Source organism: Gossypium hirsutum, chromosome D04 (genome assembly GCF_007990345.1).
Source record: "Gossypium hirsutum isolate 1008001.06 chromosome D04, Gossypium_hirsutum_v2.1, whole genome shotgun sequence".
In the NCBI taxonomy this organism is placed as follows: Eukaryota; Viridiplantae; Streptophyta; class Magnoliopsida; order Malvales; family Malvaceae; genus Gossypium; species Gossypium hirsutum.
This window is the reverse complement of record NC_053440.1, coordinates 1-51,596: the sequence shown is the minus strand read 5'-3', so window position 1 is coordinate 51,596 and position 51,596 is coordinate 1. Positions and strand designations below refer to the sequence as shown.

General features: G+C 34.0%; 4 protein-coding genes across 7 annotated transcripts; all 4 read right to left on the bottom strand.

The window, feature by feature from the left end:
- Positions 1-1,576: 1,576 nt before the first annotated feature.
- LOC107904229 (heavy metal-associated isoprenylated plant protein 9) lies at positions 1,577-4,507 on the bottom strand. The gene is made up of 5 exons (XM_016830528.2): positions 4,124-4,507; positions 3,825-4,011; positions 3,205-3,377; positions 3,035-3,125; positions 1,577-2,283 (listed from the first exon to the last, which is right to left on the bottom strand). The coding sequence occupies exons 1-5, from the start codon at positions 4,142-4,144 to the stop codon at positions 1,841-1,843; spliced, it is 915 nt and encodes a 304-aa protein (XP_016686017.1). The 5' UTR covers positions 4,145-4,507; the 3' UTR covers positions 1,577-1,840.
- A 9,501-nt stretch (positions 4,508-14,008) lies between these two features.
- On the bottom strand, positions 14,009-17,195 carry LOC107902475 (IAA-amino acid hydrolase ILR1-like 3). Of its 2 annotated transcripts, XM_041091544.1 has the most exons (6): positions 16,610-17,167; positions 16,383-16,508; positions 15,879-15,957; positions 15,643-15,806; positions 15,303-15,431; positions 14,009-14,503 (listed from the first exon to the last, which is right to left on the bottom strand). In XM_041091544.1, exons 1-6 carry the CDS (start codon positions 16,934-16,936, stop codon positions 14,114-14,116), a joined length of 1,215 nt encoding a protein of 404 aa, XP_040947478.1. In that variant the 5' UTR covers positions 16,937-17,167; the 3' UTR covers positions 14,009-14,113. The 2 variants fall into 2 exon arrangements, with proteins under 2 accessions (XP_040947478.1, XP_040947477.1); XM_041091543.1 differs by having other exon boundaries at positions 15,643-15,957; positions 16,610-17,195.
- Positions 17,196-19,782: 2,587 nt separating this feature from the next.
- On the bottom strand, positions 19,783-23,745 carry LOC107904230 (uncharacterized calcium-binding protein At1g02270). Of its 3 annotated transcripts, none has more exons than XM_016830530.2 (10): positions 23,234-23,745; positions 23,033-23,137; positions 22,823-22,928; positions 21,978-22,198; positions 21,819-21,895; positions 21,614-21,722; positions 21,366-21,491; positions 21,128-21,238; positions 20,918-21,043; positions 19,783-20,710 (listed from the first exon to the last, which is right to left on the bottom strand). In XM_016830530.2, the coding sequence occupies exons 3-10, from the start codon at positions 22,893-22,895 to the stop codon at positions 20,459-20,461; spliced, it is 1,095 nt and encodes a 364-aa protein (XP_016686019.1). In that variant the 5' UTR covers positions 22,896-22,928; positions 23,033-23,137; positions 23,234-23,745; the 3' UTR covers positions 19,783-20,458. The 3 variants fall into 3 exon arrangements, with proteins under 3 accessions (XP_016686019.1, XP_016686018.1, XP_040947476.1); XM_016830529.2 differs by having other exon boundaries at positions 21,978-22,205; positions 23,234-23,696; XM_041091542.1 differs by having other exon boundaries at positions 20,918-21,025; positions 23,234-23,691.
- Positions 23,746-28,831: 5,086 nt separating this feature from the next.
- LOC107904231 (WAT1-related protein At5g64700) lies at positions 28,832-32,658 on the bottom strand. The gene is made up of 7 exons (XM_016830531.2): positions 32,230-32,658; positions 32,071-32,133; positions 30,011-30,127; positions 29,696-29,930; positions 29,443-29,601; positions 29,215-29,366; positions 28,832-29,119 (listed from the first exon to the last, which is right to left on the bottom strand). Exons 1-7 carry the CDS (start codon positions 32,436-32,438, stop codon positions 28,963-28,965), a joined length of 1,092 nt encoding a protein of 363 aa, XP_016686020.1. The 5' UTR covers positions 32,439-32,658; the 3' UTR covers positions 28,832-28,962.
- Positions 32,659-51,596: the final 18,938 nt, after the last annotated feature.

The window sequence follows — 51,596 nt, the reverse complement described above, 5'->3', positions numbered from 1 at the left end:
TTTATTTATTTTTAAAAAAAGTTTAGTTTTATTTTTCATAGTCACAATTTTCATAAATTACAATAAATTGTGATAATTACTGTTTTTATTACATATTAATAATTAAATATATGATGTTGTAATAATTATAATAATCGTGAAAAATGATTGCATCAACAATCATAATTTGTAAAATTTTAAGATAATGTAGTCATTAAGTTAATTATTTTGAAATAAAAATATTAAATTTTAAGACGTTATAGGACCATGTCAATACTATCGTTAGGATAGACATCGTAGTGTCAGTGTTGATCCTTCCTTATATGTAACCATATTATAAAACCAATATTTGGTTAAGTAGATCCAAATTTGTTCTTTTAGATTTCCTTAGTTATAACTAAAATAGATTCAATAAGTTACTAACGGCAACTAAAAAAATATCAATGGAAACTTAAATTTTACTTTTTTTATATATCATATTTGGGGTGGAGATGAAAATAACAAAATTTGAATTCGTGTCTAACGATGTCCGATACACTCCATACAAATTAAAAACTCGTATAAAATTTTGTTTCAAATAGATCAAATTGTCGAAACCATTTTTATGATTTGAAAAATGGGGATCGACTTTTGAAAATAAAATGTGGAGTCGCCACCGATCTTTTATTAATTTGTGATCGGTTCACCATTAAAAATAAATTTTAGGTCTGCGAAATTTGAGAAAACAGGTTCGGGAGTCGGTTACGCACGAGAAAGGGTTAGCACCCTCGTAACGCCCAAAATTGGTACCGAATCGATTGTTTAATGTCTTAATGTTGCAATTTTGAAAAGATTTTAAAATACGATCCTTTGAAAAGAAAACTTGAGTAAGATGATTTGGATATTTATTTCGATCAAAGAAAATGAAACGAAAAGCAGCGAAAAAAAAAACTCGAATCACCTTTAAGAAATTTTTTTCTGTATATTGAATGTGTGTGTGATACAATATGCCTTTTTTTGCGTTTTTGTCCCCCCTTACAAATACTGAAAACTGGCTTTATATAGCCGAAAATGAAATACCAAAATTACAACCAAAACATCTCGCTTCCTTTTCTTTTTTTCTCTTTTCTTTATTTTCTGTCGATTTCTGCTTTTTTCTTTGCCTTCTCTGCTTTGTTGTGTTCGTTTGTCCTTCTTGCAGGTACAACGTACAGAGGCGCAGGCGCACGCGTACGGAGGTGGTGGACGTAGCACCATGTACGTGGGGAGAGGTGTGCGTGGCAGCGGCGCAGGAGGCTCTGGAAACCCTAGGGGTTTCCGAAAATTATTCAAATCGGGCCATAGTGTATTGGGCCTGGGGTTTTGGGTATTTTAGGCTGAATTATGTTTGGTATTAGAAAATTCGAGTTTGAGCTATTTTGTAGTAGGGTTTTGGGTTTAGTTGGGTCTGTAATCTGGGCTAAGTTAATTGGGTCTGTAAAAGCTGGACATTAATAGTAGAATTTATTTATTTATTTGGTTTTTATATTTGTATCGGACCGGGCAAAAATGAGCTCTTACACAAATTATCATCCTCATTCAGCACAACATTGTATGACATTTATAAGGGCTCAAGATATAATGGAATAAACTATTATGAGTATGCCTTTCGTACAGAATGGTCAAGTAATTAATCAACCCAGTCGTACAAATGATCCCACTTTCCCACATTCCCTGATTGATCATGTGCGAACCGTCCACCAGATTTCTCTAAAACTCTCATCTCCAGTGGTAAGGACTGAACATTAATTATATATACTAGTTATCTGTATACTTCTCAACCTTATAGTAAAATTGAAATAATCTACAGGTAGAAAAAGAAGTTTGTCGTAATGATAAATCATCACGAAATGCAACAAGCGTTGGGATTTTCATCGCTAAAAAGCTGAGGAGCAGGCGGCATTTGCTCGATAACGTAAAGGGGCTGGTAATAGTAAATCATTCTCTTCATGGTTTCCTCCTCGTTACCATGATTGCCACTATTTTCCTCTGCTTCTGCAGATCCTTCTTTCTTCCCTTCTTCTTTGTTTTCACCTTCTTCAGGGGACTTTTCTTCTTTTTTCTCTGCGTTTTCTTCAGGTTTGGCTTCTTCGGTCGGCTTCTCTTCGCCCTCTTTCTTTTCTTCTTGTTTCTCTGGCTCAGGTTGAGGCTCAGGCTCTGGTTGAGGCACGATCCTTGCCTGTTTTTTCGTGCGTCTATATACATAATCCACTAGCTTGTTTGCATCCATGGTGCCCGTCACTGTAACTTTTCCTGTGCTATGCTCTGTTACGGCAGTCTGTACGCCTGTAACATGTGTCCATTAAACAACATCAATCATCCCTAATGAATTTTTGGGTAAATTATACCCAAAGTTAATAAACTAGTAGTAAGTTTATGTTTTGAATATTTAACTTCAAAAAGCTACAAAATGAGTATTGAACTATTCAAATGTTTTCATTTAAGTCACTGGCTTGTACCGGCTGCACCAATCAAAAGCTCTTAATCCCATTTCTCTTTGATAGTTCATTTATTTTCATGAAACAACTTTGGTCATCACAAATCTATGATCCAAAATCTAAAAAACTTTCTTGTCCAATCTCCTACACTAGCCGTCAAAAGACTTAGATCTAAGGTATATTCTTCTACTCATCAATGGGTACTGATCTATCGTATTGATCGTTAAATCGTCGCTTGAAACTCACTAACCGAACTTAAAAAAACACACTTAACAACCCAGTAACTTAAATAAAAACTTTTAAATAATTCAGTAACTTAAATGAAAACTTTCAAATAGTTCAGTAACCATTTTGTATCCTTTTAAAGTTATATTCAAATTTATCAAACCTTGGATGTAATTTACTAAGTGCTTGTCACGTTGGAAAGGCCCCACCACCGCCATTGTCTGCCTAATATGGAATTCCTTTTCTGTCTTATATTTCTTTAGTTTCCCATTCAGTTGGTCAATCACACTCATAAATTATCATCTAGCTTTTTGCGGTTAAGTGGCAAAAGGGTACGGTTGTTGAATTGGCATGAAACTTAACCAACATTATACCTCTCATTTTTAGTATCTTTTTCTTGAGCTGGTCAGCACAGGCTTGGCAATGCATGTCTACATTAAGCTCCACGGTTGCTAATCCACTAACCTGGAATTATCAAACCAATCAACACCCTTCAATACTTCTATATATGAAGTAAATGAAATTATAAGACGTTAGATGAGACCTGTGAAGTGACAACTTCTGGTATAGGTTCACCCTCAGCTGGTGGCAAAGGAGACAGTACTTTAGCTCTTCTCTTGGTTTTCTTCATGATCTTAGCACATATTGTTTGAGGCTCAATTATTCCCTTTATTGTCACTTGGTTTTGAGCCATGTCGATCTCCACTCCTTCCACACCTGCTAACCATTTGTGTATATTTTTATTTGTCTCAAAATAGAGATAAATAAGTAAAAGAATCAAAGAGGCAAGTCGGAGTATATTTTATTTTCTCTAATAAAAAAATTAGATAAATTAGTCCTTAAACATTATATTAACAGTAATTTGATCTTTTCTGTTAAAAAAATTATCTATTTGTATTGTTAAAAACTGACGTGATTGTTGGAATAAGTAGACAATGACATATAACATGCCACATGTATCTCATACTAATGTACAAGATCAATTTTTAATAACAGGAATGGAGACAAAAGCACGGTTTGCTCTTTGAGTTAATGTATAAGAATTAATTTATTTTTTCTTAGTAGAAATAATAAAAATACAATATGACTCATAATATGAGATCCTTGATACTTTTACCAAATAAATATATACCAATTAATTTATATGGATAAATATATAATTACCTCTAATCTTCATGATGGATTTCTCAATCTTCTTTGCACATCCCACACAATGCAAGTCCACTAACAAGATAAAAGGAGGAGGCGGAGGGGTGGGTGCCGGTGGTTCCCCTTTCTTTTCTTCTGTTGCCTTCTCTTCTGCCTTCTCATCCTTTTTCTCCTCTGGTTGAGCCTCTACCGGCGGTTGTTCCTGCCAAACATTTCCAATTAATGCCAACATAAGTTAGTAAAAAGGAACCCATATTGAATTATATACGTGCATGCAAACTGTTTTCCTTTCTTTAACAAAGCCAGTCTCTCACCTGCTTAGTTTCCTCACCCATTTCCTCTATAAATTAACTTAAATAACTAAGTCAGGTACTTGGTTAAGCAGTAGTAGAGTAGGTTTTATATAGAAGAGAGTGAGATGGAATAAGGGATGGACGGTGGGGTTAATAGTATATGAAGGAAAACTATGGGATTCCAAAGCACATGTAGTGCCACTCAGCATACAAAGAACCTCTTAGTTTAATATTTCTTTTTGGAGGTCTTTCCGATCTCCAAGGCAGAATATGTAAGGAAAAAAGGGGCCGGGGAGGTAACCAGTGGAGCAGAGTTGGCAGATTTATAGACAAGATTGAGGGAGCTGAATCGGATAAAAGGATAGATGAGAAAAGAACCAATTTGACGATGATAATGCCATACTTCTTCCATCTTCCACCGAACTTGGGGTGGATTTAGTGACCCTTGTTCTCTCTCAATTTTACTATTAAGCAAATTAGTTTTTTTTAAAATTAGAATAATTTAATTCTATTAAGTAATTAAAGGTAATTAATCATGATATTAATATTTTTTTAATTTTAAATAAATTTAATTGATATGATAATAAATTTAATTTTCATAATTTATATATTTTATCAATTTGATCATATTAAATAATAAATTTTAATTTTTTTTAGAGGTGGTGATCTGTCAGACAAGTGTTGGGGGAATCTAGTACCGCCAAATCACATGCTTTGTCAGCTATGAAAACCTTGGTTCTATTGCCACGTATGTATCCACGATGACCCACCTCGAAAGTGGTTGTTAAATTTGGTGTTGGTTCTTTGTCTTTGGTTTTCCGCCTACCAATGAAAAATGGTCACATCTTTAACCATAACTACATGTGTTTGGTATGTTAGGAGCCAGCATTAGTTTTTGTCGGATGCATCATCCATATATCCTACTGGACATGAAAGCGCTGCTTAACTGTTAGCCTAGCTTTCGGTTGGATACACATGGAGCACAATGTCCACTCATTTTACCTTTATTTTCTATGTTTGAACTTCTTCGAATTTGTCTCTTTTTACGTTAAATTCCTAAGCTTCATGTTACATTGTTTTTTCAATGTGCAATCTCTTTACTTGTATCAATTTTGTTTCTTTTATGTAGAGATAAAAAAAAAACATATATTACTAAACATGCTTGTATTAAATGTGTGTCATCATTATTTATATTGATGTAAGTGCTTAACAAGAGAGGAGATGATCATGGTAACAAGAAAGTCGGTTCATCTAGATAGGCAAAGAGCTGGAGTGAGAGAAAAAGGAAAAAGGAAGCTTAAGGTAAGTATTCGGGACGTGCTGGGCTGAATGCTTAAAAGTTGCCAAAAAGGGAGAGAAGAGTTTCTTGTCATTGTGTGTTGGGGTGTATATAGGGGGAAAAGAACCCCATGTTCGGTAGTGGCATGTCGTTGACAAACTCAGGATATGGAGAATGTGTGATCAGTCAAGTGATAAGATTGTTATACCTTAGTTGTCATCAAGTATAGTATTATTTTGACATTCTCTTTTTTTAGATAATACAAAGTTGCTAGTCCTAGTAGTTCCCTCTTGGGGAATAAATGCATACTAAAAATTGGGTGTCTGGATTGAGGGTCTGTTATTTAGCGGGTTAATGGCTAATCACGTAGTGACCAGTCGGGTGGTATAAGTCAGAGCCTCAAAAGGTCGTCCATAGTAGCCAGAGGATGCAAGTTAAAAAAGACCATCTGAAGATGCTTCCAAAATGCTTCTTGTGATGCCACGTGTTCATATCGAAGTAGGGGTATAACAATTTAAATAATATTTTTTTCTATCATATCCAAAATTAGGTTTATCTGTAAAATTGAAATGTTAACAATTAGTTATGTTATGCTTAGGAAGGAAGCATATACCAATTTTGGAGAAAAATTATAAAAGAAATGTAGAGATGGCTGAAACGTGGGATCAAAAAATATTAAGTTTTTGCGTGTAAAGATGTATTGGAAAGTAGATATCACATGGGATGCTGACCTTGAAATTACAAACCTTTGTCTTCCTTTTTCTTTTTCAACTTCTTTGCCTTTCTTAGGTTTCCGAAAGGCTATTATACTATAATTCATGTTTATAATATATAAAAAAAAATCGAATCCCTCAAAATTTTGATTTAAATTTCAAACTAACTAATTCTTTTATTTTTTAAGAAAATTATTTTCTGTGATCGGAAATTTTCAATTTAAAATCAAAGCTTAACTAATGATACATATCCTGTGTAATATATATTAAAAAAAGGATGTGCAACGAATTCGAGTAGTAGATTCATTAGATGAAGTGAGTTCATCCATGATCGATATCAAGATTCGATTTGTAAGTTTACTTGTTTAATAGTGTAATGTGCGCATGTATGAATTTGAACCTATAATGTCTAAAAAAACAATGGATATGTGACCATATTTGAAACTTGGTTATGAAGTTAAATATTCCATTAACCCATTATTCGTAAAAGTGTCATGAGGACCTCTATATTAAGATTCAGATTACATTTTGTCTCTTTTACTAAAAAAATGAGCAAATTAGTCTCTGTACAATAGATTAAAGAGCAAATAAATTTTTTCTGTTAAAAATTTCATCTATTTGGACAGTTAAAAATTAGCGGAATTGATGGAATAACTAAATAATAACATGTGACGTGCCACATGTATACATGGACTAATTTTTAACACCAAAAATAGATAAAGTTTTTAACAAAATGACCAGTTTACTTTTTGATCTAATAATATATAAAGATTAATTTATCTATCTTTAAAATAAAAGTAAAATACAATTTCACTTCTAATGCAAGGACCTCTATAATCCTTGTAGCCTGGAATACCAAACTTTATCGATCTGGAATATTTCTCCTTCCCAGTTCCGATCTATCAATTCGACGGGAAGAAAGCAAGGCTAATACGCATTGCTATGTCGGTTTGGTGTTCCAAAATTGACAGATAAAATAAAGTATGGAGCAGAAGGGATGAGAAAGTGAAAGCCTAACTTGCATTTGTGGCAAATATTTGGGATAACCCAAAACCAACGGAATTACAAGAATTCAGACTCTTATTTCTTTCTGCTCCATAATTAGTCTCACCCACTTCCACCCAACAATTATATCTTCTAACTTGTAAGTGATTCACACCCATTTTGGGCTGAAAATATTTGTGTGAAAACTGTATTCTGAAAAAAAAATTATATGAGTAGCTTTCTTTTAAGTAGACATTCATAGTTCTAATTTCAAAATTTTTAAATATATTTGGTTTTCTCTCTCACCAAGTCGAAAGCCTCATAATTTTTGATAATTTCAAACACTAAAAAACATGATTTTGATAAAAATATATTTTGATTGCTAATTTGTGATTAAAATTTTAATTGAGTGTAATTATAAATTAAAAACTTAATTAAATGACAATAATGGAAAAAGATGTAGAAAAGTAAGGGGTGTTTGGTGTCCCAACTAATAGCATGGGCGGTTTGTAGAATCTGGATGATTGATTAATCAAACCATTAAAGCAATCAATTCTCAACCACCCAATTACTTTTGTTTTCTAAATTCTAGTACACTTACTTTTTACAAAATCAAATCACTTCATTTATTTATTCATTAATATTTTCAACTGTCTTCACAAAGTGATCCCCTAATGCATTTTCAAAAATATCGAAACAAATAGTTTTTATAGATACTAAAACATATATACAAAATATTTTAATTTAAAAAATATGAAGTGATATGTAATATAGTTACCTACCACTACATTCCATCGAATTTTTTTAAAGAAAAAGAAAACCAATACATTTAAGGGAGGTCAACTGCTTCCAGAGAAGTTTCTGAAGTGTTGTTTGTTCGGAATCGATGGGCCCTTCAATGAGACGGTATTGTCCTCGGGTTGAGCTAAAGTTTTGTTGCCCAATTTTATAGAGAACTCGAGTGCTTGAGGTGAACAAGTTCAACCAGAACGGGAGTGCCTCATTGGATCAAGTTGTGTGTGGCGCACAACCACCTATTAAGGGAACGTGAACTTACGCTCTTGGTAGAGTTTTAACCCATGCCCCATAAATGAAAACAATGGGCATGTATAAGTGGTTGTGCGTGCTCAAACCAACAAGGCATTTCTACTCTGTTCAACCCATTGCCTAAGGCACCCAGGTTTTCTGTAGAGATCATCATTGTTCTAACATCGTGAATCGTATTCTTTGACATAATTAAACATCTTTCATACATGGTTGTACTATAAAGACTAATGTTGGGTGTGCCACAATTTGTGCAGTGCAATGTGAGTGATCAAGATAAGATTTTTCTCTCCTACATAGTGGGAGAAATATATTAGCCCTCTTGATTTAATGAAACTAGAAATGCATGAGCATACTCAAATTAAATGATATGAGATATCATACTTATTTGTTTATCTTAGTTTACTCGGAAATTAAGAAACAAGAGATTTAAGGTAAGACTATTCCATGATTTGTGTTCAATTAAATATAAAGGACAAAGGGATATACTACGTAATAATATTATCATAGAAGACCATGTCGAACCACATCTTCTTATGACTTGGGTAGCAGTAATGCATTGCTAGATGTCGCTCACTGTTTGTAACATTAGAATTGTTTTAATATTACTACCAACGTTACAAGATCCTAGAGGGTCACACTCTTTGGTAGCGACAATCGGAATGTAATGAAGGTTAGGATTATGTTTAACCTATCTTAAAAGTTAAATTGATTAAAAATATTCTAATAATTAATTTATTTAATAATATTAAAATAAATCACAATATATGTATTTAGCTTATGCGCATATATATATAAAAAGGATTAAATTATAAATATGCCTTTTTGAATTATTAAATATTGTATTTAATGAAAATTCGATTAAGAAAATAAAAAAAAAAGATGTTAGGATTTAAATTAAATCGATATCACCTTAAGCAAAGGAGAAAATCTCGTTTTAAGAGATGTATATTATATTTTCCCTCTTAGTGGTTAATGGTTTTGAATAAAAGGAAGGACTAATCCCATACTCAAAGTAACCTGAATTAAAACTTTGACTAGCAACAAAATTCAATTCTTTTTGAAAAAGTTTTAGAGTTTTTTTGATCGTTTTCTTCTAGGTGGATAACGTAGAGGTTGGGAATTTTTCATTGTTGTGTTGTTTTCAGATTGCGTAAGGTATATTTTTGACCTTCTCTCAATCCTAGTTTGTTCTTCAGACATGGATCCATAGCTTGTAGTCATCATAATATATTTTACTGTTGTGCCAAGAGGTGTATCGGCAATCCATTTGTGGTACCTGAGCCACTTGTATGATACAAATTCAAGCTACTTTCGATTGAATGATGTGATTGTATGAGATACATGTTTTTTGGTTCGATTTGACTGATTTGTTGCATACGATATATATGTTTTCTATTTAGATTAATTTATAGCATGATTCGTATTTGATTAAATGTTAATCACATGTTATAATATGTTTTATTGATTCACCTAATTAATTTGTTAATTGTTAAACTGGATGCTTATTGGAGTTTGTTATTCACGGAAGTAGTTAACTATATGGTAACAAAACAATGGAACAAATGTTATTCCAATAAGAAATTACATTGATTTTGAATATGGGATATGTTTATGTTTTGGTTAAAAATTGGCAAATGTTAATGATTTTTCCACAGAAATCAAAGTGCAATTTCTTAATTTTTGTTAGGACTACGGCTCGTCAACCTTGTAAGGGGGCTACACCCCTTTGACCCCCTATACGTAGACCACATTAATTGTAGGAAAATTTATGTAATTCAAATTAACAAGTGATTGAATAACATATTATATTTGTATGCAAGTATGTTGTATACCATGGTTGATATGTACGGTGGTTGCAAATGCATGATTATAGCCCAAAAGCTTGATAGTTTTATATTTTACAAATAAATTTATATTTGTATATACATATATTAAATATTTTTAAAACATATCGATAAATCTGAAACAGTACACCAAAACATATTGCTATTGATACATATAAATTCCAATAGAAAATGGTGCGTTCACTAGTTCAATACTGACTACCTTGTCCAAAATACAAATTCATGCCTCCCTAACATTGAATTCGTGCTAAAAATAACTTGAAAGTTTTATTCTCCACATACCTTTTGATATGAGTGACCCGTCCCAATTTAAGGCCCATGATAAAAAAGCTTAGTTTCTCTCAAGGCCCAATCACTGCAGTTGGAGTCAAAACTCAATTTATTCATACAAAAATTTTATCAAGAAGAAAAGTTGAAACTTCAAAATGATAAACTTTGGAGTTCAATAAGGATTGAGGACGAATTAGGAAGGTCAAACCTTGCCTATTTACTTAAATACTCAAATTGTGACCACGAGCCCATATGGGAGAATGATAACATCAATCGGCGTCACACTTGAAGAAGCCCAAGCAAGCCGACGAGCTTAAATCATGTTATCCAGCTCATTTGGAGTAATTTACACCTAGTTATTTTGTTCAGGTATTATTTGTTAATATGGATGTATGGGCATGATTAATTTAGCCCAATAATGTTATTTTATTTTGTAAAAATTCAGTCCATGCCTTAGCCAATAAGTTGACCGAATTCCCTTTTTTATTTGCCTTAGTTTCTATACTTTGTTATTTTTTTCATGTTTAAACTTAGGGATTTGACTTACAACCTATTTAGCAAGTAATAATAGTTTCATAAGGATTCCCCTAGCCTTTTCCTATGTAAAAGCTATGTTGCCCCTTGTATTAACACATTCATTAATAAATTTTTAACTTGTGGACTCTTCAACCACCAATTTACTTACTAGGTTGTCATTTCTAGGGATTGGTTAGAGCCATTTGTGTTCTGTAAAGGATTTTATAGGATTCCATTCAATCTTTTTCCATCTTTCTTGAATATTTAGTTTATATTAATCTTTTTCTAACACTCCGTATTCTTGTGAACTTTCAAGTTCCAAGATTCAAAGATTTCTGTTTTAAACATCAAGAATATGATATTTCTCAATTTGTTTGCAATTTTCCATTCTTTCTTTTCAAATCTAGTCCAGTTTTCTCTATTCTATCAAATAGCGGCTATTTGTTTGATTTCTAGCTCAAGAACTCTTCAAGAAGTACATTTCTTATAAAAAAAATCCATCAAGAATGCATTGATTTGATGAGATCTCTCTTGTTTCTTCTAATCGATTACTTCTAGTCATCTTATTGATTTGTTTTGCTTTGATCTTGAGTTTTATTAATCTATTTGGATTGTTTTAATTTCATATACCACTCTTGTTGTTCAAGAGAGGTTTCCTTTACTTCAAGAAACCCTAATCCAAGTCAAACCCTAACTCTTCTCCTAAATCAAACCATTCTTTCCCTTTTTTTTATTTATTTTTATTCCGATTTTCATTGTTTTCTAATTCCATTTTATTTCTTCTTTTAAGTTAGATTCAAATCTTCTTCATGTCGAGCAACTTGAATATAATTCTGTTCCAGTACCCTATCACCCTCATTTTCCAAACACATAAAAAATATATCTAAAATTAATACCAAGGCTTTTTAAACTTTCTCATATCCATTCAACTAAAATACCATGTCACAAGGGATAGATATTCCCATTACTTACCATTTTGAAATTCTCTCACTAGCTTCCATTTCCTCTCAAGAACCGAAAAACCCTTGCTAAAATTTGGTAAAGATGTTGGAGAAATGAGTTTAAAAGGTAGTTTTCCAAGTGATTTCATCAAAAATCAAGGTGGGTGTTGGAATTTTTAAGAAATTTCAAGAGAAATGACAAAGGAAATGAGGGGGTGGGGGGGGGGGACTGTATATGTTGGTAATGGGGCTGGTTCCCCCTTTTCTTTTCCTTCAAAAATACCAACTCCAAAGTTAAGTCCCAAAATTTCAAGTTTTTGCCCAATTTTTTAATATGATATCTAAACAGCTCATAATAACTCCGATTATCAAATAGTCGATCTAAATAATATTTCTATCATAAAAATTTTATAATATTGACAAGAACACTCATGACAAAATTACTATTTTACTCCCTTTTTTTTTTTACTCTTTTATACATTTTTTTTCACAATATTAAGTAATTATCAATTCCAAATCTCTTAATTCACTTATAACCTTTAATATGAACCTATGTATATCTATGTATGATGAAAATTACTTCTTTTCCTTTTTCTCGATAAATTTAAAAATTTACAATTTAATTCCTATATTTTTTAAATCTTTCCAATCTGGTCCCAAATGAAATTCTCATCATATTGATACATATTCCAGCTTATCTTCATGCCTATTCAATACTTACTCACTTTTCACATTTTAGTTAAATTACACTCTAATCCTTAAATTTTTCTAAATTCGTGATTTGGTCCTCTCATCACATTTTTACTTCTAAAATTCTTTTCATTAATTTTCATATCCAAAATCAAATTTATTCTCATAATAATCCTTTCTCTTGCTTGTTTTCTAAATTTTTTTATAAATTCATTTATCCGACAATAGAATAGTGTCATGTGTCTAATCAAGAATTTTGGGATGTTACAAGAATTTGATGTGAAACTGGAACAGCTAGATGGAGAAGTTGGGAAATAAGCTATTGTAACAATTGTCGTTGCAAATACAAGAATTAATGGCTGCCAACCAAAATCGTGAAAGGGGCAAGGGATTTGACGGAGGAGATAAGAATGTCAACCAAATTGGTAGTCAACCAAATAGGCAAGAGAACAAGACAAGACAACTGGCATGTTAGGAATAGTGCCACGATATACAAAGTTAGACTTTCCTACATTTGACAGTACGTAAAGTAGGATTGACAGTGTTTCACCTGACGAGATAAGCACAGTTGTGGTTTTTCCAATGGAAAAGGAAGAACACAATCTCTCATGGGTTGCCTTCAAAGAGAATTGTACAATTTGATTTGGGCCATCGATGTGTGATAACCCCCTCGGAGAAACGATCGAGTTGAGACAAGCAGGAACGATAGAGGAGTATTGACGTCGATTTCATGAGTTGTTACCTCGGGCTGAATCTATGTGGGTAGATCAATTGAATGACATACTTACCACAAGGTTGTCAAGTTCCATTCGATTAGAAGTGGAGATGCAAAAACCTTCGAATTTAATTCAAGCAATGAACTTGACAAGAACTTTGAGAAAAACAACAATTAACCAGGTCTATCAGCTTGCATGAATCATTGTGGCAAAATACGTTTTCAAACTGAAGGGGAACTTCTGCCGTAACAACCATTGCAGAGAAAAAAGTCAATTCGGAGGGGGATGGGCATCGACATTAGACTCCAATAACCGCAAGACAAACCTTCGATTTGTTAGAAGGTTGAGTCGTGTAGAGATGACAAAACAAAGAGAGAATGGTTTTTTGTTATCAATGTAAAAAAATTTATTTTGGTTGGAGATGAAAGATCTTGACAATGTTACGTAGAATGAAGAGGAGCATATGGAAACTAAAATATCCCAACTTTCAATAATGAGAAAAAACAAAGTGTAGGAGCTATTCAATCTGGAGCTTGCGGACAAGCTCTTTTTCTAGAGGGGAGTAGTGTTAGATTTGATTATTATTATTTTATTAAGAGATGTATTAGGAGATTTTGTTAATGAGTATTTTATATGTTTTTTAATTAAAAGTATGTTTATGATATTTAGGTTTAGGTGTGTGTCTTTATTTATTATTTTACTAAGAGATCTTTAATTAAAGTATCTTTATGGTATTAGGGTTTAGGTGTTTTTTCTTTATTTACTTAGTTTAAGACTCGATCCTATTCTCGCGTTATCAACACCCCTCTTTCCAAACAGATATCCATTGCTTTTACTGAACTTAGTTCTGAATTAATGCCATAGCATAGACAACCATCATAATGGAAAGGGATTCAAAACAGAACCTTCTGCAAATGTGCTACTGCACTGGGAACGTTGGACTTCCTTTCATTGCATATAAAACACGAGAAAAATATCTTTACATAGGAATTGTTGTTACTGTAGAAGCCCTTACAATGCTTCATCTAAAATGGAATGTTTGTGTTCATTAAGGTAAAGTTCAGCAAGAGCGGTATGTAAGGCTGCACCGATCGCAAGGACATCTTCATCGAGAAAGAAATACGGGGAATGCGGAGGATGAATTGAACCCAGTTCCTCGTTTCTAATTCCAATGCTTAGCATGAATCCAGGGATTTTTTCTTGATAGAAGGCGAAGTCCTCTCCTGCCATTATCTTTTTGCCCCTCTTCACATTCTCAGGACCAAGCAAAAGGCTACCAACCTTCTGAACATGTTGATGCAAGCCATCATCATTTACAACAGCAGGATAGAGAGGGTGATCTTTTTCTTTCATGTCAATAAAAGCTTTGCATCGGTGTACGGCTGCTTGTCCTTTAATGACCTACAGTAAGTTACCGGTACATAAAAATGCTTAAGCTGAAAATGAAGGACATCTTTGACTCAGCTTTTAAGAACAAAACAATTTCGAGGAAGCCAAGATCTTAAAAGACTAAGTTGAATATAATATGACCTGAAGCTGATCTATGATAGTAGAAAAATGATCCATCAGCAATGCAGCAAAGAACATAGAACAATGAGATACTCTCATAAAAATAGCAAAAATCATATGATAATTCCCAGAGCACCAATACAGCAGGCCAACAGAGAAATCATAGCAGACAAGATTATTTTATGAGAACAGCATCTCAGAAAGGAAGGAGGAAAAGAAGATTGTTAATTTCACAAGAAAGAAAGAGAAGAAAAAGAGAGTGGCTACTGCTCTGAAAGGAAAAGAGAGGAAGAAAAGAAAAGGAGAAACGAGAGAAAATCAGAATATATTTTTCATACTTTACCCTCAAACTTAGAGAAAATATATACAAGTGAAACTATACATAAAAAGGAAAGGTAATCTCCTAATTTCCTTAATTTCAGCCTATTAAAATCCTAAATCAAAGTCTTAAGATATATACATGTCTTAACAAAGATGAACAAACCAGAAAGGTTACAATAGTTTGTCCACTCTATAAAGGGAAAAGAACCACACACACACACATATTATATGTTAGTAAAACAATTAGCTCAAAAAGGTAAGACTTAGCTAAGGGCAGAACGCATGCTAGGAGTTTTCTTACTATCAATGGGAAAATCATGATTCTCATGGTTATTGCTAAAACCTAAAAAGACAAAATATTGCTGTGTACCTCTTTCAACCTTTGTTGTAGTTTATGCAAGCCCTCAGTGGTGAGACTCCTCAAAGTGCCCCCAAATTCGACATATGATGGGATCACACTGAATGCGGATCCACCTCTAATAAAAGTAACAGACAACACCTTACAGGGGAAACAAAGACATCGGGCATTAGGTTGCATTGGATGCCTTGCATACTTTAACCAGAATATATGCATTGTTTGTGTGTATCAGTAAATGATAGATGTCAAATTTGCCAAAGAATAGGCATAGAATATTCCTATACTTCAACAAGTTAGGGTAAGTCACAATTAATTTGAGAATGGATATCTAGATAAGAAAATGGGAACATACTTGACTGTGGAGAGGATCTGCTTCTCTAGAGATTAGCTGTTGCAGTGCCAAAATTGCAAAGGATGCAGCAAGTATTGGATCTACAGTTGAATGAGGTCCCGCAGCATGCCCACCAACTCCTTCTATTTTGGCTTCAAAGATGCATGTAGCGGCTAGGACTGGCCCTGAAACCAGTGTTATGCTTCCTGTCAATGTGCTATAATCAATGTGCATTCCAAATATTGCTTCAGCGTCACCTAAAGCTCCTTCCTTTATCATGTGAGATGCACCAGCACCCCCCTCCTCTGCAGGTTGGAAAAGTAATCTGACAGTTCCCTTCAGGGGCATATAAGGGAAAATGTAACTTGAGCCAACTTGAAATTTGTGAATCTTTAACATTTACCTATGCGCACATGTTAGGTTGTCATATATGTTTGCTTGTGTGTATATATATATATATGGACATGAGGTTTTATGGAATCAATATTAGGAAGAGTGTCAAATGCTACTACATGATGTTGCGAGAAAAATGACTACTAATAGCATCTTTTTTATCTCTTGCAAGTTCCTAATTAAACTATATTTATGAAATGGAGGCTGTATATATGGCACTGTTCCAAACGAAACCTGTATAATATCGTATAAACAAGCTGAAACTGTAAATACAGGAACAAAAGAATTTGCAATAAGCCTACAAATGCATTTTTAGCTAAGTCAAAGGCTCATACAATCAGTTGAGAAAAATCCAAGTCAGAGCTAACCTTAAGCCTGTCTTTGCGTTGATTAAGCAACTTGGCAGCACCAAGAAGCATGGTAGTGTGAGCATCGTGCCCACATGCGTGCATTTTGCCATCTATTTTGCTCCTATGTTCCCAATCCACAAGCTCCTATAAAAAACAAATTCAGGCTAACAGAAACACGGACTCTCCGATGATCAGCTGCATAAATAAAAGATTAGGAACAAAAGGATGGTCAAATTTAGGATGACCTGAAGAGGAAGAGCGTCGATGTCAGCACGAAGAGCAACGATGGGTTTAGAACCAGAGCCAATTTGGGCGACAATACCCGTCTTGGCAAAGGGGTAAGAATAAGGGATGCCAAGTTGGTCCAGGTGTTGGCGGATAAGAGCACTAGTGTTGTGTTCTTGGAAGAGAAGTTCTGGGTTTTCGTGGATCTGCCTCCTGATAGAAACCAACCAATCTTTTTCCTGCTGGGCTGAGCTAAGGAGTTGATCTTTGTAATCATGATCAACTCTGCCATGTATAGCAGAGAGGCAAGCAAGAGAGACAAGCAGAGTGTGCAAACGGGCAACCATCTCGGTAGCGATGGCAGCCACGAGTTGCCAATACAATTTGGCAACAGATTGATTCAACTGAAGTAGCCAACAGGCAGGCGGAGGCAATGAAAAATTGATGAGGTCTGGACCCAAATTGTGGGGTGTTCATCTCACTGGGTGCAAACCATAATTGTATAAAAGAAATAAAAACTGTCTCACCTACCATTGACCTCATGACATGCCAAATGCTAGGGGACATTACTGCAGTAGCTTTGAAAATTTTTCTTATCATATTTTTTTTGTGTTCTTTATAATTATTGAAAATCTCTCAAAAATCATTCTATATTCTTTAATCATATTTGGTATGCATTTAGAATTTTTGGTTTTCACGTTAGAATTAATAAATTTAAAAATTAAAAATTAAATAAATAAAACAAATTTTATAACACGAATCATTATTTGATAGTTACTCATAATTTTTTCGGCACTTTCTTTAAAAAAAATTGATAATCTCTCGGACTTTTTTGGTATGCTTTCAAAATTAAATTTTAGCACAAGAAATCAATATTTTATATTTTTACATACTTATATATACTAATAAATTTTTTAAAAAATAAATAATTAAAATTTTATAATGTGAACCATTATTTGGTAGTCTTTCGTAATTTTTAGTGTGTCCTTGAAAATTTTGGTATAAAAAAATGTTTTTGTATACTTATAAAAGTTATTATATATTAATAAATTTTAAGACATGAAAATAAATATATTTGGTAATCCCTCATATTTTTTTATTAATTTTGTAATCTTTGATATCACTAATACATTTTAGTACTAAATACTACTAAATTTAAAATATTGAAAATTAAACAAATACCTTTCATATTTTTTGGTATGTTTTTTAAAGTATGTTTCATATTATTTTTGCATACTAAAAATTATGTTAGGATTTGATTGAGGCCAACCAATATTTAATATTCAAAAAAATATTATTTTTGCATGCTACAAAATTTATTTTATATAAAGATAAATTTTAAAATTATTGAAAATTAATTGTTGTTTTGTTTTTAATTACTTAGGATTTTCCTTGAAGGATATTTATTATATTAGGTATTTTTTTGTTACTTTAGTATTTATTATAATATTTTTTTAATTTTGAAGTAGTACCAAATATTGGTTTGTCTTAACAATTTTCTTTCTTTATTTAATTTTTAATAATTTTTAATCTATAAATTAATTTTTTAGTATATCAAAATTTGATTTCGAAACCATATTAAAGAAAATAGTACATAAAATATATGAGGGAGTAACAAAAATTTTGTTAATTATTTGGTTACTCCCAAACAGGAACTCCAAACAATAGAAAAGAAAAACTTTGAAACTTCATAGAGACAAAAGCAGTTTCTGGGAAGAATAGTAAACCACATTTATAGAACTCCTTGACAGACTTAAACACGTCGTTCTGGGGAAACAGCCATGACCAATGGCATTTGACCACTTGTGCAATGTCAAGTCAATGCTCTATGTTACGAGCACTTTTCCCCTAAAATTCTGCATTTATGACAGTTACCCTAAAACAACTCCGGTGCTTCGTAGGGTAAGTTATTTCCTACCACTAGATCCTCAATATATTGTGGAAAGCCGCTTTGTAACCTCTTATTCGAATTTGGGGCTATTGTTATACCCTTTTGCTACTCGAACACGTGCCAACATAAAAAAAAACGTTGACCTTTCTGTTGACCCCACTAAAAACTATGCCTTAACGAGCCATTTACTTGGACAAAGGGAACACCAACATCCCGTGTCCTTGCCCATCTATTCTCAAAGCCTTGGGGTAAGGACATTTGCCTTTCTCAAAGGATCAGCCATCCGCTTTTTAAGTGTAAACACTCTTCAAGTGTAAAAACAGCCTCGATTATGTTGGATCTATCTAAGCGTAACAACGTTGTACTAATTGAAGGAATAACATAATGGACTTCATGGTATGCATCTTTCGCGCATTGGATGAGGATAATTTTCTTCATAGCAATATACCATGTCATGCTAATGGACCAGGGGATCTTTCCTGTAAATACTTTGATTAGTGACGAAAAGATCAGATTTCAGCATCCTAAAATTACTCTAAGCAATTATCCTCTGAGTTAGCCTATCCCATTATCCTTGTTCCAACTCTCAACCTCCATAGCACCACCTTAATTTCTTGTTCAGCACTATAACAACATATATACATTTGAATTTTAATTGGAAATTTTAAAGAATTTTTGAAAACCGTGTTAAAAATTTAATTTAAACTGTTTGAATAAATTGAAAATGTTTTATACATTAAAAACTTTTTAAATTAAGTATATTGAAATTTAAAAAAAAAGTAATAAATAAAAATAATGTTACAAATTTTAATATTTTTTAATTTTTAAAGGCATTTTAACTTTGTTATATATTTAGAGTAAAAATTTCATAATTGAAACAATGGAGGTTATTCCATTCCAAAAAAGCATATAGAAAGTGAAGTGAACCCTTAGTTTCACCTCTCCTAATTTCCTCTTTTCTAAAGTTCTTATATGTTGGTTGCAAGAATCCTCATTTTTTGTTCTCATTAATCACTGATTGAATTTTATGATTAAAAACTCAAAGATTGTGAAAAAAATATTTATACATAAAAATACTAAATATTAATATGTGCAGTTTATAAAATAATGAATATTTTTTCTAAAATTAAAAAGATAGATGGTGGCAAAAAAATATATTACAATATCATTCATTAGAAAATAACTTACATTTAATTTTTTTTTGTCAACTCTATTCATGTAAAAGGTTTTTAGAAATAAGTAAAAAAGTAGCTTTATATAGAAATTAAAATTTCATAATGGAAAAAACCTCTGAAACGATGCTTAAATATAAATTTTTACTATGTTTACTGGGTGGAGTTTATATATAATCTGTCTGCAAAGTGATTCACTATTGGATCAATGTTTCCTTCACCTTACCTACTAACATGGGGGTTTCGCTCTATACATTCTGATGCTTCAAATGATAGTCTAGTACTTTACATTACTGCACAATTTCAGTGGGCCACTGCTCTATTCTAAGATGGACTCACCATGCTACCCAAAGACTGATTACTACCTGTAACCTGCCTATATGTAATGAAATATATATAAATATATACATGTATACCTTCCGCTTCTTCTTTCCTTTCCATTTCCCCTGTTTAACCAGCAAATAAGGGGAACCAGTTCCATTATCCGCCCAATCACTGACGAAATGCCACTTCGATGGAGTGATGCCCTTAAATTTCATGTTCCTGCGATCATTGGCGTTGGAGTGGGGGTCCCCTGCTTGATAGTATGAGAGAGTTGAGGTTCTTCAGCTTGATGTTGACCAAACAGTATTACAAGAACCATGGGACAAGGGTTGCACCATAAAACATTTTCAGGCTCTCCCTGGGGCACTCCTATGGTTAACATGCATAGAGCACAGTCTACTCTAGATCCTTCAACTTCTCTTCATTTCAATGCCCCATACAAAATTTGCCATGTAAGTTTCCTTGCATCTCAAATTTTGTCATTATGCTAGCTGGGAACAAGGCATTGTTATCGGTGAGAACACCACTGTAAGTCGGGCGTGATCAGAGAGAAAATAATTTTCAGGCCACCTTCCCTTTTCCACTTCTGGAGGAAATAAAACTGCATTCTTCACACTAAAACCAGTAGCTTGCTTCTTCCTACCATATTTTTCAGTCACCTTATGGCCCCTTTCTTGGCCTTCTTTGATGTCTCCATCTCCTGGCTCTGACCATGTAGGTTTCCAGATTCGCAGCTGCAAAATCATTATTCCGCAGCATTAGCATTATGTGTGTGTGTGTGTGTGTGTGATAAGTCTGCCCAATGGATTTCGTAAGAATTTGAGTTAGCAATGTCTGTTTTCAATGCTTTGTACATTATTTATGCGTTGTCTATAGACCATATACACAACAACGGCATAGTGCTTCTTGCAACACCTGAGAAAACGTTACATAAGAGTTACCTGAAATTCTTTGTAGTCAACAACACCGTTTCCGTCAATGTCTGCTTGAACCCACAAGTCATTTGTCTCTTCAACACTTAGTCCATAGCGATGACCGATTATATTGAACTGTAGAAAGACAGAACACTGTAGTAGTTATGTTCTCCTACTAAGAAACAAGATGACAAAAGAAAAAAAAAAGAGATCCCAATTGGAGGGAAGTTCTAATACCTGTCGAAGAGCTTCACAGAAACCTGAGTAGGTAATGTAATCACCATCATTGTCAGCCTTAAGAAAAGCAAACGCATCATCTTCTGTCAATGAAGCTTTCCTTAGTTGATTCTGAAATAGAACTTTTCCGTCAGATAAAAATGTTCCAAAGGAGTAAAAACACATTCTGACAGGGCAGAGAAAGAAAATGAAAACCAAGGGGAACGAAGAAGTAGAACGACAATGTTAAGCTCCTGACCTTGAACATGCCAAATACTGCTTCAGTCCAACTTGTTTTCAGAAGTTTGCGATAACTATTGGGATTGAGAAGCCATATAAAATCCACACCGCATATGTTTCCCCGATGATTGAGGTGACTAACCCACTGTTCTTAAAACACAGGTATCAGAAAATTACTAGACATTTAATTAAAAGTTTTAGCAAAAGGTCAAGTGAAATATCAATGTCCTCCTATAGTACTCCTAGTGGGAGCGTAGAGATATTTACCTTGTGTGCATCTGCATCGGTGTACTGGTGAGCAGTATCATATGATGATACAAAGCCTTGGGACCTAAGGAACTTGTAAACGTGCCCGCGTTTGCTCCCATTCCAGTCTCTGTAGGAAAATGAGAAGGAAAATAATTAGTGTGGCTCTACAAGGGCAAGATATTAGTATTTGGTCCAAACTAAAAGAAATGAAGCATATATTCACCCGCAAAGCATAATTGGTAAAGGATTAAGATTATATTCCTTCTGATAAGATTCGACATACTGCAAGATTTTGTAGACCTGTCAAAAGAATTAGTATATAACAAGGATAAGAAAACGTATTGATGAAAAAGTTGAGGTTAAGTAAGAAAGGGTGTATTACCTGATGCAATCGCACTATACACAAACTTGAATCATGAGGAAAAAGCAAATGGGTATTGACAATAAGAATTTCTTGGCAAGGATCGTTGTTTCGGCATTGTGAAGCAGGGGTAACCAACTCAACATGAAGCAATTGTGCAACCCGGTCTCCACAATCATTGAAATGCAATTCCCTATAATTAATAACCCTAAAGTAGTCCTTATGCACCGCAGTTAACGGACCTGTTATCTCCAACAGAAAAAGGTCTAGTTAGAAGGAATCTAGAATGGAAGAAAAATAGACCACTTCATTGCTTAACCTTTAGGTAACCATTTTATCATTTCCTTCAAAATGCATGAACCCCAATGTCTATAAACCATTTCGAAAAAGGGCAAATAGAAAGTAGAAAGGCCTAAACCTCAAAACCCAATTCATGAGACTTCAAATAGTGTCTTAGTTGGGAGAAGTGCAAGTATTGTACGAAATATTAATTATGCAAGTTGTGCTTGCAGGATCGAACCATCAACCAAGGCTCAAAAGCCTTTCTTTAGCAGGTCATATCTACATCAACCGAAGCATTTCTTAAACTCTGTGAATTTCTTCGGGCTCTCCTCGAAATACAGGAGACAAAACTCCGAATGAGAAAATACTTTTCCGTTAAAAGGTCCAAGACAGCCTCCCTCAACAAGTGGAAAAGTGATACTATATGATTGTCGGCATCAGCTATCCTAATCAAGACTTATGCGGTTGCTGACTTAGTTATGGCCTACTGGTTAAGCACTAAAAAGTATGCCTGGCGGCTGCATATTGAGACACTATTCGTAATATTCATATACTGAATTAGATAAATAAATAATAATAGTTACCATCACCACGGTTGTTGGTACGTCCAAGCTTGAATTTAAGATAACCAGCATCACCAAGCCTCTTCTCATACATATTTACAAGCTCGTCATTTCCAACCCAGAATTCCTACGGCAATGTAAATTAGAATAATGAAAAAGGGAAAAAAAAAAAGGCTGTTGCAGATTCATAATAATAACAACAATCAATAATATCGGAATGAGAAGAGATACCTGCAGACAAATAATGGAAGATCTCTCCTATAATAAAGAATCCAATATTCGTTGGTTCCTGGCCAACCAATATGCCCTATAATCGCTTTCACGGCTATTCTGGTCCTGAATCCATTCAATATTTGCAAAACAAAACAAAAAATGAAAAAGAGTAATCCAATGCAATAACATATATATATATATATATATATATAAGAAAACCTTATGAGAAAGGCGTTTGTAAATGGGAGCGAGGATGTTAAAAGTGGTGCAGGTAATGCAGGGTTGGTGAGGATGATCCTTCAAGGAAGATGCAATCGCATAGCTTCCAATCCTTGACACTCTTCCCTTCATCTTTGTTCTCCTATCCTTTCTCATTTTCGATTTTTACAACAAAATCCAACGAAAAATGATAATAATGAATTAATAATTAAAACAAAATCAAAAACAAAAACAGAGTCCTTCCTGAAAGTTGAACGGACGTGAGGATTGATTTTGGGTTAAGGGTTTGAAAGAAACAAATAGCGGCGGTTTCCCATTCATGAAAGAGAGAAAGTGAAAGCACCACCACGACCGCCACCCGGACGATGGTCTTTGGTTGCTCTGCTTTCAACTAAAACAAAGCCCAACCTCATATTTACCTTCTTCTTGTTATAGAATTCGTTTATTTCACCACTTACTCCTCTCCTTATATTTATACTATCTTTTTTCATTTTTTGTTTTATTTTATTGATATAACTGTCATTATGTTCTTATCCTTTATATCTTATTTACTTTTTCGAATTTCGGAATTTATTTTTAGAAATTTACAATTTTGTATCATTAAACTTATTGTATGGTCGAAAGTTTTTTACATAGCACAAATGGTTATAGTACATCAAATTTAATATGTATAATCTATATGAATGATTATAAAATATGATGGTTGAATCATTAAAATTGTTATACCACCACATGAACTAGACATGTGGCACCTTCAGAAAGCTCTAATTCGACATATGAGAGTAGACCTTTACTCTCCATCTGTCAAGCTGTCTTCAATTGCTCAACCTCCTGGATCAACCATTCGTTGCTGAATTGCTCACTGATTGATGAGACATCCTCCTTTCATCTAGACCCATTTTCTAGTGGGAACACTTTTCTAAGTATGAACACTCTATTTAGGGACCACTAAGGCCTAATTGAATGTAACAACCTCGTATTACATGAAGGAATAACAAAATGAACCCCATTATGCACATCTCTCACATACTCTATGATGACAACCTCTTCTATAATAATTTGTCATGTCACACTAGTAAACAAGAAGACATCTTCTATAAATACTCTTCCAAACAATGAGAAAGAGTTGCTTCTTCCTTTAAGCAATCCACGAGCACTTATTTCTGCAATTAGCCACCTTATCCCCCCATAACTTTTTTCCTATCCTCTTATCTGTTTTTTGGCTTTCTACTTATATAAATGAATCGACCTCTTTTGCACCATCATCTCCTCGTTATTTTTTTCCGCGTTGAAACTTGTTTCCAAAGGTATAATTAACTTTAAAAGCAAAAAGAGGAGGAATTGAGAAAAGGAAAAAAATGAAAGGCGGAATTTTTGGGAATATGAAGCCGAAAGGAGACGCGATTCAGTCTCCACTACCATGAAACCTAAGGAATATAAATTATAAGCAAGATGACCCACAACTTGCACAAGTTGGCATTGGAAACTAGACCGACCAAAATCTGTGAACTTGGGTGCCACCCACTACCATTCATGTGTAGTAGACAACTTACCTTTTTAACTACTTGTGTTTTATACATCAAAACTTTGATTTCCTGCACTTATATACACACGAGAGACAAATCATAGACAATTGGAAAACAAAAAGCAAAATCGAATCACTTAAAATCATTTTTAAAATTAGGGTTTAGGAGAAAATTCTAAAAAAATAATTTTTAATTCTTATATATGATTTAATTTTTCTGAAATCATGTTATATTTTGAGAATCCAAACCTTTTTTAAAGAGAATAATTAAATTATAAATTTTTGAGAGATTAAAATATAATTTTATCATATAATAATTTATGATTATATTATTTTTTAAAAGACTTAAATTTTTTAAAAATTTTTGAGGCTAGAGTGTAAGTTAACAATGTATTAATTTATAATATTCTAACAAAAAATTTATTTTATGTGATGATTTGGAACAACTCTTTTTAAAAAAAAATCTACATCAGTTACCAAAACTATTAATAATGTTGATTATTTGGACCAACTAATGACATGATTTTTCTCCTTTTGATTCATTATAAGATAATGGTAAAATTGTAGTTTTGATTTCTCTATTATACTTTCATTTGATATTTAATATTTATATTTTAATTTTACATAATTTGGTCCTTTACTTTTACAATGGCATTAATTAGTCTAAATAATTTAGATACTTATATGTGACAGTTATCTTATTATTTTACTTTTATAAGTGTCTTAGTAAAAAAAAAAAGCTATTTGTAGTTGAAAGGTTAAAGGTGATTTTTTTTTCAACTATTTATAAACGTCTTGGCAAAAAAAGAGTATGAATGTGGCAAGGTGGCATGACATCGTATTTTTTTCTATAGACTATATAATGGTCAAGTTTCAATTTTGGTTTCTATACTATGCTCAAATTTAAGATTTAATCTTTATATTTAAACTTATTGACATAATTTCATACCTCAACTTTTACAATGCCATTGATTAGCCTAAATGTTCTATTTTGATTAAAATTATTTATTAAATTCACATCCATTGCAATGTTTTTTTTACATGGCTACCATGTGAGTATTTTTTTTTAAAACAAAGTTAAAATGTCATCCCAACAAAGTTAGCAGCAAAATTTAATGATGTCAACAATTGAAATTGAATTTTTAAATTCGAAAAGTAGATAGATTAAATTCTTAAAAGTAAAAATATGAACGTTAAATTATAAATGCACGAAGAGTACAAAGACTTGAAGTATATTTTAACATTCAAATTTTATTCTATAATTTGGTTAAAGACCAATTAACCCAACGCGAAACATGGGGAGCCATTAGTTTTATTCAATTAAGACGGGAAACAAAAACCATGTTAAGGCTAGGAAAAAGACATTTGTGATTGTTGCCATCCTCTCCCCGTCTTTAGCATCTTTTCGTAGTTTGATGTCCTATTGTTGCTCCATTACAATTTTTATAGTTTAGCTTTTACTACTAGTCATTGTAATTTTGCGAAAGTTGTAGATTTAGTCATTATATTTTAATTTGATTAATTTTAGTCCCTGTCATTTATGATTTGGTCAATTTTAGTTCTAGTACTTTTCAAAATTTGAAATTTTAGTCCTAACCAAAATAATAGTAATTAAATTTGTTTGGTTAAATTAAATTACTAGTCATGTACATGCATATATGTCACGAGTCACAGATCCAAACTCGCGATGAATGCACACAAAACAATCCATAGAGGTCAATTGATTAAATGGAGCTTATTTAACTCACCTGAATTAGCTTAATTTGTGGAACATATGGAAAAACCTATCTACTTGAAGCTTTAGTGACCTAGTGAAACATTTCAGTAAATCAGAGTTATCATAGTGAATATTTGTAGTCCTAAGGGATAAGATTGTATAGTGTTTATATCACTTAGAACTCTTATCTTGTAGATAGGCATTAATCTAGCAGTCGATGTAATTTAAAATGTATCGTTGGGAAACTATAAATAGAGGTCTTTCCCCTCATTTGTAATTATCCCATCTTACTCAGTTGTACTTTATTCAAAGTAATCAAACATAATGAGAGAATTTACTTAAACATCTTTTGTGCATTGCTTTCTTGTGACATTTTCTAATTGTTTGTCACTTTTTTGCTTGAGTGTTAGCTTCTGCAAAGTTTCGGTGTCTTTGAGAATTTCTTTGTGAATTCTCATCTTTTCAAGAGTTAGGTTGACTTAGGTAGATTTGAAGCAAAGTTTTTGCCTAAGGCTACGCAGTTTGCTAAACTAAAGTTCTAGCCCTGTGATAGTTGGTATTAGAGCCAATGTTCGAAGGTGCCGAATTGAGATAGAAAAAGAAGTTGGAAATCAAAATGTCCCAATGTAAACCCATGGGGCCAAGAAAGCGAGTAGATTGAGGGATATGCTATTGGCTTTGGAAGGTAAGGTTGCGAAACTCGAGGGTTATGTGGGTAATATGAAGGAAAGCCATCATGTAGCTGAGGGGCAAACTTTGGATCGAGACTCGGGGAGAGATTAGCTCAAGGTATAGGTGTTGGATGCTTTCAACGCTAACGTGGAAGAGATGTAAGGGGCTCTCAATTCCATTGCGCAGAAGCTAACAGAGAAGGATGATGTTCTCGAAGCTATGATGACGACTTTGAAGGAGGGCTAATTGAGTTGTATGAATGTTGCGTGTATTCTCTACTAGGGTTGCCGCCCCTCATACTATATGAGGGCTAAATTTATTTTCTATTTCCCAAAATAAATATTATTTAACTAATTATTTTAATTACTTAATTAAAAAAATTAATTTATCAATTAAATAATTTTCTCAACTTAATTCCAATTCTGTTAAAGTAATAACAACTTTACTATAATAGAATCTATAAGGAAATATATTTAATTTCCTTGTTCAATAAATCTCATAATGATTAATTAGTTCAATTTCATCTTCGAATTTCAATTTTTTATTATAATTAATTAAATAATAGTTCGAAGAACCTTAAATTAATCATCAAGTCATATTTGTACTTAGCAAGAAAAGCATTCATTGCGAATAGTGATACATGCGATCTATTTATCTTACTTCATCGTTTCGACTTAATTCTATCTATTGGTTCTACATGCAATTCGTTTCTCGTTATCCCGAGTTGGCGGAGGGAACAATTGAAATATATAATTAATGCTCAAATAATTTATAAGTAAGTTTCAGTTTTCACCTATTAATTACAATATTATTTAGTCACGAAGTCATTTCACTAAAGTATCGTGACTAAGCTCTCCTTTATTATATATCATTACGAAAGCTACTTAATAAGTGCTCGTCCAATGACCTTGTCATAAGTGTGTTACCTTCATCCTTAATCTCTTTGGAATAAATTCGTTCTCCCGATATGTTGTTATTTTATCTCATGGTTGTAATAACTCGATTTTAGCCTGTGTCGAAGAAGTTAATTCCAAGATCCGAATTTATTAAATCAAACCGTTCAAAGATTTTCTATTAAGTACTTACAATGCGAGTACGAAATTAGAAAATAAAAATATGAACAATTATATTAGAAATAAAAATTACTTAGTAACTAATTAAGTAAAATTAATTAGTAATTAAATTGATTAAATTATTATATAAATAGTACAAGGATTAAATTGTTGGAGAAGCATGAAATGAAAGAATAATTAAAGGGGGACCTAAGTGGTAATTAAGCCTTGGCCTTAAATGGCAAATGGGCCATTTCCAATGCATTAAATGTTAGTCATGTTTAATTGTAAGTTTAAATTATGAGTATCTTATATTTTTATTTTGATATCTATAATTTATTAGCTTCATCATCAGTTGTATATATTAATAATGTTGTTAATTGTAGTACATTTGGTATTTTAATCTGATATATTTATGTATTTAAGTTTTGTTTTACTCATAATCTAATCTATTTTAATTTTAATATTATAAATATTTCATATTCTATTATTAATTAATTTTAAATTATGTTTTATTATTTTCTTATAGTATTTTTTAACTAACATCTGTTCTGAAATGTAAATTTCAATTTCCACATGTATACGATAATTTTCTAGTACCGCTTTCACGACTTGTAAAATTGGACCCCGGAAACAGAGAACTTTGGAGAAGCATTGAATTTATTTTCCAACTTACAGTAATTTCCAAGTAAATAGACAGACCCTAACAAAAATGAGTTCCTACTGGATTTTGTGGAGCTTCTCCTTCCACGGCGTAAACGCTTTAAACAGGTGCCAAGCTCTTCAACTCGACAGATTCAGGGACTGCTGTGGCCATTTCATCAACTCCCTCGTTTGACAAAGGCAAGCACTTCAGTTCCTTCCTTTTCCCCCACAGAAATGAGTATAACCCAACTATTATCAGAACCGTTCCAAGCACTCTGAAGTCATATGAATGAGTCAGTAAAGTCTATTATTGATTTTTAAAACCTTTTTATGTCCGCAAAGAAATTGGTAGAAGGAAAATAGAGCATACATTCCGAGCCTTATCTGTTCACCAAGCACTAAAGCTTCTGATATGGCAACGAAAACTAGGGCCAGAGGATTGAACATTGGGGCATAAGTCGAGCCTCGCTTAGCTATCGACCATGTAAGTAAGCAGAATGTTGCTGCCGTACTCAATGCACCCTGCATAAAATTCAAGATCCTTGCTAATTCAAATCTTGGTCTTTCAACGGAGATGCAATTGTGTCAGTAACATTACCGAGTAAACTATTGTAATCAGCTGCAAATTCCACTCCAATCTCCAGGCTGCCTTGCTCCTGTTTAAGCATAGCCCTATTACTGCTGATTGTATGGACGCAATGATGCATGTTAGCAGCGTTGCCCTGTATTTCCATGGGAAAACTTTGAGCAACTTCACCTGTTTGTTTGAGACAACCAAACCCAACCATTATGATCAAACAAAGAGAAGAGAGGTTAATTAATTAATTAATAATTAGATGATTGTATCAAACCTGCAATATATACCAACTAGCGTAGCAGACGCAACTACCGACAAGCATGAAAGTTCCACGAGTCCATTGAGACTTAGAAACTTCCATGACTGCAGGTCTGTGAAAATGGTGACCATCAGCGAGATGAAACACTTTTCCTTTATACAGACTAGCTGCCAGTGCTCCTCCCACGCACAAAATTGCACCCGCAGTCTTGATTTTGCCACCTTTGCTGCCTAATCCAAGCTTCTCAATTCTACAATATAAATCAACATTTCATTGGCTTCCTTTTTAAATTATATTATAACATAATGCAACATCAACTATCAAAGTTACCGGAAAATGATGGAGAAGACAAAAGTGACAATGGGAAGTATGTTGAGGAAGTTTGAAGAATATGTGGCTGTAGTATCTCGAAGTCCACAATAGAAGAGTCCCATGGCGGCTGTTATCCTGCATGAATCGTCATGTGCCTCATCCAATTAATACATGCTTTTGTTAATTTTAAGCTTTTTTATTTCGTCATGTCAGCAAAACTAATAAATATTAACTATTTTCATTTATTTTGGGGTGACTTGATAAAAAGTACATGTTGAAAAGTTAAAATAGGCAAAAAAATTAAATAAAGAACTAAAATAATATTCTCTATAAAGTTGAAGGACCAAGAAGTTATTATGCCTAACTGGAAAGATACCTAAGCTTCCTCGTGGTTCACATCATTCCAAAGTGGAGAACACCAAACAAATAGAAAGCGATGGGCAAAACGTAGAAATAAAACAAAAGCAGATCAACCTTTGTCCTTCGTTATGCGTCTAATCAACTATTAGCATTACGTCTCAAAAAAGTGGAATGTAAAGTGTGTATCACCAAACTAAAAACAAAACTCTTTTTAAATAATCTCTTTGATACCCAATAATGCACTCTAGTACATTTAAATTCACGTCCTTCTATATTAACAATAATACTCATGTTAATCAAATTAAGACTTAATCAACAACCAAAATAAAAACTTAAATCCATTGTCTTAATAAAATTGTTCTTTTTATATGTATCTCGAAAATATTGATCATACTCAATTTATATATTTTTTAAAAATAACACTTTACTTTTTAATAAAATAAATTGAATTTTTTTTTCCAATATGGATATACAATTGATTAAATTAACCAAGCTTAGCTTAATTAAACATCAGTATTTAATAAATTTTGCTTTTTAAAATTTAGAATTTCATTGAAAGCGTAAATTAGTTTAAGTTTTAACCTAGGATAAGGATAAAAACTGGTCCCTATAGGTCAGTATGAGATACACGTGATAAGTCATATATCACTATTTAGTTATTTCATTAGCTAGTCTAATTTTTAACAGTACAAATGGATAAACTTTTTAACAAAAAAGAACTAATTTTCTCATTGAACAAATGTAAAAGGATTGATTTGCTAGAGGAAACAAAATTTAATCTGACTCCTAGTACAAGACTTCCATGGTAGTTTTATCATTAAACATTATTTGGAAGCTTTTCTTTTATTGTTATAACTAGTATGGTTCTTGTCTTATCTGTTTATGTCAAATTATAGAGTAAAAAATTTGAATATTAAAATATGCTCTACATACCTATATACTTTGAATATTTGGAATTTAGTCCCTCTATTTTTATTTTCAGGAATATAATATTATACTTTTCGAATTTAGTTCATCTACTTCTATTACTTGATAGTCATATAACAATAAAAATAACGTTGAAAACATTGATTAAAATTTTCCTCTAAAAACACCCGTTCGAAATCGTCATGATAAAATATATTTTTTTTTCGGTTGGAATAGTTTTCTTGTGAAAAATTGATGCCATTATTTTGATTAAAATAGTTAACAATATTAACCATTTAGACCAATTAATGTCACTATAGAAGTAGAGGGATCAAATTATGTCGAAAATTAAGGTATATATATAAATTAAATGTCAATTTTCAACATAGTCTAGAGGCCAAAATTGAAATTTGACCATTGTTTTATAATGCCAAAGAAAAAAAAACGATGCAATCCTACAAAAATGTGAAGCTACGTGTCAGTCTTTTAAGACTTGTGGTGTATTCAAATTATATATAACCACGTAATGTTTTAATCGAAAAATTATCGTTATTAACTATTTGGACTAATTAATAACATTATAAAAATATAGGACCAAATTTTGTTATAGATTAAATCTCAAATTTAAGTGTTAATTTTTTTTTGTAAAATATGAAAAAAAATCTTGATTGCCACGTGAGGCTTTTGATGATAAAATGATAAATCATTAATCAGCCAAACGTGCAAAACAATAAAGGTAAAAAAAAGTTGGTAGTTTCCACGCAATGCTTAGATCCAAACCAAACCCAAACCGGGAAACTCAAGTGACTTACCCTGTTAAGGCGTTGATGAATAGCCACAACCAAGTCGACCACTCCATCTTCTTTGAATTTTCTCTGCACAATTCGCCACACACACATCTCAATATTTGGAACATTAACTTATCACTCTTACTATCAAATTATATTATATATGAAAAGAAAGACAAAAACCTTTCGAGGAAGAAAGCTAAAGGAGCAACACAAAGAGCAGCAACCAAATGCCGGTAAGCCATGAGTGCGAATATAAAAGATCCTTGACTCAGTACGACTTTGGAAAGCAATTGCTGACCGGTTGCAAACAGCTGCACCGCCAACATGGCGGCTAACATCTGTGACTGTGACCACCCCGACCATTTCTTCATTCTTCCCGTTACCGCCATCGTAAAGCTTTTTCCTCTTTCACAATCGAGTGAAGCAGAAAAGAAATGGCTAAAATTAATTGAAAAGAGGAAGACCCGAAACGGCTGTCACCAATTTGTTTTTGTTTGAATTTTGTAATTATTTTTTCTGGCCGATTCCCAATAAGAAAAAAAGGGCCGAAAAAAGCGGTTGAAGAGAAGACAAATGAATGCAAGGGATATTGAAAATCCAAAGAGCTAGTTTCTTACAGCTACAGATGCCATGCATGCCATATATATTATATGTAATCTGAGTCAGTCATTGGCTATTCATGAATAGACTTTTGTTTCACCAATGCTTTTTACGTGGACTTTTCCAATATAACATAACCGAAAGTATTTGGTCATGTTGATACAATAAGGGAAGAGGTAAGGAGAAAGTAAGGAGGGACAAAGGAGTATGTGATGGAGTTAAAGAAGTTCTATTCATCTAAAAAAGTTTACAGTCGGAAATGAACATGAGGATAACCTGGTTATTGAAAGAATGATTGCTCACAGTATATTAGGAGCTTAAAAGTTTAATCCTTTCTTCATTTTTAGGAAAGTATTTATAGGAGAGATCATCTTATATTGTACTGTAACATAGAAGGCCATTAGAGCGAATGTAATGACATAGTGTACGTAGGGTGTGGATGTAGTGATCCCATACAATACAAGGTTGTTATTCACTAGTGGGGGTCACTTGTTAGAGTTGCGATCACACTTAGATAAGAGTTTGCATCTAAAAAGCGAGTGTTTGATGAGGTAGTTTGTTGAGCGAGTAACCTTGTCATGGGAGTGGGTGGACAAGGCCACCTTCAAAAAGGAGCGAGCGGTCCAAGTTCTTAGCCGAGAACATGAGGAAGGTTAGGTAACAAAAGTGAGGTATCTAGTCTGAGAAAATTTTTGAATAAAATGAATTCAATGATGGGTGCTTGAAAAAGTATATTATCGTGTTGCCATGTATTTAAATCCTGGAGAGATATAAATCATGTGAACTCCACACCTAAATATGAGTGTTGGTTAAGCAAAATTTTTAGGGTTTTGAACTCAGATACTTGAATTATATAAAATGGTACGAGGAATATCCTTTTATAGAGAAGCCTTCTTAGGATTTATTATCTTTTTTTGGTACAACAAGGTTTAGGTATGAGGAATGTTAAATCTGAATAATTGAGAAATGATGAGTCCTTTGACTAGAAATCAATGAGGGATGACAGTGCATGTGTTTTAATAATCTGATTTTAATATTTTAAAACTTGTTTAAAGCAGTTTTGGATAGTTAATAATAAATTATTCATATCCACATGAAACGCCAACATTATAGAGCCAATTAATTAATAAATTATTGTTGAGCAGGGCGAAGGTAGAAATTTATTTTAGGGGTCGAAATTAAACTGTAATTTTTACGATAGTAAAATTATAATTTCATCATTTTAATTTTATAATTTTTAAAGATTTAAATTACTTTTTTTATCATTTTTAGGGGGTAAAATGAAATTTTACCTTTGTTAATTTAAATTTTTAAAAATTTTAAAGGACTTAAATAAAAATTTTCCATTTTAAGAGGAGTTGGACCTTGCCAATCCCTCTAACTACACCCCTATATATATATATATAAATTAGGGTTTTCTTACAAAATTTAAATAAATGTTTAACTTCGATTAAAATATCCTAACAAATCACTTTTGAGGTATCAATAATAATGCCACATGATATTTCTTTAGATTTCATGAATGATATAATACATCAATATATATAGAAACATCAAACTCAACACTTCTTACTATTTTTAACTCTAAAAAAATATTTTTACAAAATTCTAAAATCCTAAATTTTAAACCCTAAAACACTAGACCCTTCATACCCCAAATCTTGAACTAACTCTTTCTCTAAAATAGTAAATCTTAAAGTTTTAAATTCTAAACTACCATACCAAAAATCATATAAATCTAGTTGAACAAAAAAGACATAAACCTAGTGTTACTATTATTATTTTTTAATTTTATTTAATTAATCAACACTAATTAGGGTTAACATATTATTAAAACATATATAATAGTAATTTGAAATTCTTTTAAAAAATATGATATTGATGTAGTGGCATATCTTTTTATTCTTTTAAAAAAATAAAAGTGAATTATATTTTTAAAAGTAAGTTTATTGATACAAGATGTAAAAAGGGAGGTAAATAAGAGGGAGCAAGAAGAGACTAAAGTAGTGCAATGGAGGTCGATTTACTTAAAGAGGTCGAGAGCCAAAATAAGGACAATGGGACAAGCTGATCATGAAGATGAGTGTTCATAATAACCATAGTGTGTTAAAAGGTTCAATCCTTTGCTCATCGTTTCTCAGGGTATTTATAGGAGAGGTCCCCTTGTCCGCGGGTATGACATGTCAAGATATACATTTAGGTTCGTTGACTGCGTTATGGATAATCATAGATGCGTATCATGAGACTTTATCAGTACGAGATAGTTAAGTTTAAATAGACACCTTGTTGCAAAAATGGAGTGGATGACTCCATTAAGCAAAAACGGATGGTTATACTTAGAGATATTGAGGTCGAGAGGCCTGTCAGAATGTTATTTTAGAGGAAGTCAACGTGGTTCAATGACGCTTCTAGTGCTGACATGTGTCCACTTAGCGGAGGGATATAACAATAGCACCTCCAGTTGAGTGGAAGGTTATAAAGTGGCTTTCCACGAGACATTCTGAACTTTGCTCAAAGGTTTGTCTTGTTAGGAAAGATGAAATAGCATAAGATTTTTAAAACATTTGTCGTAAATGCAACGGTTTTTTAGGGAATAGTGGTCATGATGAGGAGTATTTGACATTTTACAGCTAGCCAAATACTATTGGTTATTTTCTTGAATCTTAAAACGGTTCATTTATGAAGAATTACTATAAATTGTTCTTTTGTTTTGTCAGACACCATTTTGTCATTTCAAATTCTTACTTAAGATTCTTGTTCAATTCTTTCTATTTCAAAATTTTCTTTTCTTCGTTGTTTTCACGATCTCAATTAGAAAATGATCAAACTTGTGAGGAGAGGAGGAAGAACTAATAGACCTTCATCGCGAAGAGGCGGAGGTAGATCTTCTACCACTAAAAATAAGGTGGCGGTGACAACTAATAGGCCGACTATAGTCAATCCTAGGAGACCTCCGATGATCGAGAGCCAAAAGGGGCAAATCCCTGATCATTTGAGAGATTTCGATAAGTTAGTGAGGGTCGGTGAATGTAAGTGTACGTCAAAGGAGTAGGAACTGCAAAGGGTCCTAAGATGTAGGGGTTGTTGTTCCAATAGGGTCGGAAGCGTGTAAATTATTGTACTAAAAAATCACACAAAGTTCAATTCCCAGGAAAGAGAGGTGGATCACATGGATCTCTTAAATACCAAGTCTTTCCTTAGACAGAATATCCCTTCTATAGTAATTTAATAGCACAATTAAATACTACTATTATACCCTCAAATATTGAAAGAAAAATAGGACAAGAAAGAACACAAGAGTTTTAATGAGGTTCGGTAAATTATACTTACGTCCTCGGGCACTAACACCAGATGATAACTTTACTATCTTCAAAGTATTACAAACAAATAGAATTCCTTAAGAATTCTCAAATGGGAGAAGAGAGAAAACTAAGAGAGAAAGATTGGTTGGGATGGTTGAAATGAAAAATGAAAAGGCCTATTTATAGTTGAAGTCCAGGGACTAACTTGCAAATGGCCTAAAAAATTAGGGACCAAAATTGCAATTATCCCATTCAACTTTTCAACATTCGGTGCAACTTGCTCAACCTTTTTAACAAGTTGCTTCCTACCTTTGTTGACCTTTCAACAATCTCCACCTTGAAGATTTGATTAGGATAATCACATCTTCACACACTTCCTTCAACTCCCCAAATTCGATAAAGTTATCTTTTGTAGTGCCTCTAAATGCGCTCTCGAGCGCCATACACCTGTAGGTGCTCAAATTCTCAGGATGTTAATCAAGTTCAAACAATGATTAAACTTGATTGTTGTTACCACTTTGGTCATCATATCTGCGGGATTATCTGCTGTCGGAATCTTCTGAAGTAGAATTTTTCCTTTTTCAAAGACTTCCCGCACAAAGTGATATCTTACGTCGATATGCTTGGTTCTTGAATGATAGACTTGATTTTTCGCTAAATGAATAGCACTCTGACTGTCACAATATAGACTAATGTGACTTTGAACAACTCCCAAGTCTTTCAATAATCCATTAAGCCAAATAGCCTCCTTAACAGCTTCTGTAACTGCCATATATTCTGCCTCTGTAGTAGACACAGCTACTGTAGACTGTAAGGTAGACTTCCAACTCACTGGGGCTTTCGCAAGAGTAAATAGATACCCCGTAGTTGAACGACGTTTATCTAAATCACCAGCAAAGTCGGAATCAACATATCCAACTACAAACTGACCAAGTGCTTCATCCTATTCAAAAATTAAACCAACATCTACGGTTTTTCGAAGATACCGTAGAATCCATTTCACAGCTTGCTAATGTCCTTTTCCAGGATCATGCATATACCTGCTCACAACTCCAACAGCTTGTGAAATGTCAGGCCTCGTACACACCATCGCATACATCAAACTCCCAACTGCATTAGCATATGGGACTTTCGCCATATATTCTCTTTCATCTTCAGTCTTCGAAGATAATTGAGCACTAAGTTTCAAATGAGAAGCAAGTGGGGTACTTACATGTTTTGTGTTTTCATTTACACCAAAACATTGTAATACCTTTTTCAGATATTGCTTCTGATTTAAACAGAGCTTGCCTCTCGGTCTATCTCTACTTATCTCCATGCCGAGAATCTTCTTGGCCTCACCTAGATCTTTCATCTCGAACTCTTGATTCAACTGAGCCTTCAGCTTATCTATCTCATTTTGGCTCTTCGAAGCGATTAACATATCATCAACATACAAGAGTAGATAAATGAAAGATCCGTCATGTAGCTTCTGCAAATATACACAATTGTCATATTTGCTTCTTGTGTACTTCTGCCTTCTCATAAAGCTATCAAATCCTTGTACCACTGCCTCGGGGATTGCTTCAATCCATATAGCGATTTGTTCAGCTTACAAACCCAATTTCTACCACCAGCATCTGTGTATCCTTCGGGCTGAGTCATATAGATCTCCTCTTCTAACTCACCATGCAAGAAAGCCGTCTTAACATCAAGTTGAGCTAGCTCCAAATTCAACTGTGCTACCAAGGCCAACAAAATTCTAATGGAGGAATGCTTCACAACAGGGGAAAATACATCATTGTAGTCAATTCCCTCCTTCTGAGCGTAGCCTTTAGCTACCAATCTTGCCTTGTAGTGAATATCCTTCTTGCTAGGAGATCCATCTTTCTTTGCGAATACCCACTTGCATCCGATTGCCCTTTTACCTTTCGGTAATTGCGCCAATTCCCAAGTATTATTCTTCAGGAGAGACTGCATTTCTTCATCCATGGCGCTTTTCCATTTATCACTTTCTAAGCTTTGCATTGCTTCTTGATAAGTGATAGGAATATCATAAACAACGGGAAGGGCGTAGGCCACCATATCAGTAAATCGAGCAGGTTTACGAATTTCTCTCCGTGGCCTTGCAACTGCAACTGGTTCTGGTGTACTTAGTGGTTCTTGGGTCAGAACCTCTTCAACCTCTAATTCCTCCATTGTGGCTGGAGAATTAGACTTATTAACTGGGCAAATCCCCATCTGCTCAAACTCCACCTGTTTTGGAGTACACTCCACCTGCTGTGGAGTATTGCTCGTCTGAATATCTTTATCTGCTACCTTTTTCAATGTGGCAGATTCATCAAAGGTAACATCTCTGCTACAGATCATTTTCTTTGTGCTTAAGCACCAAAGACGAAATCCCTTCACTCCAGAAGTGATTCCCATAAAGAGAGCTTTCTTTGCCCTCGGATCTAACTTTGACTCCTTCACATGGTAATATGCAGTGGATCCAAACACATGTAAGGAATCATAATCTGTAGCTGGTTTTCCAGACCATACCTCTATAGGAGTTTTTCTTTCTAATGCAGATGATGGCAAACGATTAACAAGATATCCAGCGTATGTCACAGCCTCAGCCCAAAATTGCTTGCCCAACCCAGCATTGGACAACATACATCGAACTTTCTCCAGCAATGTTCGATTCATACGCTCTGCCAATCTATTCTGCTGTGGTGTATCCCTAACTGTGAAGTGTCGAACAATACCATACTCTTGGCACACATCGAAGAACGGATCACTTTTATATTCCCCTCCATTGTCCGTCCTAAGCCGCTTGATTTTCTTGCCAGTCTGGTTTTCGATCATAGTTTTCCATTTAAGAAAAACTCTAAGCACTTCATCCTTAGTTCTCATGGTATACACCCAAAATCTTCTGGAAAAGTCATCAACAAAAGTAACAAAGTAGTGTTTTCCTCCCAATGAAGGTGTCTTGGAAGGCCCCCACATATCTGAGTGAACATATTCCAAAATACCTTTTGTATTATGGATAGCAGTACCGAATTTCACTCTCTTTTGCTTTCCCAGAACACAATGCTCGCAAAATTTTAATTTGTAAGCCTTTGCACCTTTCAACAATCCTTGCTTTGCCAGAATTTGTAAGGATTTTTCGCTGGCATGTCCCAACTTCATATGCCACAACTGCATTGAGTCCAATTCTTTGTTACCGGAAGCTGTAGCGACTGCTCCAATAACTGTACTACCTTGGTAGTAATACAAGTTATTTTTCCTGATGCCCTTCAATATCACAAGTGCGCCAGATGTCACTTTCAAAATCCCATCTCTCATAGTAACAACTGAACCATTGGATTCCAAGGCTCCCAATGAGATGAGATTTTTCTTCAAACTGGGCACGTACCGAACATCAGTCAGAACTCTGGTTGATCCATCTTGATTCTTTAATTGGATTGAACCTATCCCAACAGTTTTACAGGCATTGTCATTGCCCATATAAACAACTCCTCCATTTAGTTCTACTAAATCAGAGAACCACTCCCGGTTAGGGGACATATGATAGGTACAACCCGAATCCAATATCCACTCATCTGAATGGAACGACGATGATGATGCAACCAGTGATAGTTCAGAGTCACTAGTATCATGCTTAGCAATACAAGCATCTACAGCAGCTTTTCCCTTATTCTTCAGCTTTGGACAATTTTTCTTCCAGTGGCCTTTCTCATGACAAAAAGCACATTCATCTTTCCCGAGTCTGGACTTTGACTTTGATCTCCCATTTTGAGTTTTCTTCCGAGTGTATGAACGACCTCGGACTACTAAAGCTTCTGTATCTCTGATTGAGTTTTTCTGTTTGTCCTTCTTTCTCTGTTCATAACTGTATAAGGCCGCACAGACTTCACTCAGAGATATATCACTCCTGCCATGAAGTAGAGTAGTTTCTAGGAACTCAAACTCCTCAGGAAGTGACCCCAACAGCATCAAAGCCAAATCTTCATCTTTGAATGTCTCATCCATATTCAGCAAATCAGTGACTAACTGATTAAATTTGGTGATGTGATCATTCATTGTGGTACTTGAGACGTATGTGAAGCGAAACAGTCTTTTCTTCAAGTGGAGCTTATTTTGACTGTTTTTCTTCAAAAAATTTTCTTCAAGTGCCACCCACAACTTATTTGCAGAAGTCTCCTTTGAAAAAGCATACCTCTACTCTCGAGAAAGGCATGATCGAATTGTGCCACATGCCAACCGATTGATCGCCTTCCAATCTTTCTCCTGTACATCATCTGGTTTCTCTTCATCAATGGCAATGTCTAGACCCTGCTGAAAAAAGGCATCTAGAACCTCACTTTGCCACATACCAAAATGGCCCGTGCCATCAAAGATCTCCACGGCCAATCTTTCATTTGCAATTGTCGGTCTTGTCCACATGGACGATGTTGAAGCTCCTACACCGGCCGTTTTCTCCATAATCTTTCAATATACCTAAGGAAATCTTTTCTGATGTGGAAGATCAGTTTAAACTGCAACCACAGAGCATACTACGATTAACCTTCGGCTGTTGATACCACTTGTTGTTCCAATAGGGTCGGAAGCGTGTAAATTATTGTACTAAAAAATCACACAAAGTTCAATTCCCAGGAAAGAGAGGTGGATCACATGGATCTCTTAAATACCAAGTCTTTCCTTAGACAGAATATCCATTCTATAGTAATTTAATAGCACAATTAAATACTACTATTATACCCTCAAATATTGAAAGAAAAATAGGACAAGAAAGAACACAAGAGTTTTAACGAGGTTCGGTAAATTATACCTACGTCCTCGGGCACTAACACCAGATGATAACTTTACTATCTTCAAAGTATTACAAACAAATAGAATTCCTTAAGAATTCTCAAATGGGAGAAGAGAGAAAACTAAGAGAGAAAGATTGGTTGGGATGGTTGAAATGAAAAATGAAAAGGCCTATTTATAGTTGAAGTTCAGGGACTAACTTGCAAATGGCCTAAAAAATTAAGGACCAAAATTGCAATTATCCCATTCAACTTTTCAACGTGCAACTTGCTCAACCTTTTTAACAAGTTGCTTCCTACCTTTGTTGACCTTTCAACAGGGGTCTCCTCACAAATCATCTTAAATATGAGTTTAGTGTTCCTGCGAGGAAGCACAATTTGAGTTCCATGTGTGGGCCACGTTACGGTGGGGGAAGACCGAGATTTTACCTGTCGCTATATTTGATGGAGGAAGGGTTTCATTTGCCACCTCATCAATTTATTATGGACTTGTTGAATTCTTATTGTCTAACATCTAAGCAGAGGGTAGTTCCTGGTGGTTGATAATTGGGTTCATGATTAAATTTACAATTTAGTTCATGTACTTTCAAATCCTTTCTAATTTAATTCAAAAATGATTTCCACCTGACCAATAAATATTGGAAGTCATCCCCATGAAAAATATTGAATAATAATTCACATTTTCATTTTGTTTAAGTTTTACTTTTAATCCTCTAACTTTACAAAAATTACTATTTTGTCTATTTCCCACATTTTCACATCACAATTTTCTAAATTGATTTTCATCAATTGGTTCCTTATGAATCTAATTTATCTGACCCGTTTTCCAATTTCCTTTAAATTCACTAAACACAATTCTCAGAATAGTACCCGATGTAATAGCGAAAAATTCGTCACCTTGCCCTTGTAATAATGATTGAATCCAAGCAATATCAGGCACCGTAGCATCGATTGCACTGTATTCTAGTTCAGTCGATGATCTTTCCAGTTACTACTGTTTTTTTGTTTCTTAGAGCATCGAGATAAATCAAGTAAGCTGTTAGAAGTTCTGTCATCTTGATTGCCCCCAAACTGAGTCAGAAAAAAGCCCTTAAAAAAGAAAGAAGCTGATATTCGTTCTTTATAAACAAACCACGAAACATAGTCCCTTTCAGAAAGCTGTCCATTCGATTAAGAGCCTGTTAATGCATCGTGGTCTCTTGTGCATAAACTGAGAGTTAAATACTGGACCATCATTCATTCGCAAGGAAACTGAAGAGAGCAGAGGAGTAAAAGAATATCAGATATGTAGTTCTGCAGAGACAAGAAAAGGGCACATCTAAGGAGCCAAAGTCTTCAGTAGAGAACTGCTTGTGAGGAGCCAAGCGTAGCAATTGGCTCTTCTATCTCGGCTATAGTTTACTGAAGTTTTGCATCTTAATTTAAAAGCTGCAATCAAGGTGACTCTTGCCTCTCGGTGAAATGGTAAGTCTGCATGTCTTTCAAATGCTTAGCCTTCCGCTGTTCTTCCATGTACATATATACATGTAATATTTACCAATTCTTGGATTCAAATGAATAAAAATGCGTTTTGTAGTTGAACATGTGGCTTTCTATCTGCAAATCATTCAAGGCTGGTGGATCATGGATATGGATGAAATGATGAATATGATAACATGCATTATACAATGCCACTTTGTATCTCTGGTAAAATTGTCTGTCATTTTGTACTCTTCTCACCGACCCTTCTCCAAGATTTGGTCCCATTTGCATTTAGTTTGTCTTGGTTCGGTGGTAGGCAGAAAAATAAATTGCTATGTTAGGACTATTGAAGCACCGAACGTGCGTTTCCCACTCTAATCTGCCTTTTATGCTTACGTACGATACTTTATAGCTAGTTTGTATTCGTGTAGGGAAAAAATATGATTTATCAAGTGGAATAATAGTTTCATATAATTTTTTTTGGGGGACGAGTGAATTTTATATATTAATTTTATTATATTTTTATTTAAAATTATTAATGAATTTTCTCAAACAATAATAAATTAAAAAAATAATATAATTACAAAATATTTCTAATAAAATTTAACTAATTTAAATTTATTTAATCTTAAAAAATTTAGTATTAAATCATCATGATTTGAATATTTAAATAAAATAATATATCTGCTAAATTCCTTCTGATTATTTCTTCTTTTTTTAATACACCTGGATTATAACAGCTTAGATTATTAATAATTATAACCTCTTTCCAATATTTAATCGAGAACTTAAAAATTCACAAAATAAACATCAGCATAGTTAACAAAATAATTAATTGGATCTAAATCTTTAAATAAAGAAAGTATAGAAATTACATCTCTAAAAAAATTCTGAAAGGTAAATTTATTATTCATTTAATGAGTGGAATCATACAATTCAAAGGAAAAAAAATAACAAACGTTCGTCGTAGATGGTGAAGATAAGCTCCATCAACACAACAAAGGTTTTAGCCTTAGCATCAATAGAACATTATGACACGTTGACAATTGACTTTGTCACAACTCAAGCACGATATATTTGGAATGATTGCAAGTACTTAAGGAAATCAACCCCGGATGGTCCAAAGCGGTGAGCAAAAACTGACAAAAGAATCGAGCATTCACCAAACTAGAGAGGATGACAACAAAATCATCCCTAAAATCACTTGTAAAACTAAGATTTCATGCATAAGCAAGACTAAAAAATGTGCTACAAGAGCAGACAAAAACTTCTAAAACTGAAGACTTATTAAACAATGGAAAAACAAACAAAAAATATAAAACTTAAGACAACACGATCCAAATGACATGTAAAATCATTTATTATTTTAAAATTCTCTCAAAACAGAAACAGATTAAGAAGTTGACAAAGAGTCACCCACTTTTCAATAAAAACTACTGGTGACCAGTGGAGTTTTAGCGAATGACAGGCACCGTCATTTGTCCATTACAGCTTGTGAAGACAACAAAGATACCCACAAAATAGATCTGCAAATTGAAAAGAGAGAAGACATGTGTAGTGAATAAGAAGAAGAAAGAAAGAAATGGTTGATAGGAGAGGAAAAAGGTGGGTGACAGCAAGCCCAAAGGTTGGCACCGCCGATGAGCAAAACAAAATATAAGAAACAAGCGGCTTAGAGAAAAAAAATCCCTAAAATTAAAAGTTTAAGACTAAATTCCCAATGTATGAAAAGTACAAGGATTAAGACCATATTTTAATATTTTTTAAATAATGTATGTATGAATATTTTTTATTAATATAGTAAAACTTTCTATAATTATTTTCACCAAATGACTTAGGAAATATAAATAAAAAACTTATCTTAAATGCTGTTATATCAAAAGCTTGGACATCAAAGCTAACACAAAAGATGTTTACTTTGTTATTTAAATTCTCTTACTATTACCTTTACTTTTAAATAAATTTCATAACAATTATCAACATTTTCTTATATAGATTAATCACATAAGTATTACCATAATCAATTTAACAAGTTTTCACTTAGGTTTTATTAGGTAAAGTAAAATTTTTGAAGTACTTACAACCAAATGCTTGGAATGAATTTTTTTTCTTCTTACTCCTTAGCTATCTCTTTTCCTTTGTCATCAGTTTGAGATTCATCCATCTTCACTTTTGTTTCATCTTCATATAAAGAAAAATATACAAAATTCAATATCAAAAGAATAATCAAATAATGTTTCCATACACTTTTGTTGAAACAAACATGAGATAAATGATAAAATCTTATCATTCTTATCTTGTATTCTTACAGAAAACCCTAACTTCACCTTTCTCTCTCCCTTAATGTATGCAATAATTGTCTTAACAAGGAATTAAGCTTTTTTATAAAAAAAAATTGTTTCCACTAAAAATCTATGGAAAAATTGAAGAACTCGGACTTGATTTGGCTGGTTATGGAGTAAAAGGACTAAAATGAAAAAAAAAACAAAGTTTTCTCTGAATGAAAGAAATGATGAAACTCTACAAGTTTCCATAATAATCTATTTGTTTTTTTATTAATTAAAATATTAAAATATAATTGGAGGGTGAAAATGAGCATTAAGCCATTTTTTATAATTAATGCTTATGTTTTTCTTGCATTAATATGCTTTCTTTCCTTAGTTTCTTTGACTTATTCTTTATCGATGATAGCTTTCAAAGGCTGTGACAATGAAGGACATTTCGGCTATTTATGTAAACTCATATGGAGAAAAGGTAAATTTTGACAAATCTTCACTTTGCTTTAGTCCTAACACTCGGTAGGAGCATAGGCTTGTTATCTCGGGTGTCTATTTGGGATTGCCTTTGGTAATTGGGAAGAACAAGACTAATGCTTTTCAGAGTGTAGTTGACATGATGCATAAACGAATTCAAAGTTGATATAAAAGACAACTTTTTTTATTAGGATAAAGAGATTTTCATAAAATCTATATTAAGTCTTTACCGACATATACTATGAGAGTTAATTTCTTTCTACCATTGATAGAATTTTGAGTGATATGCATAGATTCCGATGGGCGGGGAGAAGCGAAGACCGCGGTTAGGCCATGATAGCTTGGGATATGTTGTGCAAGCCTAAGGGTGCGTGAGAGGCTTGGGTTTTAGACATATTCGACTCTTTAATATTACCATACTTGGTAAACAGGTTTGGAGGTAGCTCATAATGGAGACTCTTTGTGCTTCCAAGTCATGAGTGTGAAATATTTTCTTGAGGGTAATGTGATAAAGCCAAGACGTGGACAAAATTTATTTTATCTGGTCTAATCTATTGGCGGCAGTTAGGCTTTTAGCTCAGAACTATTATTAGAAAATTGAGGACGATTCATCAGTTTGTGTATGGCATGATCGACGGGGAAATGTAGGCTTTAATGCTGCAACTTTGGAGCTTAAATGGCTCATTTTCATGAGACGCAAAGGTGTGCGAACTTACGACTGAGGGTAGGGGAGCTTGGAATTCGGAAACCTTGCACATGGCATTTAGTCCATAAGAGATGGACTGTATTTTGACTATTTCTCTTTACTTGCGCAGGCCAGGTAACACTGTTTTGTGGGGGCACTCTTCTTATGGGAAGCTATACCACTAAGTCTGGATATTTGTGGCTCTTATTTAGGTCTTTGAGCTCTAGACCATATCGATTTTTTTGCATCATAGTTGGAAGCTCGAGACTCTATCGAGAATTAAACTTTTAGCATGGCGCCTTGGCCATGATTTGCTTCCTTCAGTAGCACGGATTGCCTTTACACCTATGTCTACGGATTTTAGGTGTCGGAGATGTGGAGACCCGTTGGAGACTGCTATAAATGCCATCGTGACTACTAGGTATCTCTTGACACCCTTATTTTAGATAATATTAATGATTCTTTGTTGTTTGTCGTTGTAGTTAGTTTCATTGATTGGCTCGAGTTTGCTTGACAAGGAAGATTTTACGTACGCGAGTCTATTAGTTCTAGTGTGGATTTGTGGAGTGTGCAGAATAATGAGGTCATAAAGGGGTGAAGGTTCTCTCCACACATTGTTATTGACTATGTGCGTGGCTTGCAAAAGGACTTTAGGGTCCATAACTTTCTTCATCGCCCTATATTGTCGAGTGCACCACGGATTGTTCATTGGCAGCCTCATGAAGCTTGGGGCAATTATTTGAGTTCGGAAGATCTTGTGCGACGGGCTTTGCACAACCATTGCTAAGCGCAAAAAATCCCACTTGGGCGGATGCCCATGCCATCTTATTTGGTCTCTACTTTACTCACACTTGTGAATTCCGCCATGTAATTTTAGAGAGTGATTCATATATACTTGTTTCTAAACTTAACTCTACTAATTTGGATTTGACATTATTGAGCCATGAAGCCCATTCTTTTATTTATTTGTTTGATTTTATTTCTTTCCAATATGTGGGCAATCATGCGGCCGATAGACTAGGTCGACTAGGCTTAGCTAGGTTTGATGAACTTTGCTTTGATTTGGACTGTCCGTCCAAGGTTCATGAGATTGTTATTCACGATATATAATTATTAAGATTGTTTTGGTGAGGAATCTAGACAAGTGTTACTAGAATTTGGTAAATCAGCAGTCAACTTGTGGTCTCTAACAAAAATAGAGCAATAATAGAGTAAGGGGTGTTGCAGGCCCATTTGCCCGGGCCCAAGAAAGAAACAAAAGAACCCATACCAGCAGACTCACCAACTCCGCCGTTCACTTGCTGGCCGCCGCACGTCCCATCGCTGCTCACCTGCTCCACCTGCTCTGCCGCTCCCATGCCACTTGCACCTGCAAAGAGAAACAAACACGCAAGCAGAAACGAAGACAAAATTTTTTCTTTCTTTCGGCTATAAAAAGCCAGATCTAATATGTAAAAGAGGCTTTTTTTTTTTGGGAGAGAAACATTTTAGAAATCAAAAGCAAAAACAAAAGAGTTTCAAAGGTTGAGCATCACTATTCCCGCTTAGTTTTTTTCTTACTTATCGTTATCATTTCTATTTTTATAAGTCTTATTTTTATTTTTCTATAAAAAAAAAAAAAAAAAACATACCTTTTGGATTTTCCGGCCACCGTGTACGGTGGCCGGCGCGACGGTGGCGCGGTGGGCCGACGGCCGGATTCTGGGGAGGAAGATGAGAGAGGAGAGAGCTCTCTCTCTCTCTGTTTTCTTTTAAAAAATGAAACTGATTTGATTTTTTTTTGTTTTTCTTATTATTTATACTAAACACAAAACGGCGCCGTTTTAACAAAGGGGGGATCCGCGCGTCGACCCGACCCGACCCGAAGGATCCGCGTGTTTTAGTTTTTTGGGCAATTTATGCGCGCAGTCCCTCTGATTCGCGGCGTGTTTCAATTTGGCCCTATTTTGTTGTTTTATTTTATTTTGATTTAGCCCTAACATTTTATTTTTGTTTTATTTTAGTCCATTGAGGTGCTGCGTTTTGGGACTTTGGGTTTATTTTCTGTTTCGGTCCTTCTCCTTTTTACGCGCGTCGCAATTGGATCCCTTTCGTTTTCCTTTATTTCGAATTGGCCCTATATGTTTTATTTCATTTCGATTTAAGGCCCCTTTTAGCATATTTTATTATTTAGTTAATTTTTGTTAATTTTATTATTATTATTATTATTATTATTATTATTATTATTTACTATTATTATCTTTACTATTATTGTTAGTATTATTACTACTATTATTATTACTATCATTATATTTATACCTATATTTACTTATATAAATCTTAGATAATAGGTGATATATTATATTATTATAAAATTGCGTATATACGTACATATATATGTATTCTTTTAACTTATTTAATATATACATACAAAATCATATTTTCGTATATTTTATAATTTGTATATACATATACTTATATCTATATTTTCTAACTTTATAAATATATTTATATGTACATACTTATATTTTTATATACTTTCTAATTCGTGTATACCTATTTACATCTATATTTTTAATATATTTTAAACATATATATAAATATCACTATTTACTCTTTTTTATTTTTATTTTTTTTATTATTATTTTCAAATTTTGATGTATACTTACATATACATATCTTTACATTTTTATAATTTTATTCATTTATTTATTTACATTTTCATTATTATTTTGAACGAATGCTTTAATTTTATTTGCTTGTATACATTGCTATTTCGTATGTTATTGGTCTGTACCTTTTATTTTTCTTATTTTCGTTGCTATTACTCGCATTGTTTTTTACATCATCGTATTCATATTTACTTAGTTACGCATATTAACATCGTATCTTATTTTTACTGTTTCGTGAAAAATATTTCATTCAATGTATGAATCATAACTTTTTTAGTAAACAAAATTTCGTGTTTAGATTTGAGAAAGTCGTACCCTAACTTACTGGGTTTCGACTTTCACAATAAATCTAAAGATACGAATCTTTTCAAACTCAAGTTTTTAAATGATCTCCGGAATTAAGAAAAGATCGCGTCCTAACTTACTGGGCACGATCCCTTTCCTAAACCTGAGATAATAAAATATCTTTTAAATAAATAAAATTTTGGCATTCATTCGCGTATTGAAAATTCGAGACATTGTGTCCTAACTCACTGGATATGATTCTCTTTCTCGAATAACGTGAAATATGTCCCTTTTTCTGAAAGTTTTCAATGTTTTAATACAAGGATCGTTTTTTTTAAAATTTTTCAAACTTCTCAATCTTCGACACTAAGACATTAAGTAATCAACTAGGTACCAATTTTGGGCGTATCGAGGGTGCTAATCCTTCCTCGTGCGTAACCGACTCCCGAACCCGTTTTCTAAATTTCGTGGACCAAAACCGTTGTTTTAATAAAATCAAACCGTTTATTAAAAACAACCATTTTTCGAGGTAATCCAATCACACCTCATAAAAAAGGGATTGGTGGCGACTCCCATTTTTGTTTTCATTTTCCAAAACCCAAGTCGACCCCGTTTTTAATCAAAAAATGGTGTCAACAGCTTGGCGACTCCGCTGGGGACACGTTAAGAGAGTCAAGCCACGTGTTGATTATTTCTTGTCTTTTTGTCGAAGGTTGAAAATTCGATTGAAATTTACGATCCTCTCATTGCGTCTCTATTGTTTTGAGTTATATTTTTATCGTGTTCTGTATTTTATTTTATACCTCTGCGCATTGCATTGCATGACCGTTGGTCACACCTTTTTAAGTGAGAGTGAGAAGCTACGCCTTCGTGAGGTTTTCACCTCCGCATGGGATAGTGAATCGCTTTCGGGATATATCTGTACCTATGTCTTCGTGAGATTTTCATCTCCGCATGGCCATAGGGAAATGTATCCCCCTGAATCGAACTTGGTCCGTATGAGCCTATAATGGGTGAGGATCGAGGAATTTGCTGGTTCAGGTACCCTACTTTAGAACCAAACCACATGTAATGAGCCATAGGAACCGACCTAGGTAGAGTTACTCTAAATTTTTAGTGCTTACCTAAATGAATGTTGTATTTATTTATCGTTTATTTTAAATCTTATTCTGTGTTTAATGCTAATTTACTTTGTTTGTGATTGCATGGCATCTTCATTCTAAAAGAGGTGTTGATTTACGTTCAGTTTCTTGGTAGAAAGCTTATCATGGAAAAGGGGTTTGTTGATAAAGTAGAGGATAATGCGGCTGTGCGAATATGGGCTGAAACTACGCAACGGGAGAAAGGCGATAGTCTTACCGAAGGGTACGTGTCAGAATTGTGGGATTTACCCGTATCAGTGTAATCCAGAATGACCTTCGAGAAATGAAAGAAGTCTGGGATCAATGGGATGTCGAGGCCAAGGAGCTGTTCTATTGTAACTATGGTGACCTACCTTATCTGCTTAGTGTCAAAGTGGACAAGTATTTATTCCGAGCCCTTGCTCAGTTTGGAATCCTGCCTACAGTTGTTTCACTTTTGGGAAGGTAGATTTGACGCCTACTGTAGAGGAGTATACGACCTTACTTCGGTGCCCAAAGATTCAAGTCGACAAGGCTTATTCCAAAGCTGCTTGTGTCCCTCCGTTGTTAAAGAAATTAATGAACATCACTGGGATGAGCGAGCAGTGGGTCGCTGCCCGGATCCAACAGAAGGGCGACAGTAAATGTGTTCCTTGGAAAAGTTTACGAGATTTGGTGCTTGTACATCCTGACTTAAAGAAAAGGGTCGATGTCTTCGCTTTAGGTATCTATGGACTAGTGGTTTTCCCCAAAGCTTTAGGACACATAGACGAGGCTGTATCTGATTTGTTCGATCGGCTTGGTAAAGGGGTTACACCGGTTCCGGCAATACTCGCTGAAACTTTTAGATCTTTGAATGCGTGTCGAAAAGCAGGGGAGGGAAGGTTTATTGGATGCGCGCAGCTTTTATTGGCATGGTTCCATAGCCACTTCTGGAAAGTCGAAAAGGTCTCTTACCGGGTATTCTCTGATAGCTACTCCCCTCTAGGAGAATTGGTGGCCACGCCAAGACGGGATGATATTTCAGAAGAAAAATGGATAGAGATACTCCAGAATCTCCAAGATGAAGATATTGAATGGAGGGCTCCTTGGTTAATTCCTGATGAGATATTGTACCGATGTGGAGATTTTGACTGGGTTCCGTTGCTCGGAATATGGGGGGCTATTGGATATGCTCCTCTACTCGTGTCAAGACAGTATAGATCACGACAATTCATACCAGCAACCCAGGGGTTGGCTTATAGTGATTTTTCTTATAGGGAGGACAATTACAAGAAGAAGGTTCGAGAAATATCTAGTGCCTGGAACCAGACTCGTCGAATGAAGATCTTAGCTGTGGGTCCGACAATTACCCCCGAGTATGGTCAGTGGCGTAATCAAAGGATCAACGACAACATCCCGGCATCAAATTCAGAAACGGCTCGATCTTTAGAGGAACACTTACAAGTCTTGCCTTCTGAGATAGAAATCATCAAACAAGAATTCGAAAAAAGAAGTTTAGAATTGGGGAAGAAGATAGAACAACTTGAGGAAGAAAAAATGCAGTTAGGACTGGATGTGGACATTCAAAGATTAGAGGCCAACAAATTGAGGAAAGGAAAGAACAAGGCAGAAGAAGATTTGGACAGCCTGAAGACAGATTACAAGAAGTTGCGTAAGTCAGTAAGAGCCGCTGGCTTGGGTAAAACACCAGAACAATGGCGACAAGAAATTCAGGAGGAAAAGACGAAAGCTAATCAATGGGAAAAGAAATTTCAGGATGCTCGGGCTCGAGAAGCCGCCTTGGGAAAGAGTCTACTAGTTTGCCAAGACGAGAAGACGGAGTTGAAGGTCCGGATAACAGAACTGGAAAGATCGCTTCGCCAGTACTGTAATCGTAATACTACGGTTGAATTAAGGGCCAGCTTAGACAAAATT

Coding starts and splice junctions, on each gene's coding strand:
- LOC107904230 (XM_016830529.2), bottom strand. CDS start 22,891: ATGAGAAGAGGCTTGGTGATGCTGGTTATCTTAAATTCAAGCTTGGAC. Junction 21,492..21,613: donor CCGATGCAGATGCACACAAG/GTAAATATCTCT, acceptor TTTTAAGAACAG/TGGGTTAGTCACCTCAATCA. Junction 20,711..20,917: donor TTGACTACAAAGAATTTCAG/GTAACTCTTATG, acceptor ATGATTTTGCAG/CTGCGAATCTGGAAACCTAC.
- LOC107904231 (XM_016830531.2), bottom strand. CDS start 32,438: ATGGCGGTAACGGGAAGAATGAAGAAATGGTCGGGGTGGTCACAGTCA. Junction 32,134..32,229: donor TTAGCTTTCTTCCTCGAAAG/GTTTTTGTCTTT, acceptor CGAATTGTGCAG/AGAAAATTCAAAGAAGATGG. Junction 30,128..32,070: donor TTCATCAACGCCTTAACAGG/GTAAGTCACTTG, acceptor CGATTCATGCAG/GATAACAGCCGCCATGGGAC.
- LOC107902475 (XM_041091543.1), bottom strand. CDS start 16,936: ATGGTTGCCCGTTTGCACACTCTGCTTGTCTCTCTTGCTTGCCTCTCT. Junction 16,509..16,609: donor TCGACGCTCTTCCTCTTCAG/GTCATCCTAAAT, acceptor TGTTTTTTATAG/GAGCTTGTGGATTGGGAACA. Junction 14,504..15,302: donor TACAACAAAGGTTGAAAGAG/GTACACAGCAAT, acceptor AACTTACTGTAG/GTCATTAAAGGACAAGCAGC.
- LOC107904229 (XM_016830528.2), bottom strand. CDS start 4,144: ATGGGTGAGGAAACTAAGCAG. Junction 3,378..3,824: donor ATCCATCATGAAGATTAGAG/GTAATTATATAT, acceptor AATGGTTAGCAG/GTGTGGAAGGAGTGGAGATC. Junction 2,284..3,034: donor AAAGATACTAAAAATGAGAG/GTATAATGTTGG, acceptor CACATGTTACAG/GCGTACAGACTGCCGTAACA.